The 71446-nt window shown below is 30.3% G+C and overlaps 8 protein-coding genes across 19 annotated transcripts in view; 5 read left to right on the top strand and 3 right to left on the bottom strand.

Annotated features, from left to right (window-relative positions):
• The window catches only part of LOC100785079 (14 kDa zinc-binding protein-like), a 4281-nt gene extending 312 nt beyond the window's left edge, over positions 1–3969 (bottom strand). The window contains 5 exon segments of one of the 2 annotated variants that reach the window (NM_001255696.2): positions 1–92; positions 206–323; positions 2483–2572; positions 3230–3287; positions 3897–3969. The exon segment at positions 1–92 is cut by the window's left edge and continues 308 nt beyond it. In NM_001255696.2, the coding sequence (NP_001242625.1) occupies positions 25–92; positions 206–323; positions 2483–2572; positions 3230–3287; positions 3897–3952 (390 nt within the window). In that variant the 5' untranslated portion in view covers positions 3953–3969 and the 3' untranslated portion in view covers positions 1–24. 2 annotated transcript variants of the gene reach the window in all.
• Positions 3970–11870: 7901 nt separating this feature from the next.
• On the top strand, positions 11871–16822 carry LOC100784200 (UBP1-associated protein 2A). 3 transcript variants are annotated; one of them, XM_003554035.5, is made up of 2 exons: positions 11871–13432; positions 15085–16822. In XM_003554035.5, the coding sequence occupies exon 1, from the start codon at positions 11993–11995 to the stop codon at positions 13430–13432; it is 1440 nt and encodes a 479-aa protein (XP_003554083.2). In that variant the 5' UTR covers positions 11871–11992; the 3' UTR covers positions 15085–16822. The 3 variants fall into 3 exon arrangements, with proteins under 3 accessions (XP_003554083.2, XP_006604297.2, XP_006604298.2); XM_006604234.3 differs by having other exon boundaries at positions 14524–16822; XM_006604235.3 differs by lacking the exon at positions 15085–16822 and adding an exon at positions 14529–14997.
• Positions 16823–25154: 8332 nt separating this feature from the next.
• FDL19 (bZIP transcription factor FDL19) lies at positions 25155–30044 on the top strand. The gene is made up of 3 exons (NM_001361986.1): positions 25155–26715; positions 26814–26885; positions 29536–30044. The coding sequence occupies exons 1-3, from the start codon at positions 25906–25908 to the stop codon at positions 29614–29616; spliced, it is 963 nt and encodes a 320-aa protein (NP_001348915.1). The 5' UTR covers positions 25155–25905; the 3' UTR covers positions 29617–30044.
• Positions 30045–32150: 2106 nt separating this feature from the next.
• PHR30 (MYB-CC domain-containing transcription factor PHR30) lies at positions 32151–36345 on the bottom strand. 6 transcript variants are annotated; one of them, NM_001289211.2, is made up of 7 exons: positions 35953–36323; positions 35282–35503; positions 34612–34688; positions 34466–34514; positions 34325–34382; positions 34162–34231; positions 32151–33110 (listed from the first exon to the last, which is right to left on the bottom strand). In NM_001289211.2, the coding sequence occupies exons 2-7, from the start codon at positions 35490–35492 to the stop codon at positions 32757–32759; spliced, it is 819 nt and encodes a 272-aa protein (NP_001276140.2). In that variant the 5' UTR covers positions 35493–35503; positions 35953–36323; the 3' UTR covers positions 32151–32756. The 6 variants fall into 6 exon arrangements, with proteins under 6 accessions (NP_001276140.2, XP_040868321.1, XP_006604296.1 ...); XM_041012387.1 differs by having other exon boundaries at positions 32363–33110; positions 35278–35534; positions 35953–36345; XM_006604233.4 differs by having other exon boundaries at positions 32363–33110; positions 35278–35503; positions 35953–36345.
• A 1431-nt stretch (positions 36346–37776) lies between these two features.
• Positions 37777–42701, bottom strand: LOC100782594 (translocase of chloroplast 34). Of its 4 annotated transcripts, none has more exons than XM_006604228.4 (8): positions 42517–42701; positions 42176–42282; positions 41942–42049; positions 41714–41838; positions 41303–41567; positions 38436–38504; positions 38187–38348; positions 37777–38084 (listed from the first exon to the last, which is right to left on the bottom strand). In XM_006604228.4, exons 2-8 carry the CDS (start codon positions 42269–42271, stop codon positions 37971–37973), a joined length of 939 nt encoding a protein of 312 aa, XP_006604291.1. In that variant the 5' UTR covers positions 42272–42282; positions 42517–42701; the 3' UTR covers positions 37777–37970. The 4 variants fall into 4 exon arrangements, with proteins under 4 accessions (XP_006604291.1, XP_006604292.1, XP_006604293.1 ...); XM_006604229.4 differs by having other exon boundaries at positions 42522–42701; XM_006604230.4 differs by having other exon boundaries at positions 42620–42701.
• Positions 42702–53152: 10451 nt separating this feature from the next.
• On the top strand, positions 53153–56565 carry LOC100804332 (LOB domain-containing protein 20). Its single transcript, XM_003553324.5, has 2 exons — positions 53153–53566; positions 56166–56565. The coding sequence occupies exons 1-2, from the start codon at positions 53174–53176 to the stop codon at positions 56490–56492; spliced, it is 720 nt and encodes a 239-aa protein (XP_003553372.1). The 5' UTR covers positions 53153–53173; the 3' UTR covers positions 56493–56565.
• Positions 56566–59649: 3084 nt separating this feature from the next.
• Positions 59650–62197, top strand: LOC100782059 (uncharacterized). The gene is made up of 3 exons (XM_003554031.5): positions 59650–60126; positions 60200–60324; positions 61878–62197. Exons 1-3 carry the CDS (start codon positions 59763–59765, stop codon positions 62079–62081), a joined length of 693 nt encoding a protein of 230 aa, XP_003554079.1. The 5' UTR covers positions 59650–59762; the 3' UTR covers positions 62082–62197.
• Positions 62198–65536: 3339 nt separating this feature from the next.
• LOC100781510 (metacaspase-9) lies at positions 65537–67791 on the top strand. Its single transcript, XM_003554030.5, has 2 exons — positions 65537–66001; positions 67100–67791. Exons 1-2 carry the CDS (start codon positions 65632–65634, stop codon positions 67696–67698), a joined length of 969 nt encoding a protein of 322 aa, XP_003554078.1. The 5' UTR covers positions 65537–65631; the 3' UTR covers positions 67699–67791.
• The last annotated feature ends 3655 nt before the right edge of the window (positions 67792–71446 follow it).

The following is a 71446-nucleotide window of genomic DNA, read 5'->3' as shown; positions in this document are numbered from 1 at the left end:
TGACACTACGAATCTTTTCACATTTTAGAAAGGGGGCCAGCCCATCTGTCGTCCCCCAATGAGGTGCACATGAATGTGGTAAACTGATTGGCCTGCCAAAAACCAATCCTCAATAAAAATACAGAACAAACACCGCAAGAACCTATAAATCAAATAAAATCTGATTGACCAATGTTACTACAATGACATGGAGAAGAATGCTTACCCCCGTCTCGTCCATCATTAATTACAATCCTGAAGCCATCATCAAGACCTTCTTGCTTTGCAACCAGCTTAGCAGTGCACAAAAGTCGACCTAGAATCTCACAGTGCCTCTCCTCAGCCTGGAAAGTGGAAACAATACCATAATAAATAAACAATCAAGACAAAATGTAAAACAGTTGTAGGTGGTGATCCAAGGCATAGAAAGGTTCAACATTCAGTTTGATTTGCCAATTTAAATAAATAAATAAAAAGAAGTTTCTTAAGAATAATTGTGCATAATGACTGCCATCCCCAGATACATGCACATACAGTTTGTTTTCCTTTTTCTCTCCTCAAGAGAAGCTTAACCATGGGCATGAAAATGTATAGACACCACACAAGTCAAATATATTAAGATAGTAGAATGGAATGGAATGGTTTTGTTCTCCTTGGTTCTGTCGATTTAGTATAACTAAAATGTTTCACTTTTTAACTTGCTATGTTCTGTTATATTTCCAAGATGTGCCATGTGTTATATTCCATCCCGTTCTAGCACATCTAATAAACGCTGCCTCATTGTGTCTATTAACTCATCAACAAACAAACTAATATATCAACTGAGCAGGAAATGGTAACATTGCAAAAATTATAAAATGATTCAAATAGATTAAGGAACAAATGGTGAATCTTGGTGAGATCAGCTGACAAGATCTGTTTCAGTGATTAATGGTGGTCAAGGACCAACTCTTATAAAAACTAGATCATAGAGACTCTAACTTAGCTCAATTTGTTCACAAATATTAACTTACTTTGATAATCATCAAATAACAGGTGATTTACTAGAAGGGATCAAGCAATGCAGTTAATTATGTTATTCCACTGCTTAGAAAAATAGTAACAGTAATCCCATTATAATATAGAGCAGGTAACATAACCTTATACAAGAAAGTAACTAACATCAAGTACCTACCACAAAAATAGCAGAGTATTACTAAGTAATTGTTAGGAAGCAGTCTCAGGGTCAATATTACACTGAACCAAGGCCTTTGTTAGTATATAAGAGAAGAAACAAAGGGCAATGAGTAGTAACAGAAATACAGTTAGGATAGTTAGCTGTTGAAACAGTTATTCTGTTAGGGGAGTTAGTCAGAAAAGGGGGGATAAATAGCCACTTCTCTTGGAGAGGAAAGGGTGGGTTTTGAGAATTGTATTGTTAGACAAGGGAGTGCCCTTGTGAGAGAAGAGTGATTCAATAAACTGAATCCTTTCTTCAGTTCCTCTTTTCTGTTCTAATTGGTTACAGAACTCATCATTGAGTTGAGTTAGGAGATTTATTGAAGAAGAATCCTAACAGTAATAATTCTCGATGGTATTTTCAGGATATAATACATCTCGCTAACAATATGTTGGGATAGCAATGACAAAGAAACAATTATAAAGGCAAGCTAGACAGCATACAGAAGTGCTCAAGAGCCCCTCCCCCAAAAAAATCATGATTTCAGAGGTATAAAGCTTGCCTACAGCTTGGATTTCAGAAATGCAAGACTAAGACATCTGGGCTTCAGTGCAATGCAACTATGCAAGGTAAAGAACGACAAACTAGATTCACCATAAAGAGAAGTTAAGAAAGTTCCTTCAAATAGAAGCCAAACCAGATTTTAAAATGAGTTTCTATGAATAAAAACCTTACATAATTATCAAGAACCAATTTCATAGCAGAATAAATCATAGTACTTAGAAAAGCACTAGACTATGTCCTAATAAAGATTTGGCATCAGTATAAATGATTTAAAGAAGAAGAATACACATAGTTTACAAAGCAATGTAACAGACAGCAACACTCCTAAACTCTGCATATCTACACAGCTTAATTTGGATCCAAAATCGCACATCACACTTCATAACTACAATGTAATGGACAGTAGCAATGTTAGCTGGCACGTGAGGAAAAACTTTCAGGGATTCAGTTAAGTAATTTTTCCCAAGCCATAGAGTCCTCAAATAACAACTTCAAAGCAGTATTATTAGATGAGTGTACAAGCTGCACAATCTTTTTCATCAGAAAAATTAAGCCTTTCCTGCTACCAGTATGCTGATACTGAAGGAAATCTATCACTATTGTGAATTTTCCTATATCGTATGTTATTTTTACATGAATTTAAAAATATATTTTACTTCATATAATAATTAATAAATAATGTTATTGAGCATACTGAGCACATGTATATAAATGATCTTCAAATGAACATCTGAGACAACATAATATGCCTACAGACGCAGAAAAGTCATTAACAAATACCTTGGACAGACCAGTTAACCCATCCCTAACTTTAGGAATGATTAGAATATGGGTAGGAGCTTGTGGATCTATGTCCCTAAAGGCAAGGACCTGTCAAACAGAAAATAAAAGATGAAAGGTTATAATTCATCTTTAAATAATATTTTAGCTAGTTTCAGAGTCTCGTTTTACTTATTTAAACGAATGTTGTCAAGGCATTAAACAAAACAAGAATATAAGAGCAGTAGAAAACTAACATAGGGAGATTACTGAGAGTTTGGAATATCCATATACATACAATAATAAGCAAAAAATTAAGTACTGGCATAAATTGATCATTAACCTTTTTCAACTCCGAACTTGGGCCATGTGTAAGGATAAGGATGTGCAACCCAGCAAGAAAACTAAAACTAGTTTCTTTTTAAGGCAGTCAATTCAAATATCACATCACAATGCTTAGTTTCCTTTAACATGGAACACCCTTTGAACTATTTTACATGTTTTCCTGATCAAAGTATAGACTCTAAAGCATAATGAAACGTTAACAAGAAGACTTCAGAAACAACAAGGAAGAGCCTGAAGTTTCATTTAAACTGAAAAAACAAATGAGAACTATAGGAAAACTTTTGCTTTGGATAGCAAACTTCTCTACGCTATCATCTCTTGTTGGTGTGGCATTTGAAGATTTATTTAATATCCTCTCTATCTGTAATTTAGTCACATCTTCAAACATTAAAAAAAAAGACTCAAGAAAGCATAAAACAGCACCTTATCATCCTCATAGACCACAGTAGAAGGAATTTCCTTATTGATGATCTTGTCAAATCTGTCCATCACAGAATACAAGAGAAAGTATGTGAACACTATGAACTATAAATAAATAGATTAATAAATAACTAAATAAATAAACAATCATAAAAAGAAACATGGTATCATGTCCTGTTCCTGCCTCAATCATTAAAAAGGCCAGACCTTTGATTGTTCAAAAAAAGAGGAAATAACGATGCACATTTATCCCCACAAAATACGCGAAATCCTATCATATGCCAACACGCCAACACAAAAAAAAGTAATTAACCCATTATAGAAATAGGTAACTTTGAAACTCAACCGGGCATATATCTTCACAGAATCACCAGCAAATGATACCCACAAAGAAACTCGCCGATTTCTGTGGCCATGTGATATCGCATTTCCACTATGCCGAAAGCAAGCTAATAAAATTTTACTACCCTCTAAGCCTAACAACATAAAAAAGTAAACTTTTTAGGGTTTTTGCACAATGACAGAGGAAATCAGAACATATAACAGACAAACCACAAAGGAATTTTGCAAGACAGGCAAATACTAAACAGAGAGAGAAGAATGGAGGATGAAAACGTGCAGAGAATAGAGAAGAAAGCGGAGAAATGAAAAAAAAAAAAAAAAAACTCACACGGTGGGACCATCAGAGGGAGTGGCAGCAAGAGCAGCTTCTGTCTCTGAGGCCATAGAGTGCAACAAAATATATTACCAAGTTACCAAAACAATGCTTTTTGTTTCTGGATTTATGTCGCTGTTACTGAGAAATGATAACAAAACACACTTTTACTTACATATATTCTTTGTATTTGTTTCTGTCAAAAAAAAAAAAATCCGCTGTATTTGTTATGGGTAGAATTTATAAGAAATTGGTATAAACTTTTGTGTGTCTATAAGTTATATTTTATGTTTATGTAGTTTTAAAAAAAAAAATGGGTGACTTGTTATAAATTTAAAAGAATGATTTTGATATAAAATAATTTAATGATTATTTTTCATAAATTTTTAAAAATATAGGCTAATTATTCAAAATAAATTTTAATTTTAATTATATAATAGACCAATTTATTACAGATTAAATGAAAACTAATTCTAATATAATGATCTAATGATTTTTCAAAACTTAAAAAAAAAACCTTTCCCGTATTGCAAAAAAAAAATTGAAAAAAACTAATTTATGTTTCATTACAATTATAAAATTGTTTTTAAAAAAGAAATACTGGTTTTAAAAGAAATAACTTCTGATTCTGTAGAATTTTATTTTTACTTTTTTATTATTTTAAAGGCTGAAATAAATGAATGAAATTTTTTAAAAGTAATTTTTTTAAAACAAGTGCCCCTTTAAAAAATTGTAACAAATGAATCTTTTATGTTTTATCCAGCTTTTAATTATTTTGAAAAGACAAATTATCTTAATCCTCTAATTCATCATATTTTGATTAATTCGAAATTCCTCTCAAAAGTAAATATACATATCAGAAACTTCTAAAATACTGTCCAAACAAACTATTTTTAATAGGAGGCACTATAATCATTATAGTTATTATTACTGCTTGTGATTCTTATTATTAAAATCAAACTATTTAAACTTCTTCACCGTGGACCATTTGCCAATAAGTTCACCGTAGAAGCACCAGTGAGCATAGTAAGTTGGCGTTTCATTATTTAGTAGTCTTGATTGCAAGATAAAATTATTAATTATAGTTTGTTATAAGCACTTTGACTGTATTGTCAAGTAGTCTCAAATATTGATCACCCATTCGATAAAAGTCAAATTATATTCATACAATTTAAATACTTTTTTAAGTTAATTGACACACAAATCATTTTAGGACATTGGTTTGATGGATCATATGCCAAGGTGATCTACTATAAATCATTAATAGTAAATTTTATTGGATAATAAATTGAAGCTAGTAAATTAAATTCATTGATACAAATGATATTGTTTTTCATCAACCAAATCTTTCAACATGTTTCATGTCAAAAAATATATTCAAGTTTGTTAGTATTTCTAATGTTGAAGCAAATCCTCATTTATATATAAAGTTAACTCAGAATGATTGTATTTGTATAAATAAGTCACCAGGAGTGTCATAAAAAAACCCCACAAATACAAAAAGATAGAGTTCTCGTGAACCAAAATATTAACGTGTCCATACTACATAACAAATGATTGTATTTATATCTTAATAATGAAAAGTTGTTACGGAAAAGCAAAAGAAAGGAGAAGTAGTTTGTACATGACACTGATAAATGAACATGCAATCATTGAAAATTATCAAGGTATTGAAGGTTATGAAGTGAGGGCGAGCCCTGGTGCAGCGGTAAAGTTGTGCCTTGGTGACTTGTTGGTCATGGGTTCGAATCCAGAAACAGCCTCTTTGCATATGCAAGGGTAAGGCTGCGTACAATATCCCTCCCCCATACCTTCGCATAGCGAAGAGCCTCCGGGCAATGGGGTACGAAGTTATTGAAGGTTATGAAGTGTTATACATGAATATTTATATTGTCTTCACGAAAGAATGAATTATGAGTAATGAGAAAATGAGAAGAAAGAACCTAGGAAAATTTGAAGATTTTTTCTCGGATTGTTTGATATATATTTTCTATTGAAAAGTCACATATAATCCATCAATATTCATACTAGAAAATAATCCCCTGAAATCTTTATATTTTTTAATACCAAAGGAGGGGACTTTTTAAGTTATAAAAAATATTAATTGAATATCACAATATTTATTTATGTTATTTAAAAAATCTTAATTGAATATCTTAAGACTTATTTTTATAAAAAAAATATTTTAAAATCCGTCAAAATCCTAATCCAATACATCCCTCTTAAAATTTTGGTTCTTGTAGTCAACTCTTCTTCTTATTTTCCTTTCATTTTCTCTTTAACCAAACAAAAGAAAAAACGTCATTATATGTGTTTTCTTTTCTCTTAAAATTCTTTTCTTCCATTTTCACTACTTCCAAACAAACCCTAATAAGTAGGAATTATCAATGTTGAAGTTGGGATAAATTTTCAAAAATTTTCTCATTTTTAGGTAAAAACAAACAAATAAACTTCTCAAAGATATTTTCTTACTCCCAACAAAAAAATATTAAATCATCATTTCCATAATTATGTAAATAAAAGGGGTTAAATAAATATTTTAAATTTGTGTGTATTCTTTGTAATAATCAACTATAGGTGACTTTTTTTAATAGATGTATAAGGGATTTAGTGATGAAAGACTACAAAAGGGTGAAGATCATAACTTGGGAGTTGTTACTAGATCAAAATTGAGGGAGTTACAAGGAGACATTAATAGGAAGATGATTTTATTTGTGGAAAAGGATGATGGAAGTGAGTTGAAGATCATAATTTTGAGTCAACTTCTAGATTGAGATTGCTTATTATTTTTGGATATTTGTAATTAGACTTGTTGGGTTTTTTGTGAACTTAAATGTTTTCTTTTATTAAGGCTTATTATGTTATGTTGGGCCTTTTTTAGTTACATAGGTCTTCTCATTAGTGTTAATATAATAGGTTCTTATGACACATGTAGAGACATTTTTTTATCAATGAAATTTTTTTTAGCTTGTCAGTGGGAGTGTTTCTCATTTTTTTTTATTATCTAAATCCATCTTTTTTTTCTTATTGTAAAAGAAAATCTCAAATTGATGATGCAGAAATTTGATTCACATTATAAATTTTTTAATAAAAGGAAACACTTAAGTCCACAAAAAGTCCAATGATAAAGATTCAAAAACAACAAGCAATCCTAATCTAAAGATTGGCTCAAATTTATGATCTTTAACTCACCTTCTCCATAAACGAGATCATTTTCATATTATTGTCCTCTTGTAACTTCCTCAACCTTGATCTAATAACAACTTCTCCCAAGGTAAAGTCCTCACAACTTTATAGTCCCTTCATTGTCAAATTGTTATATGATTATGGAGTTATGACTATTTTCCTAACTCAATCAGTGCAATTTTTTTTTAACTTTCTTTTATATTGTTGGTTTCTATTTATTGAATTTTTCTCCAATTTTTTGAATAACTTTATGTAATTCTATCTTAAATTTGTATGAGTATGAGAGCCCGTGCAATACACGGGCAAACTGATTAAGCTTTCAATTTTTTAGTTGTATTATATGTTTTCTGCAAACCATTATGTTTTGTATCCATTATTTATAAATTTGTAGAATTAGGAGTAGATAATGTAATTAGAAGTCATTTTGGTATCCGTACTTATATACATCATGGAAGTCTCAATTTTTGAATTTAAATAAAACAAATGTACCAATAACAACATGCAAATGATACCAAAAATTAATTACCTCTAACACAACCACATAAAATTGAAAGTATCCCAAGCATGCAATTTCCAAGGAATAATATGGAAAGAAGTACATGAAAGTCAAATGTAATAAAATTGGAAATATATACATGTTTGTTATAATAAAGATGTTTAGATAGCTAATAACTTTACAAAATTATAGAATTATAATCTAAAGCATTATTTGTGGTATCATAAACCACCAAGAGTTATATATAATAGCTAACATAAATTCGTACAAATTTTTTTAAAATATTAATCCAGAATAGAGCAAAGTTGTCTTTTGGATTTGGAAACTCAAAAATAACTTATTGTCTAGCTTCCAAATTTTTTTCAACTACAAAATATCTCCATCCAAAGCCTATTTTTGGAGTCTTCCTCCAATGATTCTAGACAATGTTGCATTCTACAATCCCTTCCAAATTGACATGCGTGAAATTTGCATTTTTCATGAATGAATGCATGGAACTTGGCACGTCCTGAAATTAAGATTAAGTTGATGTGAGATATATTAAATATACAGTATTCAATCCAGGATTGTTTCTAAATTTCAAAAAGTCTCGAATCACTTACCAAACTGTTGCACGTTACTTTATACTGATTTAATAGGACTTTGAACGTGATTGGGTTAGGATTTTGCTTATACAACGAATGTCATTTTGGAAAAGCTCGTGGTTGAGAGTTGCTTTGAAGACAGTCAGCAGGAAAACTAATGATCCATAATAGGTCATACTTAATTGATTATTGTTTGTTGATCCATAAAAATCTCTGAGCTAAGTCTAACCAGCCACTATAGTTGGGCTCTGAAGATTTTTGTTATATTTAACAGAGTATACGTTGTCATCTTTGCCTAGAAGATGCCAAGTATCATCTAAGTCATCTTTCCATTTGACAACAAAACTCGTACTAATCTCACCATAAGACTACATATAAAATATACTAATTTAAACAATACTAAAAAGTTATGTAAGTCTTGAATATTTGAGGATAGTGTTTAAATTGTAACCTAATCCTCAATGTGTACTGTGTTGAACATATGAGTTTCTTTTTTGCTAATTTTCATCATTAGTTTAGCCATGTCTTTCCAACACTTCTGATCCTCATCCATCATTCCTAAATTCCAGCATAAATAAAGGATATACACATAGAATGGTCAAGCATACATAAAGATGAAAATGTTGAAGCCATGTGTAATATAAAGTGTGAACCTGTTATGCACACAAAATATGATCTTATGTCAAACTGTTATGACACCAAAGCATAATAACAGGATACACGTATAAAATTTTATGTTTGTCATTGCAAGATATTTTTCACATTGCTTCCAGATAAAGACACTGGCATCCACCTATTATTTTTAGACAAAAAATTAAAATTTATAGGTTGAAAGTATCAGTTTTTTGTTTCTCATTCACAAAAATCATGAGCTAATACACTGATGTTGGTGTTTTTTAACAATTTAATGAACACAAAATGTCGCATCAATTGAATAATATGTGTAATCCATAGAATTTTGGAATATCATTTGACTGCAGTGACCTTTAGTAAAGTTTGATTTTTTTTTATGGTTTAATAACACACATTGCATATATCCATTTTTGTTATCGAAGAATGATATTTCTAGAATGAAACAATCAATTTTGTGTTTCAAATTAAAAGCCCTAACATAATTTGTTGTGACATGATAAAGTTTATCTCAGTGATCACCACATTCGACATGTTTGGTTAACCAAGTTTAGATTTTGTCACATAGGATCAAATTTAGATTTTGCAAGGCAGAATGGACCATGGCGGATCATGATTGGGATTGGGTGTCAAACGGCTTAAGCTTGCTCTAGCCATGTGTTTTTCTTCTTCAATGTTGGATACATTCCGATCATGTACCATCACGATCTTTGTTTTCATATTTTCACGAAACAATGTCATTGAATTAAGTATCATGTAATAGAGACAAAAATCTACTTTTCTAAGTAAACTTTTATTTAATTTAGGCTCTTAAATGTGAGACTCCTGTATTTCTTATATCACAATGTTTAATTTTTCTTTCCTTTATACAGTTTGAGCTTAAGTTGCCATAAATTTTTTTAGAACCATTTGTAATTTAAAAATTACCACAAAAATTGATACATAATTTCCATTTTTAAATTTTTAAATTAAAAACCAAACCATTGCTTTCTTCCTGGCATTTTTTAAACTACTCAGTTTTTTAAATTTTAAAATCTCACACTTATTGGCGATAAAAAATATTAGAAAAAAATGTTAGAATAGTAAATTAATTTGTTATTTTCAGCCATTAAGGATCAATAATCTAACCCCACTATTATTTAAAAATAGGCAGTTTTTTTTTTAATTATCAAGGTCTAAAATTGCTGTTATTTAAAACTCCTATTTTTTTTAATTTTAAATTTCTAAACTATCATACTAATTTTAAATCTTCTTTTTATCTCTTCAAAAATAATCATTTTTATGTTTCAACAATTTTTCAACTGCTATGTTTTTTTTTAGTTTGTTTTTCAGTGAAACACTCTTATAATGACCGAAACTTTTCGGTTTTTTAAAGAAATTTCTTTAATTATATTGTCTCCCTTTACAAAAAATAAACAAATAATGAAGAGCAACAAAAATAACTAATTTCAATTTTGAAAGCGTACTAATCTCTTATTGATGTTAAATCTTTTTTTCAGTTCTTTTTTAACAAGTAACCAATTTTCATTTAATTTGAAAATTGTCTATTTTTTTTAATTTAAATTATATAATCTATTAATTTTTTAATTAAACATTCCATTTATTTAACTATAAAATTTACCAATTTATAATTAAGTTCTCAACTATTCTTATTTATTTTTTTATTTTTTACTATTTAAAAAAATGTTCCTGTGTGTTTAGAAATATGATAATGTGGTTATTGGAATTTTTCAGTTTTTTAAAATAAGAATGAATGCTATTTTTTTCTTTTTACCATCTTTTTTTTTTATTTTGATCTTTTTCGCCTGTGTGATTTGAGATATGAATAGTAATGTGTTTCTTATATCACATGAGACTCTTATATTTTTTATATCACATGCTTAATTTTGTTTCTTTTTGCAGTTTCATGGCTCAAGTTGTGAGGTGCAAAGATAGAAAATAAGTCAAATGATATTTTTAATTATAAGTGTCATGTAATTGAGTAAGAGTAAAATTTATTATAATTATAATTTTTCTTTAATGGTGGTGGTTTGAACATTATGATATACTTACAGAAGAAGCATATGTATACCTACATTTCTATTACGTTAATTCTTTTTTTGTGATATTTGATATACTATAAAATTTTCTTTTATTATGCATTCACATTTTGGTTTAATATATTTTTTTTCTAAATACATGTTTATACATATGCATTTTTTTTAACTTTTTTTGCCTCTATAACATAAGGTAACTATTGACTGGAAAATTGTAAACATACATAAAAAAGGGTAAAAATAAATTATCCTAAAAAAAGATTAAAATAAAATAAGATCGTCAATTCTAGGCAAGCAAGAAAGTAGGTGTTTGCATAAAATATGCAATCAATCATGCAACAATTATACACTATGTGTATATAACAGTGTACAAACCCATCATTAAATAACTTCTTAATAATATAGTTGTAAAGACAGATTATAAAAATAGTATATAATATACACTACCCATTTGTTCAACACTTTTTATTCGCATTGATCTACCAATTTTCTTTTTATAATAGCATTTTGGAGTTTTAAAAATAAAATTAAACAACCATTTTTTTAAATAATAATAATTTATTAAAAAAAACAAGAATAAAGTAACGAGCTAATTTGGATTTTTAAATTAAAAATAGGACAGTTTTTAAATAATAATTGGTTATATCATTCATCCTTAAAAATTTAAAAAATAAAACTTTTTTTTATATATTCCGTGAAAATAATTAAAAAATATAAAGTAATTTAACATAAAATAGGCTGTGAATAAATCTTCAAGAAGGAAACAAAAGATCTGTTTACTATAGTTAATCTGATCTTTTATTTTTGATAAATTTAATTAGATTTCTTAGATAAATTAGATTTTGTTTGTTTATTTTTAATTTTTTAATTTGGTCTCCTATTCAAACTTTTAAAAATAAAGAAATCAAATTTAATTTATCTTAAATAATAAGAAATCCAATCAAATCTATTAAAAATAAAAAAATTAAATTAAGGAATAAAAAAATAATTGATCTAATATTTAGATTTTTATACTATAATTCAATAAATGGTATAAATTTATGCAGACACACAGGGCGAGGGTTTCTGGTAGTATAAAGTATTATAGTGAGTGTGGTGGATGCCGAAAACCTAATCAGAAAAAAAATCGTAGTTGGAGGCGCCGCACTCCACTCCACTCCAATCAATCAGATACTAGCGATGGGGAGGAAGCGAAAGGTAGCACCGAAATCTTCTGTATCCGCCGAGCCCCCGCTGAAGCAACACCAACCAAAACCCGAAAATGCCGCTCAGGAATACGAAGAAGAGGTCGAAGAGGAAGTTGAGGAAGAAGAGGTAGAGGAAGAGGTCGAAGAGGAAGAAGAAGAAGAGGAGGACGAAGAGGACGAGGAAGAAGAAGAAGAAGACCAAAAAGACCAATACCAGCACCAACAACAACAGCAAGACGAAGACGACGACCCGATCTCCAAGCTTCTGGAACCGTTGAGCAAGGACCAGCTCCTCATCCTTCTCTGCGAGGCGGCGGCCAAGCACCAAGACGTGGCTGAGAGGATCCGAAGGGCGGCCGACGAGGATCCGGTGCACCGGAAGATATTTGTCCACGGATTGGGCTGGGACACAACCGCCGGAACCCTAATCAGTTCGTTCCGCCAGTACGGCGAGATCGAGGACTGCAAGGCCGTCACCGACAAGGTCTCCGGCAAGTCCAAGGGCTACGGCTTCATTCTCTTCAAGACCCGCCGCGGCGCGCGCAACGCCCTCAAGGAGCCGCAAAAGAAGATCGGCAACCGCATGACGGCGTGCCAGCTGGCATCCATCGGTCCGGTTAGCAACCCGCCGCAGACGGCACCGCCGGCGGTGGCGGCTCCGTCGTCGTCGGTTTCGGAGTACACACAGAAGAAGATCTACGTGAGCAACGTCGGTGCGGATCTGGATCCGCAGAAGCTTCTCGCGTTTTTCTCGCGGTTCGGGGAGATTGAGGAAGGGCCGTTGGGGCTTGACAAGGCTACCGGAAAACCTAAGGGGTTTTGTTTGTTTGTTTACAGGAGTCCAGAGAGTGCAAGGAGAGCATTGGAGGAGCCTCATAAGGATTTTGAAGGGCACATTTTGCATTGCCAGAAGGCGATTGATGGGCCCAAGGCCGGGAAGTTGCAGCAGCACGGGAATGTGAATGCCCAGGCGCAGCGGGCCCAGTTTCAGAGGAATGGTAGTGTTGGTACTAATGCTGCTGCTGGGTATGGTGGTGGTGCGGCGTTGCAGCCCGGGCACTTGATGGCCCCGGCTGGGCCGGGGATTGGGTTTAATCAGTCTGCTGCTGCTGCGCAGGCCGCACTGAATCCGGCAATGGCGCAGGCGTTGACCGCGCTGCTGGCATCGCAGGGGACGTTGGGGCTGACGAATTTGTTGGGGAGTATTGGAACGAGTGCTGCAGTTAACCCTGGTGTGCCTTCTGCAGGGGCTGCGGTGCAGGGTGGTTACAGTGCTCAACCGAATATAAGTCCCGGTGTTGTTGGAGGATATGGGAATCAGGTGGGGTTGCAGGTGGCGTATCCGAATCAGAATCAGAATCAGCAGATAGGGCAGGGTGGGTCCGGAAGAGGGCAATATGGTGGTGGATCTGCGCCCTACATGGGGCACTAGGTATGATGTTGGTGGTGTATATGTGTGATCATTTTTGTGTGTTTGATAATTTGGTGTCTTTTCCTGTTTGGCTTTATTTTTTATCTGCTGGGAACTTTTTTTTAACTGTAGCAGGGAATAGGATAGATTTTGCGGGGAGCTAAAGCAAAGTAGTGGTTTTTCTTGTTTGGGTACATTCTTAGGGTTTTTAGTGCCAAAGGTGTCAAATAGGATATATTTATTGCTTAGCATGATCCCAAATTGGTCATTCTTTTTGGCTTTTGCCATGCCTGGTTGCCTCTTCTTGTTGTGCTTTATATATTTGTTTGTCTGGAACATAATTATATATGTTCATTCATATTCGTTGATAGGAGTATTGGTGTTTCCATCTATGTCACTGGACATGAGGATGAAACGATTTATGTTAGACAATGAAAATGGAGGTCTTGAGAGTTTGGATGAGGAATGTGTGATATCCTGGTCCAAAACAACTCATTCTTTATTCTCGGTATTCTATGCAAATGTTTTAGAAAGCTAAATAGATAAGGTACATAAGGAATTTTGGAAGTAACTAACCGAGAATAAAGAATGATAGTGGCCTGGAATATGTCAGACGTGCATTGTTGGACAGAGATAATTTATATAGGTTTTCATTCACAAACATTCTTGTTTTATGTGTTGCTTTTTTGATTTTATCTTTTCAATAGGACAAGCAGTAGTTCTTTTCTTTGATTTCTCTGTTGGATTAAGAATGTACCCCTTCATGGTTGGGCAGCTCTAGTTAATCAGTAGATTTCATAATTAGTATGTTGGACAAAAATATTTGGAGTTTTTAAACCAAAACATACCTAATAGAGTTTTTTTTTTTCCTTTTCAGAAGCTACTTTAGCTTCTGGAAACTCACATTATTATTATAAAAATTTTTAAGCAGACCTTTTAGTTTTAAAGGCACTTTTATTTGAAAAGGGCTCTAACAAATGGGCCCTTAATGTTTGGGCTCATTTGCATTATAGAAAGGATCTTACAATCCATGTTACATCCTCAAGTTATGATCTTTTAATCCTCTTTCATTCTTGAACAATGCTTGAGTTTTGCAACATTGCTCACTGAAGAACAGAGGCTTGGACTGCCAGTGTGACAGACAACAAAGAAGAAAAGAGATTGACAAGATAATCGACCAACTACCAAGAGAGGATTCAGTTAAGATAGGGTGGTGAGCTCATTCATTTTAGGCCACACACCTTGGTATTGGATTGAAGTTGAGTCACTCGGATCAAATGTTATTGTCACGGGTGCCCATTTGTGGAATATTAATGATACCAGTTTCAAGTATCCCCAGCTATCTCACCGGAAAATGTTCTTCTATGAGGATAAAATCCAAAGGCAGCATGAAATTCCTAGTCTTTTGTACAGACTACTTGGTTGTGTTTATACTTGTGGAAAACAATTTTTCTTGGTTTTTTGTTGGCTCGTGGTTTTCTAATAATGTTGAATGTTTGCAACAGTTTTTTAAACCTTTCCAAATGTGATATTCCAAGCACCTTGAAAAATCAAATTATTTTGAGCTTGTTATTTGAGTTTCAATAGTTCTCAGCCAATTTTGCTAAAGCTTGGTTTTTGGGCCCTTTTTTTCCCAATTAAATTGTTTTCATGTTTTTTTATTCATTTTGCAGATTCCACATAAGTGCATCAGTATTTTATTACTGGCCCGGTGATTCTTCTGAGTTCTGAAGTTTAAGGAGCTGATGCAATTGGCGTGTTTATAATGAAATGTTACTTACTACAATGATCAGAATATTTTAATTACCAAATGGAGTTCTGTTTTCGCGACCTACTTTTTCTTATTTTCTTCCATTTCAAAATATTGTAGTATTTTGATTTTTAGTTTATCTTCAAAAAAATTCCTGTGGAACTGTTTTTGTACTGCAAATTGAAGTTTTATCAGCATTTATGAGGAGTTTGGGATGCTGTACAAATTATATTTTTAAATATTTATGTTTGTGTGGACAAATGTGCTGCAACTTGGTATTCTTGTATTCTCGATAGTTTTTATATAGTAGTTTGATACAGTTTCCCTATGTTTTTTATTGCTTTATTTATTTCTTACTTTTTCATTCTTCTTTGACATGTAATCATTGAAATGAAATTGCATAATATGCCAAGTGCTTTTGGTTATCAATACCATCTTCCCCTTGAAAAGATAAAATGGAATGAAGCTAACTTATCATTTTTCTTTTGTTAAAATAGTTTGTGTACTTAATCTTTGCAGTTATTTTGCAGGTTTGACGTCCATACTTATATATAGTCACACACCAATAATATAACCAGTTTAAATTAAAAAGGAAATAAAACAAATGCTTTTCATTTAAGTTTGATTTTGATCTGCTTGTAAAGTTCGCACATTTTGAGAAATCTTTTTATGTAGTAGAGTTCCTTAACTAGGTATGTGATGTAGATTTTTACCTCCTTCCAACAGAAAACCACAAAGAGTGCACTTGTTTTTTTGGGGCTCAATCTTCTCTTTTAACATAAAATTTTGAATCTTCTTTTGTCATAATGCTTATTTAAAATTGTCTTTTTGAAGTATGTCAAAGTTGTGCAATTTCTTTTTTCTTTCTTTTGTTTCTCTAGTTTTTCTTTTCTCAAAGGACTGATTTGAAACAATCTTTATCCTTATGTGGCATTTGATACACAGAATCGATTCATGTTTGGGGATGATGATATTCCCAGGAATATAAAATGTATTCAGTTATGTTCAGAAAAATATACCTACAGTGAAATTTTATTGTCAATTTTCTTATCTTCAAGGTGGAAGATTTTTATTTCTACCTATTCAAATTATTCCCAAAAATTTCTTATGTTCAGAAAATAATTTTTCTTCTTCTACCAAATATTAGAAGTTTTGCATGTACTGAATTCCACCTTGAATGGTTGTATCATGCTTTTGATCATCATCACTCAAACTTTTTCATTTTTGTTATTGCCGAAGCAGAGTATTGTTTCTGGCAAGATAGGCTTCATGTTGGTTGGTCTGAATTCTTTCAAACTTTCTTTCAAACTTGCAAAATGTTGCATGTTTATATTATAGAAGAAACCAAATTTTGTCATTGAAATTGTGTTTTATGGAAGTTTAATTTTCAACAAAAAATCCTGCTTCTGAAGTTAGAGATGAAGTTGACTCAGTGATAGTGATAATGGGTTTGTCTGTAGCTCTGCTTATCGTCTAATGAATAGGTGGCTTTGATGGACTGGAAGGTATGCTGCAGTGCATTATGTCTAATTGCTTATTCTTTGTTTTAGTTGAATGGCAAGTGTGTTGTCTCTCTCTGGCTTTTTACTAGAGAAATTTGCAGCCTTAAACCTTGTGTATTTAACTTGGGATTTAAAGAGGGCTGTTGCTCGGTTTCTCAATCTTTTGCTTCTTTGGTAGATAGTCATCAGTTCTTGCGTCTTCCCTCCCTCTGAAAAACTAATAAATTATGCATGCTTGCCTTTTCTGAAACAAAGGCATAGAAAACATAATTTCAATCTGAATATATCGATACTTCGATTGCTTGAAACAACTGTTTTACTTTTCATGTTGCATTCAATGTGTTGAATAGAACTAGGTTTGTTATACATGGCCTGTGGTTTTTCTGAGATGTTTCTATGATTTTATTCATTGTGAATCCGTGATATTTATTAGTAACATGAAATATTGCATTGCTGCTTTTTGATCGTTCTGGGCTTTTGCCAGTTCAAGTTAGATGATGCTCCTTGTTTTAGTCTTTCATGAATAATCTTCGAATCTATTTATGATGACCTATAAAATCTGGTAAGAGGGAAAGTGTCCCCGCCCTACCTTATTATATTTTATTATATGTTATAAGATTATGATGTCCTCCGCCGAAGGAAATAAAATTATTAAAATAATGGCAGAATAGTTTTTTTGTTATTTATAATCTATTTCATCATTTTGCAAGTATTATTTTATCTATATTTATTATATTTTAAAAAATATAATTATTATAATAAGGGGATATATGCACGAGTCTTGCATGGGTACAATATTGTAGGTTTTTTTAATTATTATTTTATATTCTAAATTGGTAATTTTTTACATTCTAAATATTTAAAGCATAAAATTGGTATTTAAATTTATAGTCATTTGCTTCCTGAGCTATTTAGAGTTATAAATAAAATTTTAATGACTTTTATATTCTATATATTCAAATTATTTTATAGAATCACTGAATCAAAACTATGTAAAAGCATTTAATGGCGGTACTAGTCATACGCCACCTGAGTGGGCATAACAGAAATGGAAAACAAATTTCTGTATTGGTTATCAAAATTAATTTTGTAGTAATAAAGTATTTTATCTGTTATGTAAAAATAAATTTAATTTATAATATTTAATGCCCGTCCATGTGGGTAATAGTGAATGAGTAGATTAAACTTGCAGACGTTTCCTTGGAAATAGAATTCAGAATCCATAAAGAAACGATATTGTTGTTGGCTTGAGGAATGGTGATCGTGAGGCTGATCTTCAAGAATGGAATCACCGAATAATCTAAGTTTGTTTTGGTGTACGCCGTTGTCCCTGTTGAGGGGTTCAAATGTAATAGCCATCTTTTGTATTTTTACACATGCATAGATTGACCTCTATAGCCATATATCTGTTTCTTTGTTGTAGTCATATTTGTTCGGGACATCACATAACATGTCTTGATTTTCCTTCTTTTTTTTTTTTTTTACAATTCTTCTATTCAGTTTGTAAAAAACAAAAAGAAGCACGACAAATTGTTGGTATTTCCTTGTCAAGATTATCAGAGAGGAGACAAATGGATGGGACTGATCCTCCATATAGAAGATTGGAAAAAAAAAAACGAAGTTGTTTTACTAGTATTTGTTACCTGTCGGGTTCTTGTTAAAGATCCTGTGTATTTTCTTAAAAATGTTTCACATCAAAGTTCTCTTTAGACTTAAATGTACGTTGCCAGTCCCGCCCACCAAATTACACAATTATTCTATACTTTTAATTACTATTCAACCTTTCTTATAGGGGTATTAGTGTAATATATACAGATTATTGTAATATTTTTAAACATTCATGATTGTTAGTGTGACAAACATAAGAGACCGTTGATGTAATGTTTTCAAACAAAGGGGGAATAGTAGGTATGTAAAAAAGAAAAGTGGTGTTATGTGTAATTTGAAAAAGAGAAAAACTCAAAAAGTGAGCATAGTTTGCTCAATGAAAAAAGACTTAGAATATGTGAGTGTAATTTGCTTAAAATAAAATTATAATAAATATTAACATAATTTCATTGTTATTTGTTTTGTAGAGATCACAAGTATTAGTGAAGATATTTTTTCTCGAATTAGGTAAAATTTTTCTTTCGAGTAGGGACAGTTCTAGGAAATCACCAAGGGTGGGCTGTATTTCTCTTAATATCTAACTCTTAACAAATAAATAATGATTTTTTATAAAATTATTTATTAGGGTTTAATTTACATTTAAAAGAAAATTTGATTTTCATTTATAATGATACAAGATGAAAACACATGTATTTATAACTTGTATTAATGTTTTTTTTATCAAGTTTTGAATATTTTTAGCCTACAAGAATAATAACAATAAAATACACAACAATAATCTCAACAAAAAGAGAAAACATACTCATCGGATATATTAATAACTAAAAGTCATCCAATTTTGTAATAATTATATATAATATATATAAATGTTTATAATACACACAACATAATTAGTCTCCATGATAACTTGATGGAAAGGAATAGAGATGTCAATTTTATCATATTTATTAGTTAATATAATAATATATTATCAATTAGTATATTATATATATATATATATATATATATATATATATATATATATATATATATATATATAAGAAATTTGAAAATCAACAAGTAATTGGTCAGAGTAATAGATCTCAAATTCGAGTTTTGTGAATGAAAAAAATGTGATTAAATTAAAAAATAAAAGAAATTTGAAGAATCAACAAGTCATTGAAGGATAAATCTTGAGAATCTTATGGATAAAAAAAATATGATTAGAAAAAAAAATTCACTAAGGTTGGGGAAGGGGGCTAAAGCATTTTTTTATATAGACTAAAGCTATGGTTAATTTTATAAACCTGACAAGTGACTAATTAATGAAAAGTGACAAACATACGCTAAAATAGAAAGTTGTCCAACAAATAAAAATATAGCAACCTAAGTATTGCCATATTTAGCAGTATATTTAGCAACCTAAAGTTTTATAATGAAAATAAAAACTAACACTAATTTACATAAATGATAAGGATTTATATTTTTTAATCGAACAATTCGGACTTCAAATTCTAATCCTGAATATAAAATAAACCATGATAAAAAGAAAATATTCATATGTATTTTCTACCTCCAAGACATATTAGTCATTTGGTATTAATAACATAGGAAAAGAATAATAGGAATAGGAATCTCTAGTATCTGCCGCCAGCAGCTTAGTTATTTAGGCATCTGTTTCTGAATTCTGACAGAGGAGTGGCCTCCAACATCCTCGAGAAAGTCACTTTGTTAATATGGAATGAACTCCACATATAGACAATCTCTTCTAAACTCATATTATATATATTTACCCTTAACAGACAAACTAATTAAATATATATATATATATATATATTAAATCGATCCATGAATATAATCAATTGTATTATTTAATTTTCTGGAGCAACGGCTATATGTCGATCTCTTTATAGGTAAGATAGCAATAGCATACATTGTTAGCCACTTTGTTGCACTTATCCACAGAAAAAGACTCAAGTTTCGAACGAAGTTAATTTAAGCATGCAATTATACATAAATGCTCAGTTAATGAATTTATTTAGAATCCATCTTTATCTTTAGTTAATGCCCCTAAAATTTCGACTCATGGCCTAATTCAACCATATAAGGAGGTTTTTTGTAAGATGAGCACCACTCAAGATTTATAAAGACTTTATTGATTATATTTTTAAATAGTGCAAAATCTTAACACACTTCTGTTACATTCAGAATTAACATCTGAAGGGTAGACAAATACAAGCGACTCAATAACAATATGCCTCGTATCTAAAATTAGGCGTTTATAATATTTTTTTTTATTAACAAGTGTTAGTTGTTAGTTTTTATTAAAATATTAATAAAAAAAATTTGAATCCACAATCTCTTGCTTTTTCTTTCTTCCTTCAACCACTATATCAATTTTATAATTTTTTAGACATCCAGAACATACACAAATACAATGGTTTAATAATAGACTTAGAATACACCTTAATATTACCTTAACATATAATTTTGACTTAAGATTTAATCTAATTCTAAAAAATCCATTTGTTGGGTGATGACTGTTAAAGCCTCTATGATATCATTGGTTGTATCTTTAATAAACGTGAGATCTCAATCATCATTTATTTTATCTGTCAATATTTTTTATTAGTTTTTTTTGTTAGAATGTTGATGGGAGAATTTAAATCCATAACATATTTTCCTCCATTCTTCCTTCAATCCTTCAATTCTCTCTTTCTAATTACAGTCAACTTTATAACTCTTATCTCAATCATCCTCTTAGGTAACTATTTTCTCATTTATTATATATTTTTTTTACCTATATATTGTCTTGAATGTTTAATTTTATATGTACAGTTAACAATCTTGGTAATCGCTCGGTCATGAGTTCAAATTCGAAAATATTTTCTTTGCATATACAAGAATAAGTTGTGTAAATTAAAATAATTCTCCTTCATTCCTTGGTAAATATAGTGAGAAACTTATATCACGGTACCAGGATACACTAGTTAGTTAGTTAATTAACGCTAATTTTTTTTAAAAAAAGTTTGTAGTTGATTGGTTTTTATATAAAATTGAAGAGTGATGATGGACAATCTCAGTTTGGAAAAAGAAAAATTAACGTGCCTAGCTAGGTTTCATGTTGATATGTGGAAAAAACACGTGCACGTGCATTTGTTCCTCGGTGGAATGCGCACGCGGATTCTTATGCATACATTACATGTGCATTTGAATGAGTTTGTTCGTTAGCTGAGCCTTCGAAGATCGCATGCTACTACTGTTGCTTCCTATATAATTCCCACTTGCACCCACCGCACTACATATGATTTCTCTACTCACACTAATCTAAGACAATAATCAATCCAAATATTTGCCATCTAATTCTAATATGCATGCATATGGCATGTCACCAATCAAAAATTGGTTTCGATCAAATTCATATTATACATATAAGAATCAGAGTTTGAAAACAAAATATACCAGAATTGAAGTATACATCACATGCTTATAACAGCTAAAACTAAAGTTTCCAAAATCGCAGGGAAGTTTCTGTTGTAAAGTCTCAGTCCTCGTTATGAAGTTTGTTCATTAATTATATGATCTTTTAAAGGTTTATTTTATTAGTTTATATATCTGTTCGAGAAGAATTGAAGTACTGGCAAACTTTGTTGTGTCTTAATTAAATAGGGAAAAGATTAAACTCACACACACACAATCTATAAAAGTATTTCACATAAAACATATATATATATATGTATTATAATATAAACTAACGGGGAACTAGTTTAATTACTTGGTTGGTTTCCGTTCTTATAAAGTCTTAAGTCACCTTGAGTTTGATTTAGAACAATATAATGATAACCGACGTGATAGATAAATAGATGGATATAGTGAAGGTAATCAAATGAGTTACCCAAACTAAATGCGAGTTATAATGAATACCGAAAAAAGCTCAGATTCAATTCAAACATTTAAACTGAAGTTTAAACCTGGCAAAAAATGACACATTTTTCTTTTATTTTATTAAATCATATTTTCTTTCTTCTTATTTATTTCTTTATTTTATTCCTAGTCACTCCCAAGCATAGTTCAAGCTTCAAATTGAGACCGTTAGTATGACCTCTCGATATATATAGTGTCGTTTTCTGCCCCCCATTGAAGCTAACATTTCTAGACCCGACACCAAACAATATATGTGATACCGTACATACGATAGGTATGGAACAAGATAATTATTTTCATATGTTATATTCCGTCAAGTCTTGGAAGGAACAGATTATTCTCTATATGAGAGTGTGAAGTTGTGGGGGACTTATGTTGAAGTGAGAGTGTATAAATGTATCTTTTCATTTTGAAAAAATTACAAATATATATATATATATATATATATATATATATATATTTTTTTTTTTGTATTTTTCTTCCCCATTTTTATATATTTGAACTTAGTGACTTTAATTTCTCACTCTATTGTCAAATTTTATCTTTTACTTTTCCTTTCTTATGTTTCTTTTCCTTTTTAGTTTTGTGAATACTTTACTTTTTTTCAGCTGAATATTTAATTCCATCTCACATTTTAGGTTAAATCATCAATTTAGTTCCTAAATTATTTAAAATATTTTAATTTAATCTTCAAATTTTAAAACAATCCAATTAGGTCACTCAATTGTTAAAATCACATTAATTAAGTTCTTTACACATTTGAGATTATCAAGTCACATGTTACATGTATCCAAATTAATTAATGTTATTAACATGAGACGATTGACGAAAAAAACTTAATTGATCTAATTTTAACAATTAAAAGACCTAATTAGAAACCAAACTAAGACATTTTAATTATCTAGGAACTAAATTGATAGTGACAATAAAACCTAATAAAAAAAATAGTGACAATAAATAATAGTTACATTTTAGTTCATTCTATGAAATTATCATTCTTCTTTTTAATTTGCTGAGAAAAAAAATCATTTTTTTAATATCTTGCTGGTTTAGGCTCTGGGAATCACCATGGGAATTGTAATGTGAAGGTGTTTTTGCTTGCCTACTAGTGTAGGTTTTGCTATTGCACTAGCTAATAAGATCATATATATCAATGTCAACGTGGCCCATGCAATGCACAGCACCGATGATGGGAGCCCTTCATTGACTCTCATATGATGCTTCACTTTCACATTTCTCTCCGAATATTCCCTACATTCTTAACTTCTCTGCTATCGGTTTTGGACAAGAATCGTACCAATACCATTTTCTTCTAACATATTTATTTTAGACTAAAACTTGTTAGAAAAAATTGATAAATGCTTAAATTCACGTTTGATCTCTATAATTTTATAATTATACAATTTTAGCGTTTAATTTTTTTATTGCTTATTTAGTTCTCATATTCTTAAGATTTAATAATTTTAATCTATCGTTAATTTTTTTTTATGAAATTGACTTACATGATCCATATAAGTGATGACATTGTATTGCCTTGTTGATATGTTGAATGATGTGACTCATGCAAATGTTGCATTGACAATGAGTTCATGTTGCAATAAAAACCAAAACTTAGATTGTCAATGATATATTAACATGTGTTAAATTTTCACATTATCTAGTAAGTCAGTATACTATCATTAAATGACACGTTAACAATTTGTGTTAAAAAGTTTGACAATAGACTAATGATAGATCCAAGTTATTAAATTTAAAAAACACAAACAACCAACAATGAAATGTTTTAATTAAAGAAACAAAATTACACTATAATAACTAAAGTGGATCTAAGCCATTCATAAAAGAATGCACTCACCGGAGTTTTTTTATTTGTTCATCTTTTAAATATGACAAATAGATTAAAAATATTATTATAATATATATTTATATCATTTTTAATTTTTTTAGTATGACACTTACTATTGTTTATTATTAATAATAACTGCATAAAAATATTTAACAATTGCATAAAATAATGATATGATTAAAAAGATAATAATTAATATCACTTTATTTTCTTACAAAAATATATAATAATAATAATAATTTTTTATTTATAAATAGACAATAAAAATGAACGGAGGTAATACATCTACATCAGTAATTAGGTTGGCTACTTAAGTTAGTTAATGTCCAAAAGAAAAAGGAAAGTAAAACAAACACAACATTTAATGCACCACATGAGTAAGAGAATGAATACTTAATCAAAAGTACAAAAATTAGAGGCAGTTCTTCAAATATTTTTTCATACTACTTTTTAATTAGAATTAGAATTTCATCTAAATAATTTACATAATAAATATTCATATTAAAAATCAATATAAATTATTGAGATAAAACTCTAATTTAATTAGAAAACAATAAAATAAAAGCACCCAAGGAAAAGTATGAGAGCACATTTCTAGCAGAGCAAGATATGCATGAGAACACATAGTAGCTACAACTTGCATATCATTATCAGGTGAGTCCTGTGTGGTGCAATTTCAAACCTTTACTATTCATTTATTTAACTTTTACCACATAGAAAGTGGAAAGAGAAAACAATTATTAAACTTTTACTACCATTTTGAAAGTGGAAAGAGAAAAAGAGAGAATGTAGTTTCTTTTTTCATTTAGTGTTATAGATTTTATCATTTCTAAATTTAAAATATCCGTTCCTCCTTGTGAGTGATTTGAGTGATATTATTTTTGAATCTTTAAGTAAGATTTTGAGTTTAAATTTTATGAATGAAAAAAATATAATAAAAAAATCTCACTAAATAATTAATTAAAATTTTAACAAAAATTAATTATTAATAAAATTAATAAATATTTCATATCAACATCATATAAAAAAGATACTTTGCTGGTTGCTTGTTTGTCCCGACTCCCAAAGAAAAATAATTGAAAGGGCCACTTTGTTGTTTGTTTGTAAGATTGAGATAGCAAGTAGGTGGAAGAAAGAAGGACTGAAAATGTAGTATAGTACCCTCAGATTTTGTTTTAAGTTAGCACACAAGTCAGAATAGTCTATTTATTCCTTCAACAGTTTCCAAAAACTTCTTTATTCATTTCTAAATCCTTCTTTTTCCCTTTGAAGGGAAACCTTAATCATTCTTTTTAGTACTTCAGAAGATAAGCAATGTTCCCTCAGAGAATGTTCAACCCTCCTCTTCCTCCTACTAAATATACTTCTTCTTTGTACACACGGGTTCCTGCAGGATCAATTTTTAACACACAACACTTTTCTCATAACACAAATCTTCACATGCATATTTAGTTCATAGCTTTTTTTCTCTGTCTGCACTATCATATCATCAAGTGTGTCTCTCTGCTGCTTCTCTTCTGCATCACCATCATTTTCTTCAATTCCTGAAGTTAGTTCCCTTTGATATTTGATCTGGGTCACCTTCTTTTTTCTTCTGGGACCAGTTTTCACCTCACCCTATTTTGCACTGCTTGCTTTGTGTTTGTGACTTCGTCTCACCAAAATCTCAGAATTCAAGAGAATTTCCCTTGGGTTTTGTTCTCTGTATTCAAATTTGGTGCCAAGTTTGTTCATTTTGGATGTAACTATGTAAGTAAAACAACCACTGCATAGACACCTTGCTTTTGGTTTTGAGGTCACTTTGTTGCAATTTGAGTTGTGGGGGGTATTGGGATTTATTTTGTATTTGGGAAATGAAACATATAGTGTTGTAGGGTGATTCATAATGGGATCTCAAGGTGGGACAACCCAAGACCAAGAGCCAAAGACTGGTTCTTTGACCAGGCAAGGGTCTTTGTACAATCTCACCCTTGATGAGGTGCAAAACCAGCTTGGAAATTTAGGGAAACCCTTAGGAAGCATGAATCTTGATGAGCTGCTCAAGAGTGTGTGGACTGCTGAATCTGGAACTGATGCTTACATGCAGCATGGTGGTCAGGTGGCTTCTGCTGGCTCATCTTTGAACCCACAAGGGAGCCTAACATTGAGTGGGAATCTTAGCAAGAAAACTATTGATGAGGTTTGGAGAGATATGCAACAAAATAAGAGTGTTGGTAAGGAAAGACAGCCTACACTTGGTGAGATGACCCTGGAGGATTTCTTGGTGAAGGCTGGTGTGGCTACTGAACCTTTTCCCAATGAGGATGGTGCCATGGCCATGTCAGGGGTTGATTCCCAACACAACACATCACAACATGCCCATTGGATGCAATACCAGCTCACTTCAGTTCAGCAGCAGCCACAGCAACAACAGCATCAGCATCAAAATCAGCAGAATAGTGTGATGCTGGGTTTTTCGGGTTTTATGACTGGCCATGCGGTTCAACAGCCTATACCGATTGTGGTGAATACGGTTCTGGATGCAGGATACTCAGAAGCATTGCCATCTTCTTTGATGGGTGCCTTGTCTGATTCACAAACTGCAGGTAGGAAAAGGGATGCCTCAGGTAACGTTGTTGAGAAAATTGTAGAGAGGAGGCAGAAGAGGATGATAAAAAATAGGGAATCTGCAGCTCGGTCCCGGGCTAGAAAACAGGTTATATTTGGTTTTTTGCATGGTGTTGTTGCTTTGAAGTCTTATTTATCTTTTTTGTTGTTGTTTTGATACAAAGCTGTATATATTTGAATGGACAGGCTTACACACAAGAGCTGGAGATTAAAGTTTCCCAATTAGAAGAAGAGAATGAAAGGCTTAGAAGACAGAATGTATGTTTCAATTCCTTTGTCAGTGTGCATCTTTGCTTTATTCTTGTCAGCTGTGCTGATATTTGTTGGTCAGATTGCTTCCTGCCATCTTGGCAGGGCAATGAATGGTTGAAATGTTTGTTGGTGATTGGTATTTCAACTGGTCAGTGATTTTTATAAAGTGGAATGTTTAAACTAATTGAACTTCTACTACAATTAATGATTTGTATTTGGTTTATCATTTCTGTTATCATTGTTAATATTTATGATAAGAATTTCTCTTTTTTTTTCAACCTTTTGATTTGGCTTTGATATGAATCTGTATTTTGGTTATTAAGCTTTGTGTGGAATAACTGCTAAAAATATATTCTCAGTGTGTAGCATTTTTTTTTTCATTTGCTATCAATAGCTGCCAACTGGTGCTATGCAGAAAATTCATTATTTGACAATGTGGATAGTTTCACTGTTACCTTGCTATTTTTTTCTGGCTTTTATAATCATGGCTAACTAGGGAAATCATTCTGGAAGGAATGAAATCAAAGTATTAGGGTTGTAACGAGTAAGTATATTATCTTAAACTATATAGAAGGTATGGCTATTTGACAAGAAATTGATCTTTGCCTGAAAATTTGTGGCATGTTCTAGAGTTAAGTAATTGCAAGTGGAGTTGTATGAACAATTTAGCCTCTGTAAACACGTGGTTGTTTTCAACTACCACACGAATGTTAGATTTTCATGTTTCTCCTGTATAGCTTTCATTTTGATCTTTTCCTCTCTTGTTGATTATTATACTATTGAAGTGTAGCAGCCCACCTTAGGCTGGTAGGCTGCTTTTTTAGTCTTTTCATATTCTCTGCTTTCCTTTGTTCTCTTCTTTCCTTCTACATACATTATTCTGAATCTTCTTTATTTGACAATTGATACTTATCGTTGTACCTAATTTCTTGGCATTAGCACTAGAAGACTTGCAGATTTAATGATGATTTCTGACTGTTTGGTCTAAATATTTTCTCCTTTCTTGAGCAATGAAATATTTTCTTTTTTCATTATTAATGTTTGAGAGGTTAGATTATTAACACTCTGTCTGCCATGGCTCCAAGGAGTTGTGTTTCAAATTATATTTTTGGGCAAAAAATTTGTAGAAAGTGTTGGAGGTCTTTATATTGACAACTTCATCAGAGAGTTAGGGGTTGAAAAGATACAGGTGTTAGTGCGGGAATGTAGCACATATATTGACCACTTATACAATGAACAGATCAGGGTTCTTTAAAGTTGAAAATATGATGAATATCATGTGAAGAAAGAAGTGCTAGGAAGGATCATAAGGACGGACGTACCCTAGAGCTCATTGTAGTGCAAGAAAAAAGAAGAAAAAATATTGTATGTAGGAGTAAATACTTAATTATTTTTAACCCTTGATTACAAGTAATTCCATAACAAACAGTTCATACGAAATTTTGTGTTAGATACTAACTCCCAACATTTAAATTGTTTCCAAACTTGAGATTAGGGGTTTGACTTCCCTCTGTTCCTTATGTGGAAGTATACATAATGGAAAGAAATACGACGATTCCATTTGTTAAAATAGATTCACCTTTGTTGGAGTACAAGCGTGAAGTGAAGTCTCATATTTGGTAAGAATGGGAAGGTTGATCACCATATAAGCGACGATAAGACCCATAAACCAGAGCCTTAAGGTTTTGGGTTAAAGTATGGTATCAAGTTCACTTATGTCATTACTTGAGGCCCGTTTAAATCTCTCCAGGTAGTCAATGCTACAAGAATCAATAGTAATGCACAAAACATAAACCTGGTGCTATTGAAATTGAAAGAAATAAGCTGTGAATGGTAATAATAACCTTGATCATAAATCTATGTATTTGGAAATTCTAGAATTATTTGATTTTTGAAGCATTTAATTATGTGACTACTATGTCTATAACCTTAAGTAATCTCATTTGGAATCATCCAACTTTGTACTGATCACAAAAATTTGATTTTATGTGAGCCTAAATATGAGTATATAGTTGTAATATTATTCTCATATCTCTTTTGGCATAAATCCTTTTGTCTTCAGTTTTAATGTAACATTTGGTCATGAATCCATCTCTTCATTGTAACTTTACTGATGACAAAACCAAAGGGAACCTGACAGTTACACAAATCTTGTAATGAATCTTCAGCTATATGAATTTCAGCTGAAGAGCATGAAAATCACTACTGTTTAGATCCTAATAATGACCATAGTTAAAATATATAAAAAAGAAAGATAAGGTTTCTATGTTCCGACTGAAGCCGATTGTCTGTGGTTGTCTTTTTGTGGAATCTAACGGAAATATCTGTAGTTAGATTTTAATAATAGATGTGGATGCATTATATATCATACCAGTTAAGTTAGAACTTTCTTGAACAAGCTTCATGATCATAAAACTTCAAGTACATAGCCGTGTGTGTCTGTTATATGGCTTTACCCTTACAAATGATCTTTGAACCAACAATATGGTATATTGTAAACTGATATTTTGAGTTTGAAACTAACTAACCATAATTGCATACTTGTTTTTCTTCAATTTGCTGAATTACATTGTTGAAGCAAAACTAGTACACGAAAAATGTTTTAGATGATTTATCTCTGGTCATAGTAACTGTTCTTTTATGATCTCTCTTGCAGGAGATAGAGAGGGCATTGCCAAGTGCGCCACCACCTGACCCTAAGCATCAGCTTCGCAGAACTAGTTCAGCTCCCCTTTGATGGTTTTATTGCAAATGAATTCCTACCAAACTTTGATGCACTTCCATAGTTCTCATATGCAATGTTTGGCACTCAAGCTTCCAACATTTGGAAGGTTATTTTTCTCTGGGAAGTTCTGCTATTTATTCTCCTCGGCGTGTCCCCTTGTAAGAGTGTTTTCCTATATGTACATTTTATAAGCCCCACTTCCAACTTACCAAGCACTATAAATATGCTTTAGTCTAATTTTGAACACATTACGTTACGGCTTTACTACCTTTTTTAGGACAAACCTTAGGTGCAATAGATGTTTTGGTGTTGTTCTCCAATTAAAATTGAAGTTTTATGTTAATAACCCGTGCTTTAAAGGTCGGCATTAAAGGTTGATGCCTGTTTCTGAGATGAAATTTGAATTTCAATTGAGGAACAGAATCAATAGTGCACTTAAATTTTGTCCTTTTCATAATGTCCTGTTGTGTGTGCCTCTGTGTGTGTGTGTGTGTGGGGCGGGGGTGCACTGCAACTTATGACCATTACCTGGTTGCATTTGCTATAACTAGTTAAACATTTTGGTTTTATACTAATTTCTTTAGGATAAATGATAGGAACTGAGTATCCCAAGGAAAATGCCAACCTTGGCCCATAAATTGGTTTTTGATTTGGGGTTACTAACTATAGCATGATTGGAAAATGACGGGAGACTCCAAATCAAGTTTAAGGTGAGTGAACGCCATACTAAGAAAAGAATATTTGATTGTTTTAAACCAAAACTGCTTTGTTACCTATAAGTATATTTTGTATTGGGTTGAGAGATTTACATTTAGTTTTTGAACAAACTTGCTTTTGGGATGAAAATTTCTAATTATGAATCATTTTACTTCAAAATTAATTTTAGGCTTAAATATATATATTTTTTTTTCAGTTTACTATTTAAAAAATATTTTATTACTTGATATTTTTAAATTTTTACTTTTGATATCTGTTGTCAAGTAATGAGGTAACATTGTGTTAGCTTGTGATATTATCACTTAACTGATGATGATCCTTTTTAAGTTTGTCACTTCATTATTTAATGGACTAAGACTGATAATATGTTTCATAAACAAAATTTTGGAAATGTGAACTAATAAAATAATAATAAAAAAAATTAAGTAGTAAATTAAAGAAGAGATATAGGTATGAAAGATATATTTAAATTTTAATTTTAACTAATTTTTTTTTCACTTTTAATTTTAACTAATATCAATTTTATAAAATGAGGATCATTCAAAATTAAATTTGCAATACTCATCAAAACATAATTACTTAATTAGTAAGCTCTTCGGACTTGATAGGACCAAAGCACTTTCACCAGGTTAAATCACTGTTCCATTTATCAATTGTTTGAAATATTATAGGGTGCGCCTGTATGGGGAGGTTGAAAGGGTTAGTATAAAGTGGAAAAAAAATCTGTCATTAGGTAAAAACAAACAAAAAATTACAACACTTTTTCAACTATTTTCATATTTGAATGGCTAAAATCTGTAGAGTGGTGTGCAAATGTGATCAACTTGATCTCACATTTTACGTGAAGTGGGATTTTATTTAAAATTTCCAATCGTCTTTTCTTGGTCCTCTTTCAAACAAGTACAGTACACAACTTATGTTTGCCTAATTAATGTTGAACGTAGGAGTATGCCTGCACTGGCTGCACCCAAATGAAAGGATTGTTAAGGTGGAGAAGAGGGGCAACGCTACACTAGACAAAGAAACGGTCATTAATCTTATCTTATCATGAAATACTTAGTTAACATTAATGTCAATTACTATGGAACAGAGTCATAAATAATGAACTGTCTGAAACACTACTTTTTGGCAAAGCTTCGCTGAAGTTTGGGGTTAATGTATATCTCTTAGAACACGGTTTGACTGGAGATAAATTTTTAGTTTTTCGGAAATGTTAGGTTGAAAATTTAATTTTTCATGTTTGGTACCAATAAATGTTTTTTAATCAGTTTTTCATAAAAAAAAAATCATAAAAAATGTGAAAATCTTATTTTTTTGAGTTTAATTATTTTTTGTTACAGTAAAAAAAATGTCATGTTATTTTTTATTAAATTATATAATATGATAAATAATTAAAATAATCAATAAAAATATACACAAATTTTTAATTTTTTTTAAAAATTATTTAAAGATTTACAATAGTCAACCAAATAAATTTATTTATATAAATTTATTTATTTCTAAGAAACATTGATTGCTTGTGAATCATGATTCCCAGACATACAAAAATTTATTCTCTACCAAAACGTGTAAAAACAATGTATTATAAAAGTCAAGTGAAGAAATACTAAGAAGTAAAAACATATACTTTAACACTCTTTTGACCATTTTTTTAACCCTTTCTTTTATTAGTTAAAATTTATTAGAAATTACATAATTTTACTGATTTTATACTCTACAATAAATTTTAATTAACAGAAGAGAATATCTTACAAAAAATACGTTAAAAGAGAATGTTATTAAAACTCTTCGAATCAAGAAAGTGTAAATGTCAATTTCTGATTGAATCACAATATAAGAATTCTTACACTCACAAATCACAATACATCCAGTAGTACAGTTTTGTTTTTTTTTTTGGTTGAATATTTTCATACTTTACGGAGAAAGAAGATATAGTATTACTCATAGCCTCATAGGTTAGATAGCATCACAATCACAAGTATAAATATGCTGAACAACATTAACCTCGAAGAAAATACATAATTAAATTAAATAACTAATATAAAGGGAAGCTGGTCATTACTATCTCCAACAATAAGAACCAAGTCCTTTCTCCCCTGATTAGGTTGGCTATAAGGATCAAACAATGTCGTCACCAGCTAATTGATACCTTTGATATTGACTTAGATCATAACTTGAACATCGATAAGTATCATGCACCCAACATTCATCATCCATGACCACACGTGTAATGCAAGTCAAAGCATTTCTGTTGGATGGAGAGTGCAGTGTCTATGACTTTCAAACCAGGAGAGAAGAATGCATCTATATCTACATTAATATGTACAAATGGATTGCGTGAAATATAATTTACAAAGCATGATTTGTATTTTCTACCAGAAAAATACACTAAACATTACAATGAGACACATTGACCTACAAATGGATCCTAGTTCTTACTGTCCACTCTCATTATCTTCATCCTTTTTTGTCTCCAAATCAAATCCAAACCCAGCATCATCATATAAGTTTGGATCCAACTGACCAACATTGTCATTCTTTCTTACTTGGGAAGCAGTGAAGCCTTCCTTGGAACCATCATCGATTCTCTGTTTTTTAAGTGGAGACACAGTGCTTGCAAGGGCATCACTAGATCCAGAAGCCTCTGACTGAGGATGATTTTGCTTATCATGGGACAAAGGGAGGGTTTCCGAGGTTGTCAAGGTACTACCTAATTTCTGCTGTTCCTCTATGATCTTTTGCAAGTATTTACCCTGTGCTTCAATTCTCATTTGTAATTGCTTTTGAACCTGAAATGTCATTGAAAAAGATGCAAGGCTTTTATCATTATCAGAAATGCTTCCTCATAGAAGCACAATACTATTTATTTTTTTCAATAGAAGCACAATACTACTTATTTTTTTCAATAGAAGCACAATACTATGAAATTTAACTAGTAGCATTTATCTTATTATTGGTTTACGCAAGTCCTGAGGTTAAATAGAAGCTAATAATTCCTCTTAATCAGAATACTTATTTAAGTGATGGGTTCACCCAGCCAGCAAAAGATGCATGACTCGGACAGATTAACATAATTGACATATTTCAAAGAATTACAAAAAATTTACAAGCCAACCAATTAAGAAGTGCCTTCTATTTACTCCCAATGTACTTACGGAATGTTCAAAAAGTTTTGGTAAATGAAGAAAAAATAAATGAATTCGAAATTAAATATTAAATCATTTGTGTAAAAATTGATCCATTCTCAAATTATTATTGACATTTGAAGTTTCTATTGTAAGTTAAATTTAGACTAATCACTCATCAACCACATGAAAGCTTATTCAGTTGCTTCTCTTTAGGATACATGTCACATGTTCCAATTTCATTCAATCAACAAAAAATAAAAATCATTAATACTGTAATAACAAACAAAATTGACTTAATTTGTCAATGGCTGAGATTGTTAAGGAAATGATATAATACAAGGATGGATGAGGTAGAGAGTCCAAGTTTAATCATACAACAGCGAAATCAAGATGGGCTGAGAAAATTAGATACTTGCAAAAACTGTGTGGTATGAGCTCTAAACAGAAGAGAAATGATCTGTCTGCTATCATCGGGGAGATACAGGAAGTATATTGTTGCATGTTATTCTGAACCCATTATTTTTGCCCTATTTCCAGCTTACAGAAATACAGATTAGTATGTATTATCATCGTTTTTATTTCTTTTTTATCTTTTAGCATATAACTCTTTCTAAACCTCTAACCCATGATTACTGAACAAGAGGGGAAGTAAGAGTGCTAAATAGTGTTCTCTTTCAGCAATTAGGAACAATAGTAAGAGCAGGTACCGAACCTCAAGCTGCTCATGCAGACGTTTTTGAACCTCCATCTGCATTCTTAGGGCATCATTGATTGGCATTCCCCTGGAAGCCGTAAAGGTTTCATTAAAATGTCAGAAGAGGAAGCACAGTTGGAGGAGTTATAAATTATCTAAAGAAAACAATTATGATACCCACGAGGAAGAATCTGCACCAGAAATGCTGTCCCCAGACATCCTCTTCTCATCTTTAGGGTCTGAAAGTCCAAAATTTATTTTAAAAAAAATCACAGATTTCTAATTAATTTGTTTTAGGAAAGGGAAAAAGAAAAGAAGGCACCTTTACCATCAGCTGGTGATTCAGGCAAGTATTTTGCAAGGCGATATTTCTATATATAATGACAATATCAAAGAAGAATTAGAATCAATTTATAAAGTTGACATTTTATGTGCACATACCTAAATTATTAAGCAAGATAATAATACCTGTAAATGACTTTTAACATGATAAATGGTCAGTCCAGGAACACCCATCACTCTAAGAACACCTTTTGGTGTTGCTCCTGCCATGATTAATTAAAAATATTTAAAAAGTTTCCAGGAATATAGGTAAAAATAAAAATAAAAATGGCACTTCCTGAAGAATTAAAAATATTCACTCATGAGTATCAGATATGACTATTTTTTCTCAAAAATAAAAATAAAAATGGCACTTCCCGAAGAATTTTCAAAATTATTAAAAAGGTGAACTGATTTTGTGTCAAAATAAAACTTCCGGGTCATTTATAATTTAAAAGGTAGGATTAACACTCATTTATGGCTACATTAAATTGAATTCAATTCACACAGTTCAAATATGGTATTGTCTATTGGTATGCAATTCAATGCAATCCTTGGAGTGCAAGTAACAAGATGAACAAGTACTCAACAGTTACAGGAATAAATTGATCACAGCTTTCAATAAAAACACATAACCAGCCTTCATGTGCTAAAACCAAGTAAGGCTCACATACATTACATACTTAAAAATGAGACAAACGATTCCCATATTACATTCTCTTTCCTACAAGCTTTTGCAAGACAATAATAAATTATCAGGAAAAGAAAATTCCCGAGAGGAAGTTCTTTAATCTCAATATTGAAAAGAAATACCCACTATCTGGTCCACCAAGTTGTGTAATGGCATCCACAAAACGGTCATGAAGATCAGATGTCCACCTTAAACGTTGCTTCCCACTTCCCCCAGAAGGTGCAGCAGTTTTTACAGCCGATCCACCCAAAACCCCAGCATTTGCAAGCTGTTCAGCACCACCTTGAGATTTATGCGGCACCATGCTAGCCGGTGAAAATTTCTTTGTGTGATACATAGTTAAACTGACTACAATTCACAAAAAATAAACAAATTCCAGCTGAAATTTGCAAGAACAAACAAAACATAATCATCAAATTTGATCCACCCAAGGTTTTAAATTACTGTCACCAGTTTTGTCTATTCTTTGATATTGCAGAAAATTGCTGAATCAATTGGTTGCAGACACCCCAAAAACCTTGACTTGCAGCCAAAATAGAAATCTTAGAAAACCTAGGATCCACCCTATTGGTAATACACAACAGCACTAGAACCTACCCACCATGGAACCATCTATGCACTTCATTCACATCAATAAAACCCAAGTCAAACACCCTTAACTAAAATTTAAAGGAAACAAAAATTAAAAAAAAAAAATTCCTTAGGTCAATTTATGGACACCAAAATAAAACTATGCAAGGTTTAACTACAAAACTAGAAATCTAACAACAAAGGAAATATAATTAAAGTAAATTTACCTAAGAGAGTTAAAATTGGACAGGAGACTGTGGAGGGTTTGAAGAGAGATCCAAGAACGCCAACAAACAGCCACAAGAAGAGCACGGAGAACTCATTCTCCAACCCGAAGTCGACGCATTCGGAATTCGCGAAAACGACGACGGATTGAATTGGAGCTTGGCGGTGCCAAAATATAACGTTGTGAATACTATATTTTCCGGGAATCTGAGGGAGAAAAGAGAATGGAAATTATAATTTTCTCGGGAAAAGTTAGAGATTGGGGATTGGTGGTGTTGGTGTGTGAATTGTGAGTGTGTCTGAACGCGATTTTTATTTTGTTTTTGTTTTTGTCTTTCAGGAAATGATTGGATTTGAGAGAGAGAGAGACGTTATGAATCCCAACGTTGAATTGAACAGACGGCGGCGTTTTAAAGGGACGTTGTCGTTAACCGAGGTGCTGGGGACCCACGCGCTTGTCACGTGTCACTGCTCCTCTTTGGGTGTCGTCGTTTCTCTTTGACATCAACGCCGTTTAACTCTCGCCAAGACAAAAGATTCCTTGCATTGGTGGAGTAGCCGACTAATTATATTAGTATATTTGTTTTATTGTTTTATTTTGTGTATTTGTTTCTATTCTTTCTTGATAATCATTCTGTTTAATATAATTTGTTTCATTCATTTCTTGATACCAATGTTGGTACTACTTTGGAAAAATATATAATATTATTAATTGCAGTACTTGGCTAGAACTTAAAATTTGGTAGTTGTATATTTTAAAATAATTATTATTTTATATTTTTATTTATTTCAAATCATTCTTCATCTTATAAATTAGGAAAATGAATTTTTAATTTTATTTTAATTAAATAAAATAAGAATGATGTTGTATTATTATTTTGACAACATTATTATTATTATTATAAAATATGAAATTTGATGATTTTATTGAATCTTTCATTGGTCATTTGTACGTACGATTGTACAAACTACCACTACCCAAACATAGTGAGCATTTTGGTGAATCTTTTTCAAGAGAAATTGTGTCATTTATTTATTTATTTTAATTTTTGTGAAGAAATTCTTTATTTTCAACAAAAATATCTAAACTTATCTTTACGCATTTTCTTTATATATACCAGTAATTAGTGGTTTTAGATATATCATGTAAAAGCAAATGTGTGAAGATAAGTATTAGATCAAACAATATTTTTAGCACATTCAAACATATCTTAAATTTAATAATAAATTTACCGTTAAGTATAATAACGACAAAAACATAATTGTTTGTACTGGAAAAAATAACATTGGTTCTCTTCAAAAAAAGAATAACACATTGGAGTCTTTGTAATTAAAATAATTTTTAACATACATTATAATCAATAAATAACTCAACATTAATTTATTAAAACCAATTGTATTAACATTAAAATAACCTAAACCTTTGATCTTATGCTATAAAGTCGTTGAGGAATCCACAGTTTTCTAATGGGATGCAAAACCCATAAAAATGGACAAGACAAAACAGTTTTGTTACTACACAAAACCAAGTACCTAAAAGGCTAAAACCGGAACATTTCACGGATCGAATTCAATTTAAATCCTCATAAAGTCAAAATCAAACCAAACCTTACTTTTGAATGCGCTAAATAAAAACCAGAAAAAGTTTGTAAATTAGCCCCGCTATCACGTAATCCCTGTTGTGCCCTGCAGTAATTATCAATATTTCATATCATTAATATCGATACTTCGGGCTAATTTTATTAGAATATCAAGCTATTATCGATAGTAGCCACATCTAGAGCTATGTTTACAAGACAACTAAATACTAACATTAACAAACTGAATCATGCAAAAGCCAAAAACTTACCAGCATACATGCAATCCTCTCAGGCACAAACAAATTCCTATGGCAGACTACTAGCAATTACAGTATAAGGAAAATCATCCAAGTTTCACTCATAGAACAGACAAAAACTAAAATGTGTCAGCAAAGGAAGCTAAAACATCAATGGAATTTCATGGGCACAGAAATGCACAACTAATATAAATCTCTCTTCCGAAAAGCAGCATCGCGTCTCTCCCATGTTGGCTTTCTCTCATTTGCAATGTCCTTCTCGATCAGTCCTTTTATTGGCTTCATGATAAGGAAGTACTGCAGAGAGGAACAATAAAATAAATAAGACGAGAAAGAAATCATTGCTCCTCTGTCAGTATAATGAGAAAATAAAATAAGCCTCAAAGTTCAAGAGCGTACTTGGAGAGCGAACACGAGAGGAATCCATAATTTTCCTCTCTGATTCGGATTTGGCCCTTCAATCAAATTCTTGTCAACATGAATAGACTCACTTTTGTTCAATGCGATTTCTGTGATTGTCTGGACTAGATTAGGAATCCAAGCAGTCCCATTTGGAAGAACCTAACAGCAAGAAACACACATTCTCAGACTAAGCAATATAAATGAATTAAAAAGACAAAAATAAATTGTATTTAGCCAATCTCCAACCTTTTCATCACTGTCATTTTTGTTGCATCTCCCACTGTTCTCGACCAAAACAACAGGAATTGAAGCAGCCTAGGATTTTACCCCAAAAAATGTAAGATTAAGCATGGAAACTATCAGTTATACACACACGTACGTAAAAAGAGGTATGTGTGGAAAGAACCAGGTAGCAATTCTTGACACTAAAATTATTTAAAGAAAAAGAAACAAACAAAATGTAAAGCTGGATATAACTTTTTTCTAAGAAAGAAACAAATATACAAGTTCATAACCAACAAGGGAAGTAATTTACACAACAAAATATGCTCTCCTAATCTACAGAATATCTATCAAATAAATACACAGAATGAAACAATATGTTTAGACTAGAGTTTAAAATGAAAGAAAAGCCAAAAAGAAATTCTGTCCCGTAACAAAATAAGGATAAGCTATGAATCTCAATTACTTATCCAGGAGGCATCCTTCATTTTTTGCTTTAAAATTTATTAATCACTTTGGTCTTGCAGGTTGTTTTTGTTCCGTGTCTCATAATATCACTTGTCTTGCATCCTCTAGTCTCATATTGCATCTATTCACATATTCACTGACTGACTATCAATGTGTCGTCTTCACTGACCATTGAAATAAATCACACACAGCTGTATTTTTTTTTCCAATTATTTAGCATTAATTCAATTATATTTTCTATAACTGTGTTGCATGTGACATAGCTATGTTATAATGTATTTCAAATTAAGAATTTCTTGTATCACCATGTCCATGCCATATCGGACACCCATCTTCTGTTAATTATCGGGGCTTCATAGAGGATAATATATCTCCTTGAAATTCCATATATTTCACTTCAACCAGATAGACCATACAGCATGCCCCAACCAATAAAGCTTTGCAGTCCTCACCTCCTACCAAAACCTTTAAATTTTTACTCACCTAACAATTAACATCCAAGAAAAAGCCAACAGGGCAGCTACACTATACTCAGAAGTCAACAGGCAATGTAATGAAGCAGAGTTCTAGCAGGGATAAATAAAATTATGAACTAATACAAATGGAAAGTTTCACAACAAATATTTATGCTTATAGTATCAATCCCACATGGTGCAGACTATATAACAGGATAGCACATAGTGGGAGGACCACTATTTTGAATATAATAAATACAAATTAAAAATTTATACTACACATATATAAATGCTCAAAAAAAATTACCTAAAATTAAAATACATTTATAATTAATAGTAAAAATTCATAGCCTTGAGCTAAACACACAAGTTGGTAACAACATAGGTCAAGGAATAAAAAAAATAGAGAACAGTGATGAGGTCAAAACTCATCAGTACTTAGAAGACAAGGGGAAAAAAGGAAAAGCACAGAACAGTGAAATGAAAGACTTGTGAATTGTGATGGTCTGTTGGACAGAGAACAGAAAAAGCTTGTTGGAAAGAAAGGGACAGAGAGCTCCGTTGGAGAGAACAGAACAGAAGGGCAGAAAAAAAGGTAAATGTTCACCAAAAATTTGGAAACTACCAAAACTGACAATGGAGCTGTGGGTTTGCTGGAAACGGAGGTGCTCTTCACCAGGGCTGCTGTTAAGTCTCATCTTTATTCTGAACTTCTCACAACAGAAATAGAGTGGTTCTCTGCCTTTCTCTTAAATAAAGACTGAAATATCAAAAGAAAAAAAAGGACCACTTCCCTACCAATAATAAGTATAATGAAGGGATTTTCCTAGGTCAACAGTAGCGGTAGCAATGACCACAAATTTTGGGAGTGAATGCTATTTGCAGCTGAGACTCCAGCGACACAAAACTCTCCAATGGAGTCCAGATTAGCAGCCTCTGGCTGCTTCACACTACTACATCACTATAGCACACTATTAAGTTTTAACCACTATGTATACTTCCCATGGCCTTTGGAAAACATGGTCAACTGAATGGCCAATCATTTACTTCCCAGTCAGGGTTATCAATAGCAGCACTTTCACAATGTAGTGTTGCATTGCAGCTGGTCCCTGCTACAGAAACGGCATCACCAGAGGGTTACTGTGTCGTGTGTCATACCGTCAATCATGCTCAAAATCATGGCAATTCACAGTTGTAGCAGCCACTGCTAAATAGGGGGTAAAAAACAACCTTTGCCCCTTGTCCAACAATCTTTTGGGGTTATTTTCATGATTTCATCCCTTTTTTGATAAGAACAACATACACTGCTCTCTCACTTGTTTCAATACAAACTGGCCACACCAAGTGTTTGCTGAAACATACCTACTTCTCGGTTTTGTACAAACTGTAATGTTGATAGTTTGCACATCCTCTACTTTCAGATCTCACAAGAGTCTTCTGAGAAGAAGGTACAACCCTTTTCCTGGCTCTGTTCAGTCGCTCACCCTGTTTTTTTTCTTTTCTAAATCCTCATTCTGTTGTACCTGCTCACCACTCTGCCCTATCTTCATGGTCTATTCTGCTCTGACTTTTTTTACTTCATTGGTTACCCTTGACACAGTTAAGATATCATCACTTGGAGGCTTAAATTTATCTGACTTAGACTTATTGTTCCTAACTTGTGTGAATACTGTATAGCTTAAGAATTTGATTTTTGATTATTAATTATGAATATATCTTTCACTTTGTGTAACTTTTTATATTTGAGCATTTATATGGGGGTAATATACATGATCTAGCTCGTATCTTCAATCTTCAAAATTGCAGTCATCTGGCTAACTGCCATCCCCACTATTTGGGATTGACAACTATGTGTCCACTCAAGGAACAGAGCACTGAAATCTAAATGCTTTAACTTCTGTTGCTTATACAATTTTGACAAACTTGGATGCATTTGAAGGATAAGATTCAATTTACAGAGATAAATACCTGAAAGGCTTCTTTCTTTATCCTGGCACCTGACCTAAGAACCTTCAAGAGAGACTCAGATCTTTGTGAAAAGAATTCATCATAGGGCAATCCATCTGGTGGAGAGAACTGGGCATGTGTGAGTGTTACAATGGCCTTGTTCCATATTCCTTTGCCAAAACTATCTGTTATAGCTTTGGCGACTAACTTATCCAAGTTGTCCACTCTGTACACATCCAAGCGATCCACGTAAAGCAGCACATCTATGGTCTTGTTCAGAAGGAAACTACTCAAACAAACACATATTCCCACAAAACAAGGGGGGGAAAAGGGGTAAGTAGAAAGGACAGACACAGTAAATCACTTTTAAGACCAAATACATGCTTTACAGGTGAAGTGTTACATGCTAAACATAAGCAATTAAGCATGTACCGTTTTATTATATCAAGTGCCATATCATTGATGTACCCCCCTTCAATGAGACCAGGAGTGTCAATAATGTTCAATGTAAAACCAGCCCTTGATCGTGACACCATCACAGGTCTTGGCCCTTCCGACTTTGCAACATAAGAAAAAATTCATTCAGACATAAAACATAATAATCGAACAACAACACAATAACCACCCTATAGACCATCACAGGAAAGTATCATCTCAAACCTGGAAAGGACTAATCGAAACCACTCTTTCCCCAATGATGGAGTTCACAGTTGAAGATTTTCCAACACCTCCTTTTCCCATCACAAGTATAGTCAAGGAGTTCACATTCTACACCATAACAACCATGAAATTCGCATAGCAGAACAAAAAAATTGTATCAACAGTAAAACATAAACAATAATAAGCATAATTAGGTATAATTTGCAAGGGAGAATAAAATAATAAAAATAAAACCTCTTGTTTAAGATTTCCCAAGAGTTCAAGCAACTTAGTCTGGGTAGCAGGTGCGAATGTATTGATTCCAGACCACTCACGGATTTGGGACGCCATTAAAAGATGTTCTACAAACAACATTGGAAAATAGAAAGAAAGAAAAATTAGAACAAGAAAATAATTGTGGTCTATTGCATATTCCACAACACACCAAGAAAACCTAACAGATTAAAAAAAAAAGATATTATTAACCAAAGATTCAACACAATTACGAAATGTAACATGAATTCACAACAATAATCTCTAAAATACAGACATGAAAAGGTAAAATGTTCGAGAATCATAACTGCGAGATACTAAACCTTACGCTAAAAGTGTGAAAATGGAAAATTGCGAGAAGAAGAAAAGAAGCAAGAGAGTGATGAAAGGAAATGAGAAGAGAAAAAGGGGTTTGAAGCACTGCACCGCCCTTACTCTCCTTATCCGAGTATTCGAGCTTTTTTATAGCAGCAGCGTCCGTGTCTTCGACTATTGGCTTGTCCTTTAAATACTGACCTTTTCTGCCTACTCAAATATGCTATGCTGTTTTTTTTTTCTTTTTCATTTTAGCGTATTCAATTAAAATTTTAAAATAATTTTTTATTAAATAAAAAGTTTTGTAGCATGCCATCAATATTTTTAAATAATAAAAATAAATCTTATAATATTCAATCAAAATAATTAAAATTTTATGATAATTTAAAAGTTATTCTCAAATTTATAAAAAGTCATCTAGTATTTAAAAGTATATAAATTTGATGAATTTTTTTATTAATATGGATTTCAATAAATTTTATGAAACTTTAGAAAATATAAATAACACATCAATTAAACAATCTCACACAAATTTTTACGAAAAAAAAATTTACTTTTTCCAGAATCTTAAAGTGGAAAGTTATAATGTTTATATTTGGTATGTTATTAATAAAAAAATATTGTCATGAAACTATCAACTCATTTTTCAGTAAATTTCCTTGAGAGAAAAGTTTTAGTTATGTATTTTATATAAAATTTTAATTTCTAGGAAACAAACCAAGCATATTTTCTACATTTCCATAAATCATGATTTTCTCAAATATGACTTTTCCATGAATTTTGAGTGTGAAAAAACTCATCTCCTACCAAATGTCTCCTAAGGATTTCTCCAAGCTTTCTTTCTTTGTTTGTTTTTTCTTCACCCATCACATATGACTAGTGGGTGATGGGGGATGATACTTTTCTTTTTGGTATGTGATTGGTATACGTTGTTTCGCCTAGCAATGCAACTTACATCAAGAGTCATTAATTTAAATACAAAAGTATAACATTAACCGTTCTCCTTCTGCACACCCCACGAACACCATATAAGTTAAAACTCCTACAACTACCAATAAGAACATTCGCAACACTCATATTACCTTGTAAAGGATTCAATTCACGTGCCCTTCCTCAAAGAGTAAATCACCACCCAAAAATACTAAGTGAGAGCCCGAATACACAAGGATGGATTCACATACCATTCGTAAAAAGAAGAAATGAAAATGCGGATCTTTGCTGAAATCCAAGGATTCCCCCTCGAAAATAATTCGACTTCTATGACACCAGATTGACCATGTGATCTCACTGGCATACCTTGTTTTTATTTGGGCTATTGCTGTTGTGCTCTTTGGTTACATATATTAATTTATTGCAGAATTTGTGTGGTAAATATTGCTTAACCTGGGGAGCTACACTAAACATTTATTCTTCAAATCGGTATCTATGACACTTTAGTCATTAATATATCATTTGTTTTACCAACAAAAAAAAACGTATAATCTCATTAGAAAAAAAGAAGAAAAAGCTAGGCATCATGGCACGTAGAGGAAGGCTGTAGGTAAAGATTCAATGGCACGTGAAACCGGACAAAAATTATTTGGGTTTACATCAGAGAAGATATTACAGTTATTTAGATTTTTTATTGGTTATGGGAACTTTAGGGATATCATATTAATGCAATCTTTGAAGGGTTTCTATGAGTCGTATAGATTTTATATTATTAAGGTATTTTTGCAGTTGTTGAGACACCTTGTGTTGCAGCTGAGCTAATTTATTTGTTATTTTTTTATCAACTCTTTATAATTTTAAATATTTTCTAAAAATTCATAACTCTTTAAATAGTGTTTTCAATTCTTATGAATTTATATATTATAAGTTTATTAAAATTCAAACTACAAAATCCTAATTATAAAAATCTTTTAAAAAAATCTTAAAAATCATTATATTTCCACGGAGTCTCTTAAAATTTGTATGACTTTTTTATGTTAAAATAATCTTTTAAAATTCCAATTCAATACACTCTCTTAATTTTTTCTTTTCCTACTTTTGGAATTTTTTTCTTTCCCTACTTTTGGAATCAAAGGAGAAAGAAAAATGTTCAACAAACACTCATTATGTTATTATACACTTTGAGAGAGAATGAGAAAAGAGAGAAAAAATGTAAATATAATAGAATTTATGATGTGATAAGAAGATCGAATTTAAAATAAATGATAATTTATGTATCATTATTTTTCTTTTTCTTTTATTAGTTTCTAAAATTCAGTTTTAGTTCCTTAAAAAAAATATTTGTTTGTTGTCCTTCTAATTTTTAAAAAAATCATTATTCATTTCTCAAAAAAAATCCAATCTTTTAAGAATAAATAAATAAGCTATAAAAAAAGTAAATATTTATCCAAAGATAACATTTTTGAAAATTTAATATATTTTTTTTGAATTGGAAGTGGTGCAAAACACACCACAACCACACAAAATTTATTAACACCCAAATGGGTTAGACAAAGAAATTACATCATGCATTATTGACTCGTAAGCAAAGAAAGGAACAGAAGAAAAAAACATATCATTGCAAAAAGATGAAACAACAAACTTAGCGAAACAATCTGCAATACCATTTGCCTTTCTATCGATATGAGCAACACTTAAACTCTCAAGATCATCCAATCTCCAACGAATTTCTTCCACCAGCTTATAACAAGGATGGTTCAATCAGCATGTGCCATTAACAAGATCCACCGCAAAATGAGAGTCAGTCTCTATAACAAACTTAGAGAAGCCATGCATGGACTTGAGCATACCGCAAACTGTGAATTTAACAGAAACAAAGTAAAGTAGTAGCAAACGCGGACATGAATCTTCCTTGATAGTTGCGAAAGACTCCTCCACACACAACTTTAGACTCCAATCTGTTCACTGCAGCATCACAACTTAATTTCTTTTTATCGGTGTCAATTAAAGACAGTGCCAAAAAATTATAATAACTCAGGTTATCTGTTCGATCAATTAAATTAGACCCCTTAATCATCACAATTTAATTAAATAAAGCCAGCTGGAGGAGTCCAGTTCACAGTATGGTCAACAGGAGGCTGAGGAACCTCCCCCAATAAAACTTCAGCCTCCTTCGCCCTCTGTCGGTCACAAACTAGAGCTTGAGCACGTAGTCATATCCCCAGTACTGAGCCTGAGCCTGAAGTGTTGTAATTTTGTGTGTTTCAAAAAGGTTATAATTTGTTAACTTGGAATATTTTATATTTTTATCATATCTTTTTACTGTTTTAATTAGTCATAATTTCTATTTCAAATTGATTTTAATAATTCATTTTAAACATAATAATTACTTATTATTTTAATTAATTATCTTTAAACCATTTTTTACTATCTCTCTGTAAATTCTTTACAATATACCTCGACATCTCTCACCCTTGTATTCAAAGATTTTCGAAGAGACAATCCGTCTCTTGATTACAATTCTCACAATTCAAGAGACAATTAGTCTCTTGATTACAACTGACTTTTTGAGATGAACAAAAAGATCTTCCTCCTTTAAAGCGGATGATACAAATTGAAGTTCTTAGAGGAATTTCTCTCTTTTAGAGATGATAATACAATTTGAAGTTCCAATTCTTGATAGATTTGCTGTTTGCCTAAGAGTTGTTGAAAGAATATTTGACAATTAAGTTCTCTTAGAATATCTCTTTCTTTTCTTCGAAGTCAGACACACACATATATATAGGCATCCTTCGTGCCTTTTCAAAATGGTTTGAAGAGATGTGTCTTTTCAAATAGTTTCTTCTGAAATTCTTCACTGGTAATTGATTACAGGTTTCTGGTAATTGATTACACAGTTATATTTTGAAGGGTCATGACTTTTCAAATTGAATTTCAAGAGTTTCGTTGCTGGTAATCGCTTACACATCAATGGTAATCGATTACAGCTTTTAAATTCAAATTTTAAAACTCTTCTAAAAGCTAATTTTTCAAAATTGTCTTCTGGTAATCGATTACCAGAGCCTTGATCTCTTGGAAACATTTGTTTTGAGGCAAAATCTTCATCTTGAATTAATCTTGAAGCAATGTTTGTTTGTTGAAGCAACCTTATATTAATCTTGAAGCAATGTTTAACCTTTGAATGTTTGTTGAAGTAATCTTGAAAGCAACCTTGTTTGATTATTCTTTGGCATCATCAAAATCATCTATTCATACATTCACATTCTCCCCCTTTTTGATGATGACAATAATTATCAAGTGAATTTTTTCCGGCATCATCAAAACCTGTATGATTCACATTAGTCTCATCCCATAATGTGAGAAAGTGTTAGAAATTACATTAATGAGAGGTTAAGCTTTATAGATAAGCTTTATGTGGTTGTGAGAAAGCCTAACATTATATACATATAACTTTTAATGATTTTCATATTCCTTATGGGTGGTGTATGATTTGCAAGATACACTTGATGAAATTACCCATATGAATGTCATGTGAGGATGCTTGTATGAGATTGTGACGAAATCTCTATAGCACTTATGAATGTCGAATGTGTGCACGACCTATTAGCGCACAACAACGATAATGACAAAGATTATGGGGATGTAATGTGATTGCTAGACCTCTAACATACGCCAAACGTTTTTGGTTCATATAGCTTGTGACACCAACTACGTTATGTGTTAAGTCCTAACCGTCTAGGCTGGTTCATATAGCTTGATACACCATGTCTAACACATTACATCCTAAATGAGAACTTAGGAACTTATTTCTCTTTTTCAAACGTTTTAAACCTTTTTAAATATGTGGGAGATTGTTGTAATTTTGTATATTTCAAAAGGTTACTATTTTTTAACTTGGAATATTTTCCAATATAATGACATTTTTGTCATACCTTTTTACTATTTTAATTAACCATAATTCCTATTTTAAACTGGTTTTAATACCTCATTTAAACATAATAATTACTCATTATTTTAATTAATATTTATTACACATTATTATTATATGACCATTTTCTAACTATAAATGAGATATTCTCCCTATTGTTTTTATATCTTGAAAAAAGTACAAACCCCATTATTTTCTCTATTTGGATTTGTAGTTCTTATCTTACTTGCTAGTTCTGATATCCCAAGGGATTTGTGCTTTACGCGGATAAATCGTTGATGACAATGTATCTAACACACGTCTTAGACTATGTGTTGTGGAGCTCTATGAGTCGAAGATTAGGTTAAGGTTTGAGTTCATCAAAGTTTGTATGTTCGTGAGATTGTGGTTTGTGATTTGGTCTTCCAAGAAACTATCTATTTTCTATTCCATCAAATACGATCAAGTGTTGTCCCAAAAACGTGACACCACCAGTAGTCATTAATACTTCTATTAGATGAAATATTGGCACGAACCCAGGCAAGTATGTCTATTCTCCTAGAGTCAGATAAGGACCACCCCAAGCAAGATGCCAAACCTCCTTTACCTTAGAACAATCTCAAACAACATGAGAAAGGGTTTCAAGAGCCCTATTGTAAATAGGGCAAATTGCATGTTGCATCATATGCCTCTCTACTCGTAAACCATTTGTTAGCAAGATCTCTTTGGTGATTCGCCATAACAGAAAATGGATTTTCTCCGGCTCAACCAAGACCAAACTACCTCCAGTGGAAATTTAATATTTGATATTACAAGTAATGTTTGATAAAATTAGTTGAAAAACTCTACCCAACTTGAATAGTATTGTCTCTAATGAATGATACTTGTGATCTAGACCAAAAACTAGCTAAAAGATAGAAAACTTATTGATAGCTAAAAGTTTTTAAGTTAGCTTATTGACCCACAAGTGTTTGGTAAACTTATAGATTAAATCATTATTTTGGTCTTCTAATTTATTTTCAAATTTTTATTTCATCCTCTAATTTTTAAATTGTTCAATTTGGTCATGTAATTTTTAAAATCAGTTCAATTAAGTCATTTCGTCCATATTAAGGCTAACAATGTTAACATAATAGGAACATGTGTTACTTTTACACAACATTAACGACATTCCACACCATTCACATTGTGATTCCCTACACAAAGAAGGAGGCAACAATGGACATGGTGTGGGAGCAACTCAAAAATTGCTACCTCCATGTCGACATTAACTATAAGGGATTCGGGTGAAACAATTCTAGGATACTTTGAAGCCCTACAATGGCATGAACATGTGGGACTTCGTCCACACCAAGGAGATTCCTTACTCGTTGCGTCCCTTAATGGCTTTTTTCTTCTTCTTGGTTTCAGTATATAAAAAAAGAAACACTACTTACTGGTGGTTAATAAATTTCCAGAAAGTGTAAAAGCGACACATGTTTGTAATTTTAATAATGTTAACTTTGATTTGGATGAAAGGACTTTATTGAACTGATTTTACAAATTAAAGGATCAAATTGAACCATTGTTAAGTCAAAAGACATTTATGTCTTAATAAGAATTAGGGCCTTTAATTATTTTGATTAGATGTAAACAAATACAAAAATTAAAATATATGTCTTATTCAAAGTAGGTGTCTGATGTTTCGTATCTGACACTTTATGAGAACATGCCTTAAGAAATCTGTGTCTTAAGTTTAAGACGATAGGAAGATAGAGTTAGTTATGATCTGATACAACATTTAAGATGATATTTAAGACTTTATTTAATATTGTGTTTGAGATTTCTTTCGCAGAAATATTCTCCTAGGATCTATCAAATCATATGAAGAATAAATGAAGTTAAGATCTTAAATTCCTTAATCGCCATCAAAAGAAGAGCTCTACTACATAAAACTTGCTCTGACATAAAAGAAGTGACTACTTGCTGCAATTCTTAACATGCAAGCTTTAAAGAGTGGATTCTCTTCATGAAAAAAAAAGATGTGCATTTAATTAAATTCCCCCAAGAGGCATATTCATGAGATGAAGATCAAGTGAAGAAATCTATCCGTTGTGAGACAACGAACACTTGAAGATAGAGTCTATATATACTAGAAGCTTTGAAGACTTACAATAAAAATCTTGCACGAAAAACATTCATTATTATTTCTGCTAAAAGTTTTCTGTATATTCTTGTAAAGTTAGAAAAAACTCTCAAAATATCTTGAACATATTGAGAGGAAAAGACTAAGTGTTGATTATATATTTGTCTGTAAGATGATTCTAGATTTAGTCTCTCAACAAACTTCAACCATAAATCTATTTTGATTTGTTTGGAGGCAATAATGGCTTGGTAGGACAAAATATTGAATGCTAATCAATCTTAGGATAGAGCTTGATTTGTAGAGCTAGAAGTTGTCGTGACACAATACTTGTAACTTGTGAGAAGTTAGTGAAACTTGATATTTTGCCAAGAATCAGACGTAGTTTCAATGGTAGAGAGGAATAAATATAACTTTGTTTGTCTGTCTGATATTTCTTGCTTTCCTTCTTCTTTCAATTGACTCAGGTCTGAATTGGTTTTTAGGCTTTTGAAAACATCTTATGTTTTACATGTTTGTTTTTCATCGTCTAAGTGTGTTTTTTATAAGATCTATTATCTGTTTTACAAAGTGTCTTCTTCAGATGAAAAAATAATGCAAAAAAATTTTAAATTTTTTTAAAATCACAAGTCAATTCCCTCTTCTTGTGATATTTACCTATACAACCATTTAAAAATTAAAGTACCAATCAATCTTTGAAAATAAATTAGAGGACCACAATAATAATTTAGTAAAAATTCTATGTTGAAGTAACTAAAAAATATCAAATGATAGAAATAAGCATGGTTATGTAATATTTTCATATAAATTTCAATTTCATTTTATTGATAAAATTATATTTTGTGGTATTTATACTTTTGGTTTTTAAACACTTGTAATTTTTATTTATAGATTAATTATTTGTAATGATTAGATTTTAGACATACTGTGTTTTTTACTATTCATTTTATACTATATCCTAAATATTTTAATCCAATTAAAAATAAAGTCAAAACAAAATAAAGTCAAAACAACATACTTTTAAGTACATATCACACTTTCATTAATTTATTGGTGCAATGGTTAAAATATCTTGAAATATAACATTAAAAATAATAGAAAAATAATGTGAATAGAGTAATGGCTGAAATGAATAATTTAATATTAAAATATTAAAAATAAAATAAATCTATCATCAAACAAAATAAATATCTTGAAATATAAGTTGGAATAATAAAATAAACATTGTAAATAATATAATGGTTAAAACAAATAGTATGATACGAAAATATCCATAAAATAATAATAAAATTAAAATAAAATAAACTTTTTATCTATCATTATCAATATCTTACATAATAAAAAGATAAAAATAAAAAAACTCTGTCTTATGTAAAAACAGTAAAATTAATAAAATCTTACCTTATGAGAGGAATAAGAGAAAAAATATAATAAAATTTACCTTATTTAGTAATGAATAAAAAGAAAAATATAATAAACATTTTAAAGAATCTTACTTAAAGTAATGCTTCTAAAAAAATTATAAGCTACTAACAAATAGTTAAACAAGTATTTCAATTAGTAAAAAAACTAAAAATTAAAACATGTTGTCAAACATAACTACTAATTTAATTTAGAGCAATACTATATAATTTGAAATTTTATAGTACAAAATCATCACAAAATTAGGTTTCAAATATTTTAAAATCAACAAGTTATTCATGTTTGAGACAGTAGTTTTTTTTTAAAATTTTTTATTAACTAAAAATTAAAACGTTAATTTCTAGTTTTTCACTTTTTAAAGTTTATTCCTCTTTTATCCTTAAAATATTTGTTAAATATTTTTTTTCTAATTAAAGTATTATATTTTACTATATTTTTTTGTTCTCTTCTACTAATAAAGTAAAATTTTATTCTTTTTTCTGTACGTAAGGCAGGGTTTTCTTATTTTTACTTTTTAATTACATAAGATAATGGTAATGATAGATAATAAATTTATTTTAAGTTATTTTATTTTTTATTTTGATTTTTCATTGTACATTATTTATTTAAATAATTATATTATTTAAAATATTTATTTTATTTTTCTAGCATTATACTTCAAGATACTGATATTGATAGGTGATAGATCTATTTTATTTTATACTATTTTTAAAATATTTTTAAATTTCATGGTTTACTTTAACCTAGGGTTGTATGTAGACATTTTAAGGCCTTGTGCAAAACTTATATTTAAAGATTAATTTAATATAATTTGTCAAATTTCATTTTATTCTTTTATCAATTTCAAATTATTAAGTATTTTTAACCTTTTACTAACAATATATAAAATGACAAAAGCATTCAATTTATCTTTTAACATAGTTAATATCAAATAAGATTTGAGTGATTTTAATTTGAAAAAATTACTTTCAACAATAACTACATGTATTACCAATAACATTTTTAAAATAATGCATATATTTGAGAAATAATACATTTTTGTTTAAAATAATTAGTATTTTAAATGGAATATGAATTTCTTTTCTCTATATACTACTTGTAATATCTTTATTTAGATCTTCAATATTACTATATTACTCAGTAGAAATTGAAATTTTTTTCATGATTAATACAATATTTTTCTCAATCCATCATCTTCCAAAGTTTTCAATGGTTGAATTAATACAATTTTACAAATATATCCTACTAATAAAAATAGTAATATATAATATATCATATAATAATTCAAATTAATAATAAATAAATTAAAAAAAGATATGAAGTTTTTTTGAGACCTTAGATGATTTAGGGACCTAAGGCAACTACCTAAATTGCCTTGCAGTTGCCCCGATCTTGCTTTAACCATTCTCTATTCATATGATATTATTTTAACCACTACTAATTAACATAATAAACGTGTTGCCCCGCCTTGCTTTAACCATTCTCTATTTATATGATATTATTTTAACCACTACTAATTAACATAATAAACATACGATGCCTACTTAAAAGTTATTTTTTCTTCTTTTTAAATTTAATAAAAAATATTTTAGGAAATAAAATAAGAGTAACAATATAATACAAAATATGAAAAATTATAGTAATTGAAAGTAAAAAAAATGTAACTAGAATAACTAATCTATAAATAAAAAATACAAGAGTTTAAAATTAATTAAAAAAATAAAATTATAAATTAATACTCAAAATATACTTATTTATAAAATAAAATTAAAGTTTATATAAAATACCAAATAAACATGTTTATTTATGTCATTTTAAGTATATCAGCTGCTTCATCAAATAATTGCAAAGGCCTTAATTAATTAATATTTTATTACTTATAAGATAAAGAAATTGAAAAAGAAAAGGTAATCTTGGATGAGTTTCTAGCTATGTACCATCCCACACGCGAAGAGCAACAAAGACTGCGGAATTTTTGTGCTTTCCCATAAAGACAACGTTTTCAAGTTTCATACAACCACTCTTTCATCACTACCTCAATATTATATACATACAAATCTAACAAACATGCCAAAAGCAACAACAATTTCATCACATGCATGTGATCACTCACGCTCTCCCTCACCAACCTTAAACGTCTTCTTTCTCATACAACAAAAACCTCACCACAATCACAAGACCAACGTGTGCACTCTCCCAACAAACACCCCATATAAGCATTAACACCACCCCCTTTCACTTTTATTCTCTAACACCACAATACTCCAATCAATTAACTATTAGCATGGCCGAGCCACAAGGTGGTATTGGTGGTGACAGTGGTGCTTCTGGAAGCAAGCGTAGAAGCACTGTTTCCAAGCGTGGCATGGTAGCACAAACACAAGATGAAGCAATAGTGGGATCTTCACCCGCAACACCATGTGGGGCTTGCAAGTTCTTGAGGAGGAAGTGCATTGGGGGATGCATTTTTGCACCCTACTTTTGTACTGATCAGGGTGCAGCTAAGTTTGCAGCTGTGCACAAGGTGTTTGGGGCTAGCAATGTGTCAAAGCTCTTGTCCAACATTCCGGCGAACCGCCGCCACGAAGCGGCAACATCCATATCGTATGAGGCTCAGGCAAGGCTGTCTGATCCAGTTTATGGTTGTGTCTCCACCATCCTTGCCCTGCAACAACAGGTCATTTTTTTTTTTTACTTGAAGTCAATACATTGTGTATGCTTTTAGCTTTTTATCTATCCCTAAACAACATGTAGGTTGATTTATCTATCAATAAATTTGTTTATGTTTGTTTAGTTCAATAATATTTATTTTATATATTGTCAGCGGAAAAAAAATTATACTATCATCAATTAAAATTATTGTAAATATGAATATGATATTTTAGAAATATTATAAAAATGAATAATTTTACAATATACCAGAATTTGTGATTAAATAATAATATAAAAAATTCTAATTATTTTCTTACAACCACAAATTAATGGTCATAATAGGACTCAAATTTTCTTATATCTCAAATTAAAATAATATTTTATAACGAAAAATATGATCAATTAAAATAAAAATGTTATAAAAAATTCTAATAGACATATTGCCAATTATAAAAGATTGAGTTGGGAATCAATATTGGTTTGTTTCTTCTTTGATTTCTTTTAAGACAACTATATACCAATTAATAAGAAATTATCTTGATCTTTAATGTAATTATTAAAAAAATAATAAGAAAATTACCATATAAAATAATTTATGATTAGATAACATTCTAAAAGATTTTTACACTTTACACATTTATATATATTATTATAGTTTGATGATTTATACAATATTAATATAAAATCTTTTACATCAACCATAAGTATCACTTTGAAGATAGTTATCATAAAAATAAATAAATTTATAATACATAATATTTTATAATTGAATAATAACGTAAAATTATTTTATGTCCCTAATCTACCTTGTATTTTCTTATATTACTATTTATAAGGAATAATATATAAATGCCACACAAAAAATCATGAATATGATAAGACTGAACTGAACGGTTTTCATTTATTATATATATATTTTGTTTAAATATATTTTTTATACTTATAATATTTTTTTTTTCTGATTGTTACTTATTAAATTTTTTTGCTACATGAGTTTTTTAGATGTTTACATTTGTTACCTTCGTTAATCCTAGTTCATTAAATCATGAGGCGATGAGTTAACAGAATGTTATATTATTACTTAAAAGGACTTAGACTAATGAAATATATCAAATGCAAAATTTGAAAAGATCATGTAGCAAAATAAATTTTGTTTTAATAAGTAACAATCTAAAAAAGAATATATTATATGTATAAAAAATATATTTAATTCTATATCTTTTGTATTTTATAACAACATAACTCATTGTGATTTCCGCTTAAATTTATTTTAGCTTTCCTCAAATATTCTTCTTACTAAATGGGCTTTTTTTTACTATATATCATTTTTCAAAAAGTACATGCATAGGGAATATAATAAAAATGATATATACAATGATATACTTCTTATTGTATCAAAATGACATTTTGGGCCTTAAATACAATTTTGGTCCCTTATTTTGCTTAATTTATAGTTGTGGTCATCTCATTTAAAAGTAGAGACACTTGATCCTTTTGTTTTAAAAAATATACATATTTGATTCTCATATTTTAAAATAAAAATATTAGATTTTTTTGTTTTAAAAAATTTACAATTTTGATTCTCATATTTTAAAAAAAAGAAGTTGTTTTGATCAAATCTTTAATTTTATCTATATTTTATTTCTTATATTATAATTAGTCAAATAATTTTTTATGATACCTTAAATTAATATGTTATATTTAAGATTCAATTGGATCAAAATGAAATAAATATATAAAACATAAGCAAAATTTAAAAATTTGACTTCAATTGAAATTTTTGTAAAATAAGAGGACTAAATTTTTCTATTTTGAAATAATGGACTAAAATTATGAATTTTTTAAAATAAATGAATTAAATATCTCTATTTTGAAATGAAAGAATCAAAATTATGGATTAAGCAAAATAATACGATTAAAATTGTATTTAAGCTTGTATAAAAACATCACGCTAAGTTTAATTCTTTATGCTTTTAGGTTATATATATATATATATATATATATATATATATATATATATATATATATATATATATATATATATAATTATTAATATATTTTCTTTACCAAGTTGTGAATGGGGCCAGTGAAAAATGTTCTCTTTAGTACCTTAGTTAAAGGATGGGTCAAGATCATGCTATCGATGTTTGATTTTTAAAATGGATAAGCGAGTGTATGTAGTAGTTGGATCGCAAATGATTTTATGCATGTTCATACACTCCTAAATAGATCGAAAGATACACAATGGATGGCATTTTGTAATTTTTATGTCTATAATCACTATAAATTTCCCTGTATGACAATACTCCTTTAAATTTTTCTTTCTAGAAAAAAACATAGCAAAAGGGGGGAAATAAAGAAAACAAAAGCTATCAAGTATTTAAGAGTATGATATGTTTAGTTTGAAAAAATACTTTCTACTTTTATTTTTATTTTCATTTTTAATTAAAATCATCACTTTGATTTTATTATATTCCTAGCTTTAAAAGTTCAGATAATTGTTTTATCTTATACAAACTAAACAATAGTGACATTAAGATGATATATTTGTAATTAAAAGTAAAAATAAAAAAAAAATGTTTTCTCAAATTAAATAATCCCTCCTTTTTTTTTATCCATTTCAGGTGGTATCTTTGCAAGCAGAGCTAGCTATGTTGCAAACTCAACTCATGAATAGCAAGTTTTTCTATACAAGTGCTCTTCAAACCACACAACTACATCAACCAAACATGAATGCAGCAGCACTACATCCAGCATATTCCAACAATTCATGTGGTTCCACCAACCTTTTAAACTTGAGCAACTTCAATAATACGCCTAGCTTTGACCTTGCAATGGACACAACACCCTCATCGCATAGTTTGGAGCCTCTTCAACTCACAAGGTTGTCCCAATATGAGGAAGAGGAGGAAGAAGAAAGCAAAACCCAACAAACTTTCGACCACCATTAATGAGTTGTTCCTTTTGTTTAATTTGTTAGCATTACTCTTTGTTGGTTTCAACTTTATACAAAATTAAATAATATCAAACTTAATGTAACTTATCTCATGACAGTGCTATATTTGAATTTGTATGATCTATTTTCTCATTATATTATAATATAAGAGAGATGTTAAAGAAGTCTAATTCAATTTATTAAATATAATTAAAAAATTATTGATTTTTTTTATATTGTCTTCGATATCTACCGATAAAAAAATATAAACAAAATGAAAAATTATGTTGTTTTGATATTTTTTTTGTGTGTGAAGAAAAAAATGATATGATATCTTCGTAAATGATATATAACCTATAGACCCTTCCCAACCTCAGCTTTTTATTTAAGGAAGAAAAATGCTTATAATTTAACCTTTTTTAACTCTCTTCAAAACATTTTTCTTCAACCCTCGTATGTTCAATATACTTAACATATTAATTACTTAAAATATATGTGATGCTTTATTTAATTCACTATGACTACTTTTTTTATTGAACTTACGAGTCACTATTTATGTAATTTCTCAAGCTCAAATTTTAATGCAAAAATGTTTTTTTTATTTGGAAAATTTAAAATAAAATTAAAATTTCTAATTTAATTGTTCTTATATAATAATTTATTTAAATTCTCTTAAATTCAAATTCATTTAGATTTTAAATGAAAACAAATACATTTATGATGAATTATAAGTAAATAACAATTTAAAAAAAAGACAAATAATATATTTTGGAATTTGTGTATGTAACGACTCACTTGTTAGTTGTGATGACCTACTATGGCTCTCTATTTATCTTTTTTTGTTGAACCTCCCTCCATTTTACATGAGAAAACTGACAAACGCGATGTTTTTTTTTTCCTCATCATGAAAGCCACATAAATTCAACGTGGCAACAATTATATATGAAACAACTCTCTACATTTGCAAATTGAATTTCATAAGATGCAACACAGTTGAACAAACGAAGAAATTGACTATTGTTTTCAAATCTGTGTATCTCTTGTATGTGATATATATATATATATATATATATATATATATATATATATATATATATATATATATATATATATATATATATATATATATATATATAATAAATAAGAGTAAATTATACAAACATTTTTTTGCTTTTTTAATTATTACATTTACTTTTCTTGTAGGGGGATATTGGTGTAAAATTTGAGGATATTTTAATATAATAATTTTTTTTTACTTGTTAAACGCTTTTCCAAGCATGTTATTTATCTCGTAAGACTATGTTTCGCCATTAAGTGTAATACAAATAAGCTCCTAATAAAAGTGAGTCGAGTTAGGAAAATCAACAAACAAAAGATTACATAGTCCATTTAAGGGGAAGACCATCCCTAGTGCATGGCTCCACATTTTTGGCTAACAATTGTCTTAAAATAACAAAAATACAACTAACAACTAACGAAAGTGCATAAGAGAATCACAATTAACATGTTAACAACTAGACTCAAATACATTATTAGTTAGAATGCTAATCCCCTTGTTTTTTTTTTATGAAGTTTTGAAGAGATACATTTCTTCTCCATTGTTTGAGTTAGACAATATTTCTCTTGGATCATCTAGAAAAAAAAAACAATGGAGCATAGCAAGTACTTGTAAGCCAATTTAGGATTATTCGACGACCGGACATGTATCCATACCTTTCAGATAATTTGATGGTTGTAGACTGTCTAGATGGTTGGATCTCCAATCCTTACGCTTAAAGGCCCAACCAACACACATACCCTGCAACACACACACACATTTAAATCGGGAATTAACGTTACAACATTTTAATTTGAAAATTAACTTTTATATGAACCTACTTGTCATTCTTTCATCCATTTCCTTGATAATTATAAAAGTAAGTGATTTCTGAAAATTAAAATCCACCACAAAATAAAAACAAAAACCTACAAATTTGTAAATCTCTCTTTCTTAATGTCCTTCTTTCCTAACTCTTTTCATCATCTTCAAATTTAAATAAACAATTTTTTTTATTTTCTTTTTTAAATGTTTTGTTTAACTATAATGGTCAACACTATCCTATTGACCCTATCATCATCTTCTTCTTTTTTAAATTCCCCTTCCTTATGAAAATTTAACACTTTCACTCTCAAACTTAATGTTATGAATACCAATTTCAATGTTTTATCGGAATCAAACGTTACCAACAAATTCAATAACCTGACTTCCAAATTCACCTCTCTCATATTAGTTTGACGGACAGAGAAAATAAAGAAAGTTAGAAAAAAAAAAAAAGAGATTAGGAAAGACACATTTACAAATTTGTAGTTTTCTCCTACATTTTGTGGCAATTTTTAACCACTAGAAAAAAGTGACACATAAGTTTGAATTTACTCTAACCTACGTCGAAGCCAAAAAAGTAAGAGATTTTAATTTTTACAAAAAATATACTCAGATTTTTGAAGGGATGAATTTTAAACATTTTTATTCATAGAAACAAAATAATATATTTTAACCTATAATTTAAGTTTTAAAAAATGTACGTAGGCTCAAATTCGTTCAAGCCTAATTTTAAGCCCAAAAACAACACATTTTAATTTTACGAAAATAAAAAATATACCAAAAATTTTTAAAAAATATATTTTAGCTTTAGTGTTGTAATGAATGTGTACAAAGTGACGTAACTTAATATACATATGGTAAAAATAAAGAAAATATTAAAATATATTTTTTATTTTCATAAAATTTAAAATATTTTAATTTCATGCTTATAAAAAAATTTATATACTTTCAATTTTTACAAAATTAAAATGTGTCAAATTTTTACTTCGAGCTTATATTCGAACCTACATGAGAGAAATTTCTGATTATTAAAAATTACCATAAATTATAGAATAAACGGTAAAATAATTATTATTAGAGATATATCCCAAGCTTTTTTAACATTTTCATATTATATTCTCGGTAATAAAAATTATTTATTTATAGGATTAAAGAAATAATCTGTGAAATAAACGGTATTTTAATATTTCATAGAATTAAATTTTCAAGTATCCATATTTTTATTATATTTTATATTTTCTTATTAAGCAACATTCTTTCCAATACTTCTTTTATCTATTTTTAAAATTAATTTTGTTGTTAAAACGCTGCAAAAGAGCAACGGTATAGAATTTCATCCACAGGAAAAGAAGGGGAAAAAAACAAACACTAGGCAGTGTCTGTGTTCTCTTCCGTTTCCGATTATTCCAATTCGAAATCTGCAGGATGAGAGTGGAAAGAGAGAGGAACAGCAACACAGTGATGCCGGCGGCGGCGGCGGCGGCGGGGGGGAGGAGAATCGGGTACATAAACGCGCAAACGGCGTCGTTGCAGCAGCATCAGATCCGTGGCTCCTCAGTGGTGACGTGGTTCCTGCAGAGGCCCCACTCCATCCCCTTGGTCCTCGCCGTCTTCCTCTTCCTCGCGTGGCTCTCACTCCGCCTCCAGCGCGTGGCCTACGCGCCCCCTCACTCCTTCCAAACGGACATCAGGGCCAACCTCGCCAGGTTCGACTCTTCCGAGGTCGCAAAGGACAACCGCGGCTGGATCTTCGATCCTATCGCCCTCGCCCGCGCTTCCGGCATTTCAGGTACGATGCAATTCGAATACGTCGTCGTTTTGTGTTGAGAGAGATTTTGAAAGTGTTGTGTTGTGTTGTGTAGGTGGAGCAGTGTCGTGTGCGTCGCTTCACGTGGGAGAAATTCGGCCGGGGAAGATAAGAGCGAATCACAGACACCACGATTCTAATGAGACTTTCCTCATTTGGGGCGCTGCTACCAAGTTTAGGGTAACCATCCTCATCCTTAACATCTCTCTATTATTCAGTTATCATTAAGAGGAAACATCTATGCTGATACCAATCTAAAAAAGTTTTATAATGTTCATAATACTCATTTCATTGATTTAATTATCTTTTAAGATAATTATTTTAACTCAATAAATTTATCTTATTGATGAAACATACATATTAGATAAGATGTAATTGGATGTTTATATAATTTTTTTTTACAGGCATAACCCTTTTTTTTTTCTCTTACATTAATTAAAATAGAATGATATTATAGTTTCTATATTATTACATTTAATTGCAAATGATCATAATAAAATTGTTTTTTTTAATAGCTTCTTTTTTAGAGTATAATAATTTTTTGCTTAATATATTCGAACATAAATCTTATTTATACAATCTATTTTAACAATATAATACATTATTGAAATAATTATTTTTTATATGCAATTCACACGAACTAACTAGTCAACATACTTACAATATAGGAAATGATTAGATTAAATTGTTTTAAAAATAAATATTATTGAAACAATTTTTTTTGTAGGGAAAGGGGAAATATTATTTTTAAAACTAATGTGTTACTCATGGTCAAAAAGTAATATCTTTTTTTTTTCTTCTTAAATTCATTATTATTATTATTATTAATAATAATAATAAATGATCCCAAATCCCAATCACCCACTTAATATAAGTATATAAGGGGGTGTTTGGTTTGGTTGTTTTCTGTTTTCATTAAACGGTGATGAAGATGTGTTTGGTTGAATTTCTGAAAACATTTTCAGTGAAAATAAAAATAGGAAATAATCAAAAAATGAAAACAATAAACTCTCATTTTCAGTGTTTTTAGTTGAGAACAAAAATCTCATCTCGGGTAAAATAAAATTACAAAAAGACAAGAATTCAATATATCATAAATTTTCAATATTTTTATTTTCATGAAAACAGAAAACAAGAAGTCAAATCAAACATGTTTTCAGAATTCTAATATTTTAAAAATAAAAACAAAAAAAATGAAAATACAAACTAAACACACCCTAAATTATCCGCTTCCTGTTATGTAATAAATGGAGTGCATGTATGATTTGTAATTAAAATTGCTGCGGTGCACATTCCAAAGCAATTCAACAAATAAATGGAGTGCATGTATGATTTGTAATTAAAATTGCTGCGGTGCACATTCCAAAGCAATTCAACAAATACAAGCAAAATGAAAATAAAAGCAAAAGTTCTGATATTTCTACAAAAATACTTTTGCCTCAAAAGTATTTTTTCACTTAACGTCTAATCATTCCACCCCGGAATGTGTTGTTGTAGTTTCATTTCTTGATGTTACAGAATCATTTTAGTCTCAAAATATCAATTTAAATATACACATCAGTACGTCACGGTAAAAACCATTTGGTCGTTTAGTTTTGCAATGCAAGGAAGGAAAAATGTTTAATTCAGTTTAAACAGCACAATGAAAATGTTGAATTCTCGGTTCTGTGTTAGTAACAACCCACACATCCCTGAATTTGTTATTCATGAATTTCAACCTGTTTGTTTTGCAGATGGAGAACAACGATGAAGATGATGGTTATGCTGAAGTGATCCTTGGCAGAGATGAGATTGCTGTAGCTGCAAGTCCAGTTCACAAAGCGCATGCTTTAGTCAACATTGATTCCATTCGGAGTATCTTCTTCATAGGATGTCAAGACAATGTTGTAAGCTATAATGCATCTAGTACTGACTTCAATGTTTGGAAAGATCTTTGAACATTTTTTCCATTTTTTGTTTCTAAATCTGAAAATGTATCTGAGCCTCCATATTGCTGCACAGCATGATGAAGTTTTGACCTATCAGTTGTCTATATATCTATGAAGCTTAGTTACAAATTCGGTTTGTGAATGAGAATTTTATTTACAGGAAAAGAAAAGAAAGAATCAAGCCAAATATAGTTATGACCTTAGCCTATTACAAGAAAGGGGGTAAAATAGCATATAGCCCATATATATAAAAAAATAATGCATATAGCCCGCTGAAATTTTAGTAGTTGCAGGTTTATGAGTTTTGAATCATGCTAATTAATTTCTAAATTTTAATTATTATTGTAATAGTTTATTTTTAAATCTTTTTTTAAGTGCATAATGAAGCAATGTGGTTAAAGCTGAATAAATTCAGACTTGTAATTTATTTATCATTAAAGGTTATTTTAGATATGCTACTAAATAAAAGTTTAATTATATTTTTTGTTGCCAGTTTCAACTCCGCATCTTCAAGTTTTTCTTTAAAACTTTTTTAAAACTTAATTAATCTTTTTTTTAGATGGTCTATCTATTTTTTTAGTTATTCAAAATTGGAGTAGATAACAACCACCATCTCATAGGAAAAAAATCATCTTTTTTCTCAACAATGTCTTTATTATTTGATCCAATAGTGTTTCATTAGATAGGAATAAATTTGATAAATATTGATCACTCTCAAATATAATATTAAAACAGAAAAATCCATAAGATAAATCATTATTTACATATAGATGCAGAAAGATTTGTTTAGGAAGTAAGAAATTCCCTTGACATCTCTTCATCTATAAAGAATTGTCTATGTAAAAACACAATATTATTATTCTTTATTCAAATATTTGTGGTTGCATGATGTATGAGATATAAAATAATTTTAAAAGCTTAGATAAGAAAATTAGTGGAAAGGTGATGAAATTTGAATGATTTTATTAGATATAAGATTAGGGTTTGAGGAGGAAAAACTGTAATTTCTTTTTATTTTGTGCAAAATTTGATGTTTTAATGAGTTAATTCTGATTAAAGACAATCTAATTAATTTTATTTAGAAAATATTTTTAGTTAAAAATGAGAATTTGAGGCTTTTAGAGCTAAATTCTTTTAATTTTAAAAATTGAGAGATTCAATTAAATAGGAAAAGGTTGAGCAATCAAAATCACACATAGTCCAAATAAAGAACAAAAAATGTAATTAATTTTGAAGAAAAAAATCATTCCTTCATCCTTCATATTATAAATAATTTAAATAAAATTTTTAAATTTTACCATTTATTCTTCAATATAACTTATTTCATTAAATCTCTCCAATATATATATATATATATATGCCCTTAGCATGCTAAGACTCCCAGTGCCAAATATCCAACTCATAAGTCACAAGTCATAACAAACTCTTTCCAGACACCTAGCCACAAAGTATTTAATCAATATAGAAAAGTAGAAAACATAACCTAACCTAGTCTTGCCTTGTTTTTTTTTTATTCATCCACGCATTGGGTTTCTAAACTATTATCTTTTGGGCCTAGCAGAGTTTTCAGGGCTATTGCTTCCTGCACTCCAAAAATTTCTTCTTACACCTTTCCAAAGTATTTTTTCCCCCTTCGGTATTGGTCATTCCAGAAGCCGAAAGGTGTTAGTGTAACATATTAGAATGTAATTTTACATTTCAGATTGCCAAATCCAGAAGCTTAGAAAGGGTGCAGGAAACAATATTTTGGTGCTGAAAGAAACTGCCAATTTTCAGAAGCACTAGATACATGAGTATTCTTGTGGCAATGATAGGGACTCGGGCTTGGGCTTGGTCTTGTCCGTAGCATTATAAACATGGAAATTGCTATAAAAATCAATTCAAATATTCTTTCGAACTCTTTCTAAGTCAAATCAGATTAGTTCCGTACTATAATGAATTAAGATCAAGGAATGATAATTGAGGTTTACAAGTTGGAATGTTTAATTTCAATGGGAAACTTGTGTTGTTTCCATCACTTGCAAGAAAAGAACTTATCCATGTAGCTCACATTTTTTTGTGGCCGGTGGGAGATATGCGCTAACTATATTAGGTTTACTTGCACGCAAGGGCTGTGTGATGAACAGAAGTCACGGAAATTTGTCATAAACAATACCAAAGAAAAAGCTAAATTAATAAATTAATTTGTTTTAAACAAAATAAGTTTACATAGCTTAGCTTGGCTTCCAAGTTCCAACTAGTCCAGAATGGTCATTTAATAGCTTAGCTTGAATTTCTTTTTCAAACAAAAATAGTTTTTTGAAGTGTGGTATGGGAATGCCACAATTCTTTTTTTTCGTTAACTAAAGTTTAGGTGAGTTAGATACCATGTTCACTAGAACCAGGGTATACCTCAAGACTAAAAAAATACTTACTGAGGTATTTATAAATTATCCACCAACAAAATTTTTACATGTTATTGCGATTCTTCTTTGAACAATATTATGTATTTTCATATATAAGATTGAACATAAAATCATATAGTGAGTATCAGAAACCATTCTAATTGTTCCCATAATTGCATGCTTGGATATAAGTTGAGAGACTTTAAAAATATATTTAATTCAAATATAATAATTTTTCTTTTTTATTTTGTGTCTTAAACTTTAGGAATATACATTCAAATGTTCCAGAACACGTTTTTAACTTTTCTCCAAACATAGTCTAAATGTTTTCTAAAATGATTAGCTGTTTGTATATGTTTGGTGAAATATCATTTTCAAGTGTTTGCGTTGATTCTCATACGTGAAGGGACTATTGTGATATTGCTTAGGCTTGGATCAAATTTCCAAAGGTCAAAACTCCAAGTTAAATAACGCCATTCTATGCTTCAAAATTCAACTTCACAAAAAAGAATGCAATATAGTAAAAAAAAGAAAAGAAAACTTTTATAGTAAAAAAATCTCATTCATTTAATATCCATTTATCCAAGGAGAGTAATGCTCTATGTTACAGAAAAGCTACTACAAAGTTAAATAGAAAACACACTGCTTCTTTCTTATTGGTAAAACATAAATAAAAAAGAAAAAAAAGAAAGAAAGAGGAATTTGACACGCGTGACAACTCTTTACCATTTCCATACTTTTCGTACTTCCCTTTCAAACTGTTGAGCAAATTTCTTTATCCAAATTTCTAAAAAGGTTAAATCCTGAGATTCACCAATTAGCATCCTTTATTTGAAAGTGCTTGATTTCCTGCAATAAACAAATTTTCACGCTGCAAACAAATTACCATATTGTGTTTCCCACGTAATTAAGTTCTAACAATTGTTGGTTGAACAAAGTCCTTCACACATAACATGGTTTTTTATTATATCCAAAAACAGAAGTTCCCTCGCTTGAAAGCCAACACAAACACTCATAATGAATGTTGCTTGTGGCAAATCAAAAGGGATAGCTAATGCTCCCCTACGAACTATATAAAGCTATCACCATTGGAGGAGATTGAACAATGAGCAATTAATCAATCACATTAAGAAATTAACTTGCTTTCATAGTTTTCACATATTTGAAGTGACATCATGAATATGGAGGGGCAGAAGAAAAACAAGAGGGTGGCTGTTTTGGTGGGTTGCAATTACCCCAACACTAGCAATGAATTGCATGGTTGCATAAACGATGTGTTGGCAATGAAGGACACGCTGGAGAAGCGCTTTGGGTTTGATCCCTCTAACATTGAGCTTCTCACTGATGCACCTCACTCTTCTAATAAATTGCCCACTGGTGCTAATATTAAGGAGGCACTGGCTAACATGGTTGATGGAGCTGAAGCTGGGGATGTGCTCTATTTTCACTATAGTGGACATGGAACAAGGATCCCTTCCAAGAAACATGGCCACCCCTTCCGCCATGAGGAAGCCATTGTGCCTTGTGACTTCAATCTCATCACTGGTTTGTATAATTTCCCCTCTCCAATCACACAATTGAAATATGCACTTGAGTTGACAGCACTCATTTTTAGACCTTATGCACAATAAGTATAAACATACTCATGCTTTAGACTCATGGATAAATAAAAATAATTCATTTCACATTAATTAAAAAAAATAGTTCATATTATTTAATTTTACTAATCTCAAGTGATAAATAAAATTATTTCTAAAATATCGTTAATTGAAACTTGTTATTATGGATAAAAAAAAAGTCATTGAAAATAGAACTAATTAAATAAAGAATGTTTTAAGAATAATAACATTAAATATAATAAAATTAATTAAATTTGTTTATATTTAACTTCAACGTATAAGATAACTTTTTTAATTATATATGAGCCCATAGGAAAAAGGTTTATTGAATAAGTAATTAAAATAGAAATAATTATGTATAAGTTAATTTTAAATGAATGTAGGTTGACCCATGTGATTAAAAATTGAGAATGAACTCCCACCTTTTCTTTAAATATGGGTTTGAATATCCTTTACACCACTTGCGCCACTTGGGGGCAAACCTTCACTGGGACAATTCTATGGTGCCTAGAAGCTTATTAAGTAGCTGCGATTTGGTTGAAATTGTTTGAGTTTGAACCCGTACAGTAATTTTCTAGTTTTGCCTCTGCTGACAATCACAACATATCAACAACGCCATATTCAGTAGCAACTAAAGGATGTCTCCCTGTATTACTACTGTTATTTCGCCAATAGAAAATATAATGAAAGAAGAAATATGATTAAACTCCGAGTTTAATGCTATAATTTTGTAATCAGATGCCAGTGTAAAATTACTTTGGTGCATAACCTAATTTCTCTTAAACTATTTTCATAAGCTATGCAAAACCAAAGTAAGCTTGAAATAATTTATGGAGATATGATAAACTCTTTTCATAAGAAGTGCTTAATCCCAATTTATCCATTTAATTCCTAGTTAAAAAGCTATGGAAAAGAGTATGGACCATATATATATACTTGAACTATATGAGAGAAGCCTATTACCATAGGGAACATCATATACTTACAGAACTGATATTTTTACTTTTGCTGTCATGTTACATAGATTTGGACTTGCGGCAACTAGTGAACCGGGTGCCAAAGGGTGCAAGCCTCACAATCCTCTCAGACTCATGCCACAGTGGAGGCCTAATAGACAAAGAGAAAGAACAAATAGGACCATCCTCATCAACTGAAAAAGATTCCACATCAAAACCAAGTTGCAGCACCCCAAAGGCAATCCCATTTGAGTCCATAATGCAGCAACTCTCATGGCTAACAAAAGTGAACACAACAGACATTGGCACCCATCTGCTGGAGCTCTTTGGCTCAGAGGCCAGCCTGAGGTTCCGGATTCCGGCGCCGGACCTCGATCTGCTGGAGCCACTGAGGCCTGATGAGGGGATTCTGCTGAGTGGCTGCCAGGCTGATGAGACCTCTGCTGACATGAACCCCAATGTGGCCTGCGGCCAGAAGGCGTATGGAGCCTTCAGCAATGCGGTTGAGATGGTGCTGAGGGAGAATTCGCCTCTGCTAAGCAATAGAGACCTTGTCATAAGGGCAAGGAAGAAGTTGGAGACTCAAGGGTTTCAGCAGCATCCTTGCCTCTATTGCAGTGATGAGAATGCTAATGCTAGTTTCTTGTGTGAGATGTTTAATAAATAGTTTGAATCAAGAATATCGAGTGTCACAACTTGTTAATTATATTGTTCTATGAATTTTATGGGGAATAAGTGGAAAATCTTTTATCATGTATTATTATTTTTCTTCTTATTTTATTTCACCTCCGCTAACTCTTAATTTTTAAAATGTAATATTTTATAACTCATTTGTGTATTTTCTTGCAATAAATTGAAATAACAAGAAACCAGCTCAAAATAAATAAGGAGCATATTACCTCACATAATGCCGAGGTAGCTTAATTAAAGTGTGGTTATGCAAATAAATATAACATAAAGAGGATAGAAATAGGATCTTAAACCAATTCTTATTCTACTCAAAAGCATAACCCACCCGTGATAGGGTTAACCGGTTAACTAAACTTAGTAGCGGCTTACAAAAGGGAGGTAAGTTATTAAGAAAGGGAGGTATATATATCAACTGCCTTCAAATTAATACACAGAATTGAAACAAGGAGCCCAATGCAAAACCAGCCCAATGGAAAAATCGTAATACGCAAATGCCTGAACAGCCCAATTAATTAACAAATTATTTTTTGACGAGTTTAACAAAAATTAAGATAGACGCAATAAATAAAATAGAAATTAATTTGCGATTTTGATTCGAACTTATTCTTCTAACTTTTTAAATGTTATAATCAAGTTCTTTTGTCTATTATCTTCTTTATAAAATTTCTAAATTCTCACATTCTTAACAAATTGACTATGGATTTAATCAATTAAACTATTTTAAACCCTCTTTTACTAAAACCCATCAATCAAATGTCACATTTCATTCAAAACCATAAAAGTTCAACATTTTCCATCTTCGAAACCTTAACACCCCATCACATCTTTTAAAATCAATATCCCATTTTTCACTATTGAATCTTTCAAAACATTTTCTATCTGTCTTAAAATTTCACTTATTTGACCGAAGAATAAAAAGATTTTAGCCTTTTTTTATAGAAAAATAAAGATGAAATAAGTAATTGTAGCAAGTGAAAAAAAATAAAGAAAAATAATTTCGAGTAAAAAATTAAAGAGGCATTGAATTCATATATTGATCATATTTTTTTAATGATAAGTTGATAATAAATAAAGGACAAAAATGTAAACAAAAAAAATAATGGAAAAAATGTAATAAAGTTTAAAAGAGTTAATAACAAACTAAAAATAATTCATAAGATTATGATAATGATGTAAAGTTCCATTATTTAGCACACTTCCTCTTTATATAATTTTTTTTGGACCAATAATAGATGATTAGTTTCTAATAACTTAGTGGATTGAAAGAAACTAATACTTTTAACTAAAAAAAATAACAAACTGAAATTAAAACAAGGAAGTGTCAAGTGCGACATGTGTACTTAAGTGTGGACTGCATCGTTTTTCTTTTCTATACATGAAAATAATTTTTATACCAAGGGTGATACTTGTTTGTTTTTTTTTTTGGTTTAATCAACACATAATTTAGTATTTTCTTTTTTATTCTAAAAATATACATAATTGTACGATATATCTTATTTATATTTTAGTGAAATAGTATATTGTATTTTATTTTGTACTAAGGAGGAATCTGAACTTTTATTTAACATCCAATTGATTTCTTTTATTTTTTTTTATTGAGTTGGCCCATTTTAAGATAAAGTAGTATTTCTATAACCACACGACTTATGTCTAATACTATATTCAATGAGTGGAATAAAAAAGAATGAAAGTGTGAGAAATAAAAAAAATAATAAAAAGAAATGAAAAAGATTTAAAAGTAAGGTTGTTTGATTTAGATGAAAATATTAAAGAGGTGACATATTTAAATTATAGTTGTTAGTCTCATTCATATACATGCACACACAAGAGTCACCAGGGTGAGAATAAAAAAGGAGGGACTATTTTGGAACGTCACAAAACTTCACACAATTACGGTTCCTTTTATGGCTTTTACTTCATTTTTGAGGTGAATACATTTTTAATGGGCTCCATCTAATTTTTTAAATTTTCATCTATGTTTCAATTGAACCGAATAACATGGACTTACCTAGTTTCATCTCCTTTCAATATTGTTTCAAACTTTCACTTTCAGCTATCTAAAGAGAGACTATGTTTGGGATTGAATTCCAAACCTTATTCAAGTAAACATGTGTATACTACATATTCCTTCCATTTCAAAATAATTATCATAACAAGTGATTTTATATAGATTAAGAAAAAATAATAAATAAATGAAAGAGAATAGTAATTTTATAAAATTAATCTTATGTCATCATTAATTCATGGATAAATATTCATTTTCGTCATTAAATTTGTTAAGCGTTGACAATTAGGTTTCTAGTTAAAAGATGAAAAATTAAAAATTTGTTCTCGAATTTGTAAAAAGTGTGATAAATTAGTCCTACCATTAGTTTTCTCCGCTAACTCAAACGGTTATGCCTATGTGACACTTTCAGTGATGATGTGGCTGTTGACGATTGTCACATGTCATTAAGTGGTTGTCACGTGTCATTTACGTGGTTATCATATGTTAAAAAATTGACTTTTTAATTTAGTCTTTAAACTTAGTAACTTACTCTTATTTTAGTCCCTGAACTTAACACATATTGTCGTTTTGGTCCGTAAAAGTACTTTTAAATACTCAATTAAGTCTCATGTTCCATCAAATTATTAACATAAACATTATCATATTCTTTCATTTCTATTCTTTTTACAATTCTATCATTTAAATTATATTATAAATATAAAACTAATTTATGAGTGTTTATATCACACTAGTAAGTGCTAAATATAGGACATTACTAACAAGATTCTATAAGGTTTCAAACCAAATATTCTACCTAAATTAAGTTATTATCTTATATGTTATTAATATGTGTAAAATATTAAATTAATTAATTAATCTATTTTATGAAATAATGTTAATGACAAAAAGACACTTAAACAATACTCAATCCATTGTAATGATTAAGTGTAAGATGACATGAAAAATAAAAGTGTTAGAACTATTTTCTTATATACCTTTTTGCAATTTTCACACTGATGGTTAACGATTAAGTATTAGAGGACATAATTCATTATAAATTAAAAATATACGACCTATAAAATTAAGCATAAAATATAATTCTCCTATTATATTCTCAATGGAAAAGATAATAGTTGTTTGTCATTATGGAATATACAATATATACGATGTATAAAATTGAGTATAAAATATAGTTAATCCATTATATTAGTCATGTTGGAGTATACAAAATAGAAGAAAATATAATAAAAGGTGAAAAACCAAAAATATCAAATTTTGTCTTAAATTTTGGTCAATAAAATTGTTCATTATATATCTCTTTACTTTTTAATTTCCTCCTTATTTAAATAATTATACCGACTTTTAAAAATAAATCTTGTGTCACTATCTATATATTTACATAATATCATTTTTAAGTTGATTCTTATGAAAAATTAATTTAATTTTCTTATGTTTATTTATTTTCAATTTTGTTACATAACACACACTTCAAATATAAATATAATATTTTTATTTCTATTCTTTTGACAATTATTTTATATTCAGTTTTCATCATCATTAATAATTGTTATTACTATAAATAAATATAACTTATTATTCTTATGCTAGCAATTTATATCTAGTGTGAATCTTAATTAAATATTCAAAAGTGTTCCCACCAGAATGACAGCATGTAGTTAAGTTTAGGGACCAAAATATCATTAAGAGATTAAGTTTAACGACTAAGATAACAACAAAT

This window comes from Glycine max, chromosome 19, assembly GCF_000004515.6.
Source record: "Glycine max cultivar Williams 82 chromosome 19, Glycine_max_v4.0, whole genome shotgun sequence".
NCBI lineage: Eukaryota > Viridiplantae > Streptophyta > Magnoliopsida > Fabales > Fabaceae > Glycine > Glycine max.
The sequence above is the reverse complement of the archived record's forward strand: the minus strand, read 5'-3'. Positions and strand labels throughout refer to the sequence as shown.

Bases quoted from the DNA above. Each gene is read 5' to 3' on its own strand.
- FDL19 (NM_001361986.1), top strand. From the start codon at position 25,906: ATGGGATCTCAAGGTGGGACAACCCAAGACCAAGAGCCAAAGACTGGT. The intron at 26,716-26,813 runs GTTATATTTGGT...TTGAATGGACAG, and splicing joins GGTCCCGGGCTAGAAAACAG to GCTTACACACAAGAGCTGGA. The intron at 26,886-29,535 runs GTATGTTTCAAT...TCTCTCTTGCAG, and splicing joins AAAGGCTTAGAAGACAGAAT to GAGATAGAGAGGGCATTGCC.
- LOC100784200 (XM_003554035.5), top strand. From the start codon at position 11,993: ATGGGGAGGAAGCGAAAGGTAGCACCGAAATCTTCTGTATCCGCCGAG.
- LOC100781510 (XM_003554030.5), top strand. From the start codon at position 65,632: ATGAATATGGAGGGGCAGAAGAAAAACAAGAGGGTGGCTGTTTTGGTG. The intron at 66,002-67,099 runs GTTTGTATAATT...CATGTTACATAG, and splicing joins TGACTTCAATCTCATCACTG to ATTTGGACTTGCGGCAACTA.
- LOC100804332 (XM_003553324.5), top strand. From the start codon at position 53,174: ATGGCCGAGCCACAAGGTGGTATTGGTGGTGACAGTGGTGCTTCTGGA. The intron at 53,567-56,165 runs GTCATTTTTTTT...TATCCATTTCAG, and splicing joins TCCTTGCCCTGCAACAACAG to GTGGTATCTTTGCAAGCAGA.
- LOC100782594 (XM_006604228.4), bottom strand. From the start codon at position 42,271: ATGGCGTCCCAAATCCGTGAGTGGTCTGGAATCAATACATTCGCACCT. The intron at 41,839-41,941 runs GTTTGAGATGAT...TATGTTGCAAAG, and splicing joins TTTCGATTAGTCCTTTCCAG to TCGGAAGGGCCAAGACCTGT. The intron at 38,085-38,186 runs GTACGCTCTTGA...TCCTCTCTGCAG, and splicing joins CTCTCGTGTTCGCTCTCCAA to TACTTCCTTATCATGAAGCC.
- PHR30 (XM_006604231.4), bottom strand. From the start codon at position 35,492: ATGTATCACACAAAGAAATTTTCACCGGCTAGCATGGTGCCGCATAAA. The intron at 34,515-34,611 runs GTATTATTATCT...CATTATATATAG, and splicing joins ATGTTAAAAGTCATTTACAG to AAATATCGCCTTGCAAAATA. The intron at 34,383-34,465 runs GTGCCTTCTTTT...TTGGACTTTCAG, and splicing joins ATCACCAGCTGATGGTAAAG to ACCCTAAAGATGAGAAGAGG.
- LOC100782059 (XM_003554031.5), top strand. From the start codon at position 59,763: ATGAGAGTGGAAAGAGAGAGGAACAGCAACACAGTGATGCCGGCGGCG. The intron at 60,127-60,199 runs GTACGATGCAAT...TGTGTTGTGTAG, and splicing joins CCGCGCTTCCGGCATTTCAG to GTGGAGCAGTGTCGTGTGCG. The intron at 60,325-61,877 runs GTAACCATCCTC...TTTGTTTTGCAG, and splicing joins GCGCTGCTACCAAGTTTAGG to ATGGAGAACAACGATGAAGA.